Raw genomic sequence first — 72,089 nt, 5'->3', positions numbered from 1 at the left:
TAATCACTTTACGCTTACTTAGGACTCTTAAAAAACAATCCTGACATTTCTATTAACATCCTATCCCATTACATATTTTAAAAAGGGAGTCAAAATCATGTTTGCATGCGTCTGAGAGCATGGTGGAATTGTTCACACTTTTAATCGGCAGCTCTATGCATCAAGCAGATCACACACAAACTACCAAATAGAGATGACACGAAGCTGGAGATTAACACATAGGACAATTCTAAACACATTTAATGCCTCTTCTGCAGACAAGCCTCTTCAGAAAATCTTTATCTGCTACATGATGCATGAAAATATACTGTCTGCTTTAGAACTGTAAGCGACCCCTGACCTCCTTACCACAGATGCAGTGTGACCTTTCTAGCGCCATCAGTTTTCATTCTCCAACAGATTCCATGAATTTTTATTACAGGATTTTTTTCTTTTTTTTTTCTGAGTCAGCGCTGGGCTTTAAAACAAATTGCTTGACACTAGGAAGATGAAGTTGTTGAAGTAGTCTTAGATAAGTTCCACACTGCAAGTACTGCAAAGTAGCTTGGGGCCCTCATCCTACAGCTTCATACACGAGTAATCGGAAAGCCGAGTATTGGATAAATGCATCATTTTATGGAACATTGATTGTTCTATAAACCCGATAGAGTATTATGCGCTGTGATCAAACCTTTTAGACTGTGGAGAGCCCAGAAAACCCTGTATTCAGGGCGATAGTAAAAGTGCCGTTTGGCTGGTTTATGGATGTCATTATGGGGGAAAGTTCTCTCTTTGCTGGTTTATAGTAAATTTTTAAAGCTGGTGAATTACCGTTTTTCTGCAAAGATGTGTTTAAGAGGGTGGGCTGTAGAAGCCTGTGCCTGTCATTGTTTTATAGGGGAGGCAAAGCAAATAGAAATTAAAGAAACTCAGGTGATATAAAATCTATCCAGTAGTCTGATCAGAACTGGATTAATACTATTGCATCTCTCCCTCTGCATTAGATTACTGTTATTGTGGTGATGCTGATGAATCAGATTTACAGAGTAGCACTATATTTCTGTCAAAGTGTCATTCAGTTCTTAGTTACAGTATGTAAAATGTTGAAATGCTTACAGTATGTATGATTGCTTCTTAATGAGCAAGGTTTTTTTACACATAATCCCTCTTTATCTGGCAGAATGCATTTTTCTTAAATTGTCCCCTTTTTTAAGTTGCAAAAAAGAACACCCTTGTTGTCTTCAGCAGAGCAAACATGTTAAGAAGTTCATTAAAGCAAGCCAATTGATGATTTTGACAATGCATTTATGCTGCTAAGCATATAAATAGGAATTTATACAGTACGTTACCTTTTGGTTGCACTTTGTACAACATCAGCCTGTTGTATCCATTGTATGGGAGAGGTAAGTGGTGAACTTGATCATACAGAAGGTTTACACAACAGTACCAGGCCAGTACCATAACCTTTTCTGGACTTTTTAAACCAGTATTTTTAATGTCTGTGCAATACCCTTGATTTTAAGACCTGGGTGTGAGTAGGTCCCAGAGCATGTATTAATTTAGGTGGTATCCTCAGTTCTCAGCCAGTCAGTGAGACCCATTGACACTTTTGCTTTTTTGTGTAAACTTCATTCGGAGCCACACTCTAAGAGTTTGATGTGAAGAATCAGAACTTGAAAGTGTTATCAGATTTTTTTGCCATTTTTGGTGTCATTTACATCTTTCCGACACCTGTGAAACATTGGATCCGAAGGTATGCATTGCAGGCATCAATTAGCACTATCTGAGGTCTGTGACTTTTTTTAAATCCTCCCCCACTTCATTTGGAGTGCTGCTAAAGAAATAATTACTTTTTTGACAAAAATTGAAGTGTTAATTTACTATTATCTGTCATAATTTGTGCTATTCTTACTTTACCTTCATTCTCGTTTCCCAGTTTAATTGTGTTCCCTGTGTGCAATTATGTCTGTGTTCACTTTCACAGAAAATTCCCTATTGTTAGGAAAATTTATTGCAAAATCCTTTGGTCTCTTAAAGTTTTGCTGGTCTGTTGGTTCGGCTGGTCTGCCAATAAAATGTGTTTTACAAAGTAATAGTTCCTGTCTTTCAGAGAGGGTCGGTTCAGTGTGTTAGTTTATTGTACATTAAATCGAAATATAGGAATCCATCATGAAATCAGTTAATTAAAAAACTCACACACTACATCTGAGTAAATATTTTTGGCTGAAAAAGGCCCTAAGTCCAGTTTCTTTAGCTTTTAAGTTGTGTTAGAAAGTGAAAACGTTTGTTGTTGTTATTATACTGTTGTTCTTGTTTAAAACCTATGCAAAAATTATTTGTCACTCATTTTAAAAATGGAAAAAGAAGTTTCAATGAATCAAAAACTCTAACTGATGCACAAACGTCCAGGTACAAACTATCAGATATATAAAAGTAGATATGACACTTCAGTTACTGTATAGTATGACACTCTGAAAATAAAAACAAATTAAATTAGGCTTGTTCCATTTTTATTTACACACAGTAACCCATATTAGCAAAGTGAAAATAATATTCAAAAACATTCTGAAAATTAATTAATATTACAACAGTAAAATACCTTATTTGGATATATGAATTACCCCCTTACAATTGCATTTGTAAACTTGCTCAGGTATAACAAATCACCTTACAGATCACAAAACAAACTAACTGGCTCCCACCTGTGATCAATTGTGGTGATTTTGATTAGTTCAGAAAAGCAGCTGTTTCTAGAGGATTCCACTGTTTGGAAGTGCATTTCAAAGCAAACAATCCACTATGGGCGGAAAGTTGCTTTCCAAAGAACATCGAGATAAAGTTGTGGAAAGGCACAAGTAAGGAGATGGGTATAAAAAGATTTCAAACGCTTTAAGTATCCCATGGAGCACAGTCAAGACCATAATTAAGAATTGCCTAGATCAGACCGTCCCTCCGAGCTTGATGACCGAGCAAGAAGGAGGCTGGTCAGGTGAAAATGTACAACAAAAGGTGAACATTTTCAAAGGGGTGGTGACTTTCTATACTCACTGTATGTGTCAAAAATACCACAATTACTTTTTTTATTTGTTACATGCAGATTTTATGTTACTGTTGAATAACTGGGTGTTTTTAACAGTCATTAATCAAATCCTGTAAGAAATATGTCTTAGATGATTGGGATACTTTTAGAGATCTACACACTTTTAAATATATTATAGTGATTATAAATCTACACATGCCTATACAATAAAATGGCAAGTGGCATTTAAATCCGATAGGATTTATTGACACTGAATGTTGATGCAACAGGCAGTGGCTAGCCCCACCACTAATAGGGTTAAACATTTGAATATGTCAGTCAGTAGCAGCAGTCTCCCTGTGAATACGAGAAAAAAATATTTCTAGTAAATCACCAATTCACATTAGTTCTAATGACTCCTGAACTTCCACATATTTCAACATTAATTCATTAAGGCAGGAATGGAGGAATCATCAGTGGGTGAATCTCAACAGCCTGATTGAGGCCGTTACGTTTTATAGGAGCCATTTTTCAAAGCCCCTCTGACAGCACTTGAAGTTATTAAATTTCTGAATCAAAAAAGAAGGCAAGGAAGAACAGGACAGAAGGGGGGAAAGAAGCTGTTATCTGCAGTCCTGTTCTTGTGGCGTGTGACCGTGACGGTACCAGCCCGGGATTAGGTTAAGGTGCTCGTCCACTTCTCAATACCAGCACTATATATCAAGGCGGAGCACTCCACCAGCCTTAAAACTGGCTTAAGCTGCCTCTGGATTCCAGCCAGGTTAGGTGGCATAATGAGATTGCCTGGATATAACCATATCCCAGGGGACAACACTTCTCCCAGCACGGCACACTAACTTGGAACCCTATCCGAAAATACACGTGAGAAATACTGGAGATCAATGTAAATTCAAACTCTTTCTCTTTCATTATTCCCAAAGTGGAGGAAAAGCAGATGGGTAGCACTGCAGCCCACATCTGACAGCAAAGACTTGAGACAGAGGTTGGGCTGCAGGACAGAATTGCTCTCCATGCTTTTCTTTGGATTGGTCCTGTAGGTTTAGTTTTGACTGGTCAAGGCAAAATGGTCACAGTGCAAGTAAAATGTGACTGCTACTATAATATGTAGGTTTCTTTAGCAGTTTTGAGTGTTTATGATAATATACAGTAGACTAAACTCAAACATGCATACATGTACAATATATCATGTTAAAGGTTTATTATAGTATATAACAGTATGCATTAAAATATGTTACACAGAATGCATTAAAATATGTTACACAGTATCATCACCCTTCAATAATCGACTTCTTCTGTAGCACTCTTCCTCTGACTTCAGTCTTGACCTAATCTTGTCCATCTTTCTAATAAAAGATTCTTGATTTTGATGTCTTCCTGCAGAAACTTTTGTACTTGGTCTGCCATTGATATTTTAGACTGTTCCGTTTTTAGTAACACCCATACACTTGCTGTGTTCCCTATATATAATGTACAAAATATAATATATACTCATTTCCTGTTCATTTTTTCTTTTCTCTTTTAGGAATTGTTTCCAAGTCCTTTGAATGCCGTCTGAAAGGCCAGGGAGCTTCCTTTGTGGAGACAGACTCTGCGTTCACTGCGGGGGCCTCAGACGACTCTTCTCATGCGAAGGAGAGGGTGGTGAGAAGCTCCAGAAAGCCGCTGGCAGCCCAGGCTGAAGCTGTCCAGCAGGTCATCATCATCCAAGGTTTCCCAGAGGGCTATGGGGGGGAGTACGCCATCGATGCCTCCATGGAAGAATCTGCTGCAGCCACACTCCAGACCCTGGCCATGGGAGGACAGGTCACTGAGGTGGTCCACATCACAGAAGATGGCCAGGTCATTGCCACAAGCGGTAGCAGCGCTCATATGAGCAGCATGATTCCTGGGCAAATAGAGATACCAGAAGGAACAACCCAAGTGGTGGTGGTAGAGTCTCCAATGGAAGAGGCTTCCTGTGAGGAGCTGATGGCAGGACAGGAGGCAACAGTCCACACCACAGAGACCTCCTCTGCTCTAGATGCTTTGCTGTGTGCTGTCACGGAGCTGGGGACCGTGAAAGAGCAGCAACAGCAGCAGGGCCTGGCCAAGGCAGTAGAAGACGAATCTCATGGGGAGCCCTGCGAGAGCGAGATTGTAACTACTGAGATGTCCGAAGAGCCTTCCACAGAGGAGATGCAGGTTTTCCACGAGGTGCAGGAGGGAGCACAGCCCATGGAGGTCGTCACCCAGGTTGTGCAGTCGTCTTCAGTGCCCACTCCTCAGGGGTCATCATTTAAAGAGGTTGTGCAAGAGGTCCTGCAGTTTGCAGTGTGCGACATGGCTACTGCCGGCCAGCTGATGAAGGAGGGCTTGACGCAGGTCATCGTCAACAACGAGGGAGCTGTTCACATGGTGGCCAGGGAAGGATCTCAGATCATCATGCAAGAAGACGGTCATGTGATCAGCATGCCCAGTCAGCACATGGACCTAGTCAGCTCAGATGGAGAGATCTCCCAGATCATTGTCACAGAGGGCATAGCGCATGCAATGGTCCAGAACTCCAGCCAGAATTTTTCTGGAGAAAACACACATTACATTGTCACAGAATTAGATGATTCCACTCTGCAGGTGGAGGGGACAGTGTATTCCCAGGACACACCAGACAAAAGCCCTTCGCAATCAGCTGTGTACCATGGGGAAGAATGTGCCACGGTGGGCACTGAAGGGGTGGATGCCAATGTGGTGCCTTCTCCAATGGTGAGCGAGCAGCTGGCAGGAATGGTGGTATACTCAGACCACACCTCTCAAGAACAGGTCATTGAAGAGTGTGAGAATGCAGTGATGCAGGAGCAGTAGACATGTCTAGAGTCACAGTCAGTATGCAGATGGAGACTCCAGTCATGTTGTTAAGCTATGAGCTAGCATTTTTTTTCTTTTTGAAATGAAGTATCTTTTGGTACTGTGTTGGAAATACTCTTGATAATGTATATTCTTTTTTAAATCTGTGTGATCAATTCTCAGGATAATATCAATTTCTGTGGTTTAACTGAACTTTAAAAATCAGATTACACAGGGAAATACCTTTAGTTGTCAAAATAAAAACCAGACACTAAGGAATTAACCAAATATGATAGTGTACATGTCATAAAATGATGCCCAAATCAATCACATTCAGCACAACTTTGGCATTTTAAATTCTGTGCAGACACCAATAGATTGGTATTTTGATTCTTAACACAGAAAGTGGCAGGAAAATTTATTTTTAGCATATAATTTACTTGCAGTGCTCTGTAAAAGGGAAAGTATAATGGTATTCTTTGTTATTTTTTAATAGCAGCTGACACTATTTAGCTTGAACTCCATTCTTGCAAGCTGTTTTGTTTGTATTTCATGAAGAAGTCAGTAGAATATGTGCTTAGTTTATTAGTTTATACACAACAAAGAAATGATAAAAAAGAGTGCAGTGACTTCCAACCTGGATGAGATGAGATGTTGTAGTGTTACTTGCTGTTGAGAGGAGAAACATATCTGAAGGTGTAAAACTTTTTCATCAAACAAAATTAATAAAGAACTGGTGTTGCATAAATATGTGGTTTGGTTTGGTTTTTGTCAAAATGATAAAAATCGGTGTGTTAAAACTTTTGTGCTCTGTAAAACGGGCAATTTTTCAGTATAAGACCTGCATTCTTATTGTTTCTACAATCATTGGGTGTTTTATAGCTTCCACATTTCATTTAATTATTTAATTATCATTGATATGTACCCCTTACTGTAAAATTAATCTAAAATTTCATTTGGCACGTTTATCTGTGTACATGTATGTAAGGGACAACCCTTGTCAAATCTACTAAGACATTTCCATGATCTCTGCCATGAGTAATACAGAGGCAGGTACTGTAGGATTTAGTCAATTCTGCCTCTAACAGTTTAGAAGATATGGTCATTAAAGACTCAAGCACACACAATCGTTTACTTAATTCTACAGTCATTAACTGAAAGCAAATGCAATTGATCTCTTTTGCATTGAATACAAATCTATTCAAAAGCTGAGGCTTTTTGGCCATGTTCAAAGTTTTCCCAAAATGCACAATTCCTTTTTAAAGCCATGCTGACCAGTCACTGATAGGGAGTTTCAGGTTTCTTGAGAGCTGCCAGACACTTTTCCAGTTATTGACTCCATAGTAGTCAAGACTAACGCACGGCCTGGTTTTCTGTACAGGTAGTCCTAACCTCGTCGGAACCTAACCCTGTCGTAAGCTGATGTCGTGGTGAGTCGAAATTTGCGATCGCATGTATCGCGATACTACACGAACCATACGGATGTGTAAAGAATTAACATGCATAAATGTTACATTGTGTAATACGGATTTGTTATATTTTTTCACTAATTTTACTTTAGCCTGTATTGCTAGAAGGATTAAAGGCATACGCTTTTGGATCTGATCTTCCATCCAAGTCACTAATAGTTTCTCCATTTCATGAATAGGGCCTTGTCTTTTTTTCGTTATTATTGCAGCTTTCATAGGCGCTGATGCTTTCACTGCTTTACAAATTCTTTCCTTGTCCTTTCATATTGTGGATATTGTTCGAATGAGAAAGGCCAAAGTCTTGTGCGATTGTTGATACTAATTTTCCATTTTCATGCTGCACTATTATGTTCACTTTCATTTCTAAATCTATTGTCTTTCGCGTTAGTTTTTTTCCTATCGGCACCACCAGAACATTTTTTACTGGCTAGCCATTTACTTGCTTACCACCCAAATAATAACATGCAGCAGCACGGTGTCACGTAGGCTGATGTCATCAATGTTAGACGTTACAACCAAATGCCAGGACATGAAAATAATATGCAGTAATGAACAGTAATATAATTAAGGGGACGGCCGTCATTAGTGCAAGTGGTCATAAGTCACCTACGTTGTAAGTCGAGGACTATCTGTATAGACTTTTCACAGTGTGAGGACTGAATTCCTATTTGAGGACTATGCAATACCAATGAGAGAATGGACACAACTACAGCATATAGACTACAATAAGGCCAGGTTTTCCACTCGTGACTCCATATGACCTGGGGAGCACAGTAGATACACCACTAGGCTACAGTAAATATTGTGCCCTCGCCGCTCCACACCGCCGGTTCATCCCACAACACCTGGGCACGAACCCGGGTCTCCGCTGTAACGCAACAGGGAACCAGCCATATGAGCTAAAGGAGACCTCCCCCAGCCCAGGCAGCTGATTTCCCTGCTACTGTACATGTAGGGAGGGTGATGAAGTCACCTTGCCCAAACTAGCTCCGCTACAATATACAGCACTGTTTGAAATGGATCCACTGGCTTTAGTACTGGAACCAGTCTGCATTCCATATAAAGGCTTTGACTGCCTTTTTCAGTCATGTTATTCCCCTTTATACATGATGACTTACATGGGTTTTCTGTCAGGATGGTTGTATTTTAATACCTGACAAAAGAGCCTACTCATTAGAAATACAGTGCCTTCAGAAAATGGAATTTTTTCACATTTTGTTCCTGTTACACCCCCAAATTTTAACACATTGAAATAATATACAGTATGAAATAATTTCTCCCAATAACACAATAAATTCAACACATTTATGAATCACAGAATATTTTTGATTCAAGAACATTTGTTCCTTCAGAATGAAAGACTTACATGTCTCATTTAAAATAGTATTGACACTCCCCCCCCCCCCCCCCAAGTCAATACTTTGTACATAGTCCTTTAACTACAATAGCTTTGCACATTTAGATTGTAGACTTTTTGCCCATTCTTCAATGCAAATTTGCTCCAACTCTTACAAATAAGCTGGAGAGTGTCGATGGACAACAGTTTTCAGGTCATACCATAGATTTTCTGGGCCATTCCAGAATACTAACCTTCTTTTTTTCAAGCCATTCCTTGATAGTTTTTGCCATGTGCTTTGCGTCATTCTTGTGCTGGAAAATGAATCTTTGCCCTAAATGCAGATCTCTGGCTGACTGAAACAGGTTCTGCTTAAGGATTTGCCTGTATTTGGCTTCATCCATGTTGCCCTTGATAGCAACAAGCTTTCCAGTTACTCCTGCTGAAAAGCAAGCCTAGAGCACGATGCTGCCACCACCATGCTTGACGGTAGGGATGGGGTTAGCTGGGTGTTGGGCTGTATTTGGTTTGCACCAAACATAGCGCTTTGCTTTCAGGCCAAAGAGCTTAACTTTAATCTCATCAGACCACAAAAGTTTCTTCTAAAAGGTTTCAGGTTTTGTCACATGGCTTCTAGCAAACTCCTGGCGTGACTTAATGTTGGCCTTTCTCAGAAGTGGCTTCCTTCTAGCCACTCTCCCAAAGAGGCCGAATCTGTGAAGTGCTGAAGAGATTGTCGATGTCTGTACAGTTTCTCCCATTTCAGCCAAAGAGCTCTGCAACTCTGTCAGTGTTGTAGCTGGCCTCTTGGTCACTTCTCTGGCAATTGCCCATCTCGTCCGGTTGCTCAATTTGGTAGGATGGCCTGAGTTTTAATAATAATAATTGCTTACACTTATATAGCGCTTTTCTGGACACTCCACTCAAAGCGCTTTACAGGTAATGGGGACTCCCCTCCACCATCACCAATGTGCAGCATCCACCTGGATGATGCGACGGCAGCCATAGTGCACCAGAACGCTCACCGCACATCAGCTATCAGTGGGGAGGAGAGTAGAGTAATGTAGCCAATTCATAGAAGGGGATTATTAGGAGGCCATGATTGGTAAGGGCCAATGGGAAATTTGGCCAGGAGACTGGGGTTATACCCCTACTCTTTTCAAGAAACGCCCTGGGATTTTTAATGACCACAGAGAGTCAGGACCTCGGTTTTACGTCTCATCCGAAGGACGGCGCCTGTTTACAGTATAGTGTCCCCATCACTATACTGGGGCATTAGGACCCACATGAGCCGCAGGGTGAGCGCCCCCTGCTGGCCCCACTAACACCTCTTCCAGCAGCAACCTTAGTTTTTCACAGGAGGTCTCCCATCCAGGTACTGACCAGGCTCACACCTGCTTAGCTTCAGTGGGTTGCCAGTTGTGAGTCGCAGGGTGATATGGCTGCTGGCTTTTATTTATTTTAGTAGTGTCTGGGGTGTGCCATGTTTTTTCCATTTTGTTACAATCACTTCACAGTGCTCCTAGGAAGGTCAAAAGCTTTGCCAATCTTTTTATAACCTTCTCCTGCCTTTTTCCTCCTAACAACTTCATCTTGAAGTTCCACAGGCAGCTTCTTGGTCTTCATGACAGCAGGACTGATCTGATCTGCTGTTTTAGTTGTGAGGCCTCACAGACAGTGATATTTATTGTGCAATCAAGCAATTGAACACAGGTGGATTCGAAATGAACACAGGTGTACCTTGTTAACGTATTTAGTGTGATCTCACAAGATAATTGAATACCTCACCCAATTTATGTCGTTAAAACAAAGGGGGTGAATACTTACCAAGTAATTTTCAGATTTTAATTGTTAATATAATTCTGAAGACATCTAAATACTTTATTTCATTTTAACATTATAGTGATTTACTGTACTTCTACAGGAGTGGAAAAAATCCCATTTAAATATGCTTTAATTTGACTTTGCGACACAACAAAACGAGAAATAATCAATGGGGGTGAATACTTTCTGAAGACACTGTAGCTTGAACTTTTTATATAGAAACCTTACCACAAAATCTAATAAATGTTGCATCATGTCACTTGCTGAATTAAAGAAGATTTCTGTGTCCAGAGCAGTGCTAGAGGCATCAACACTGATGAAATACTGAAAAACATAAAATAGAAATTATATTTGAGAAGCCCAGAGTGTATCCGTACTGCGCAGTTTGGGTTGTGGATCAGGCAAGGCCTAATGTACAATTGCTAATAATGTTAATGTACAATTTTTATACAATAGAGGCATAGTTTTGGGAAACAGTATTACTCCCATTTAGGTAGTGCTCATTTTAATTTGACAGAATTATACTAATACAGTTTCCTAACTTGGATCAGCTTTAAAAAGGCTCAGTGACTACATTTGTACATGTTTCAGAAAGTGCTTGTTTTCCTGTCTTTCCTGGAGTTTATGGAGTAAAGAAACTAGATGCATCCCTTCGTTTAAAAAATAATTACAGGAATTTTTCGTTGCTTTTGCTTCTTTGGAACCTGTATGTTTGCAAAATGAAGCCAAATTATTTTTGTTACTAATACTAGTTAGGAAGCAATAGTAGAGGTATTAAGCTATAAAATGCTAAAACGTCTTACCAGTGGTGTCTGCAGTGACAGCTTGAAAAGCACTGCAGCGAAGACATTAAAAGGAACATCATCTCTGAATTTTGAAGCTAGTCTCAAATGCACCTTGTCGTATGTCTGGCTCTGAGAGGTCAGAACAGAGATACATCACCCATTTTTGTGTACATCCGAATACATGAGAGGGATGAGTGAATCAGATGCGAATGCTGGTATTTTTCTCCGTGAGCTTTGATATGAGAACTTTTTCCTGGTGTGAACAGAGAAAAAAAAAACACGGGAGATGGAGACTACTACAATGACCTTGGCCCCAGACCGAATAATCTACTTCATGTCTAATTTCAAAGAGGTTGCCTGGCTTCTCCTCTCTCAGTCCTCAACAGGACACTGAAAGCTTGAGAAAGAGTTTAATCATTAAAGGCCTGGTTTACAGAAATTGGCAGACTTAGTTGACCGTGTTCCGCCTGGTAACTAATTTTGACTCTGTATCCTTAATAATCCCCAGAGTCAGTCAGCTACAGATCTTCCAGCCCCAGTCTGTCTCTCCTTGCTGGCTAAGAGCATCACCAGACACAGTCTGGAGGGGTTAACCTTTCAGCTGCTTTATGCGGTGCTGACACAAACATGCTGCAGTTTACCATTAGTGATTTATGTAGGATAAATATGTCTCAGGTGGCATTTAATCCTTCATAAAACCAGTGTAGCTTGCAGTGTCAAACCAGAACATCTGATTGTACTCACATCGGGAATGGGAGGCGGCTGTATAAAGGTTACGTGCCGGGTGCTGGTTTGCCGGCAGAGGCTGTGAGTAAGAAAGACACTTGCCTCTTGCCAGCGGTGTGGCTGTTGGTGTTTTGTGGCAGATGAACTGACAGGACTTAGCAGGAAAGCACACAAACATACATGGCAGGCACTCAGCTTGTAAAAACTAAAAAGCGTCTCATTCTGTAGTTGCCAAAATACAATGTTCTGGTTGTAAAGTTGTTGTAAGGCCCTGCCATTCACAAGCATGACTGGACATACGCTGCCATCAAACAAAGACTGGGTTCATCTGAAAATTGGTGGCACCTTGAACTCTTGAGAAATTAACGCGCCATCTGTACAATTATGGATTCTGCAGGCTGCGCCTATTATACAATTCTGACAAGAAGGAGATTCCAGGGGAGAAATCTTTGAAATGTCATTTTCCTGCTGCCACTCTCAAGCACTGAGCTCTTACTACTGTATGTTGAAGAACAGGAAAGAAGTGAAAATGGGCTTCCCCGCCAGACACACATTACTAATCTGTATTATTCATTCATTCATTAAAATATTTATTTAAAACAATAGCAGGGGCAAATAATAATATAAATTACAGCCAACCTTACCCATGTATTGTTCAGTAAGTCTGACATCACAGAATAAGATGTTGTCATGGTAAGGAGTCATTAGATACTGTACTTCCTAAAGAGTATTTACTTATGAGCAATTTTATTTTGTCATTGTAGAAATAGTAGTAAAAGTAATAGTATTAAGATTATGGATTTGTCAGATGAATGTTCCATAGTTTAATTAATGAGTAATCCCATACATCCTATTAGTAGTAGTGTAATTACTAATACAACTTTTTATTAAAAGTGGTCTGTAGTGAGGCTGAAAGACTGTGCCAGTTGAAAGTGAAACAGATTATAGGTAGATTAGGCAGGACCACTGTGATTTTCTATTTAGTTAGGAGTATTATGGATTTGTCTGTGTTTTCATCTGGTGACATCAGTCAAGTTACTCAGATGTATATCTGCTGGTGAATGTGAAACATATCCTAGAGAGCGACAGTTACAGCCATTCTGCAGTTGTCCTGTTAATAATGACCTGCAATGCTGATATTTACAGAGAAGTTTGTCAGGATTTGAATAGCGCGTGAAGCATTTGTTTGTGCAAGTACCTCATAATAAACATAATATATATATTATACCGCAATACTCTTATTAAATAACACATTAATTTATATACCTCATAATGTCATTACTGAATATGGAAAAGGAGAATGGAGAGCATAAACAAACTGATTTTGGAATGTTCGCATCGTCCTTTTTTAATGCCGAATATAATCTCTGCATAGATGGGATTTAGGATAAGAGTGTGTCTTCTGGGAGACATTTAATTATCTCTCTGGTCTGTATTTCCAGTCCTTATTTTCCCAGTGGACAGACTGTGGGCAAACTGCCCACTCTCCAGCGCCTGAAGTAAACAGGAAATGTGCCCACAGTTTTGTCACAGGGGAAACTGCGTCCTGCACACTGTGAAAAAATCCTACTAATTCTGGAAGCTGGATCCCCCCCTTCAGAGGTTTCACCAGCTATATTTCTTTGGCTTTCGCACTCCCAAAAATGCAAAATCACAAGTCAATCAGCTTTGTGCATGTTCCTATTTATCAAAATGGTTTAAGACAAAATTCATTTAGGGATGGAGATAGGGCATGCCTTTAATATACTGTACTTATTGTCTAAACAACAAAAAGCTGTAAGTTTAGGGTAGCACTCTAACATTTGTTTGAAAACCAAAAGGCAAGAGGAAATCTGTAATCACACCACTGTGCGGTCTCATTTTTTAAGCTTCAGTTTAGATGTTAGAAATGTAGACAAATAGGTTACAGTTGAAAAATGTAAGTATCTGTGGTCAACAGAAGGACAACCATGCTCGGGGAAAAAAGGAAGGGCCTTCCCTTTCATTTGCTAGGTTCAATAACTATTTTCTAGTGTTATGTTTAACAGTTTGAGATTGTTTACTTATTAGGCAAGCAGTTAATACTAGGAGGTGTAAAACATCATTGGCAAGAATGTATGCTGTTCACTTAGCAAAATAACAGAAGAACTTGTACTAAAAAAGAGTAGAAAGAGGATTAATTTTATACTTTGTGATGTAATTGTTAAGTAACACAGTAGCCTATAGCATTTTGTTTTCATAGTGATTTTTCTTCTTTTATTAATGTTTTTAAAGGTACAGACTGAAAGACTAATAGATTGTGTGATTTACCCTGTCTGACTCTGACTGGACAGAACACTGGTGGTTTCAATCAATACTATGGCCTCTGGAAAGAACTTTAACATCTTAGGACAAGTTTAATGTGTCTGTATTGCACTCCGCAAAAGCTCTTGGGCCTTTTTAATCGAACTAGTGATCCGATGCTTATCATGCAGACATTAATATTTTTTTTCAAATTTTCAACCTAACCATTTGCACTGTTTCAAAAAAATGAGACATGCAAGAGCTCCCGAGCAAATTAGCAGTTAAAAAGCAATAGCAACACAACACATCGGGAAAGATTGTGCACTGACAATAGGACATGTGCTAGGCTTGCAATTTTTGCTTGAAATCATTTGCAAACATATACAGCATTCTAACAAAGCTAATGGATATACATTTGAATCCTATTTTTTCTCTACTACCTGTGCCTAGTATGAGCAACATAGTAACATGAACCAGCAATCCTAACAACTTTTTTATGGTCCTGTGGAATATTTAGGGAGCCTGATTTTGAGGAGAGAGAGGCTCATTCTAATGTTAATAGAGATGTGGACTGTATATTTTCCACAAGTGATTCTAGTACAGTCTTAGTTCAAACTAGCAGGTGCTTTGTTTAATAAAGCACTCCAGAGATCATTTGAAATGAAAATATCAACACATTGAAGCTCTCAAGACCATTCCTGATTTAATCGAATAACTTAACTTACTAAATTGATGAAAGCTGACGTGTTACAAGTAAAAAAATGCCACCAAAAAAGGCCACCCCTGCGACAGGCTGACAATGAGGCCTTGACTTTGCTTTATCTTTTCTTATATGTTAGTGTCAAATTATCAGAATCCAGACTTTGTTTCTGTACCTTGAGTACTTCTTTGTTCACTTGTTTGACAAATAATAACAATAAAAAAATTATCATTGTATTATGCACTATTTCCAGTGCTTTTGTTTTTTAATTGTTTTAAATTGAGCAATTATACCACAGATACTCCTGTGCCCACTCCATCGCACCTGCTTCTCATGTAATTATTTAATTGATAATTAGCAGGACCGATATAACAATTTAGGAGCTTATTTCATCAAAGTACCACAATGAGGTGGATGGGAAGGGCTGCAAAATGAGTAGCCAACTATAGATGCTCCTTGTTTTGGTAATGTTACAACTGTATAGGTACCTTCTGGCTTTTTGGCAATGCTCATCATTCCACCCACCAGTTCCACCAGTCCTATTTCCTGCGCTGGCAAAGCAGAGGAAGAGACAGCAGGTAGAGGCCAATGACAGTTTAGAGCTCTGGAGAAATGTGGAACCATTGTCATCTGATATTAAAGCGAAGATAATGGGCATATCATTGGAATATTTTCAGGAAACTGTCAGGATTCTGATAATAAGCAGCGTGAACACATTACTCCACACCTGGCTCAGCTACACCGATTCCAGTACCAGTGTTGAATTTTCCTAATCGGCCGACCCCAGATTCTCACCATTGTTATTATGATTTTATTTTGTAATTCACTTACTATAAATCTTAAAGTGCTTTACCACCTTAAAAGGGTAGACATATTCACACGACTAAAGAAACAATAAGCTCAAATAATCTCTCTGTAGAGGAAGGCAAATGAGTAAAGGACTTCTTATGTGTTCCTCAGGAAAGCAGTATTTTTTTGGGGGGGTTCTAATCAGAGACAGAGCCTCTTAGTCCTTCCTGAGAACACAACTTCTGTAATCTGGTAAATACTGAGTGCCTGAACATCTAGCCAGCAACTGTGCACTCAGTGATTGAAACACTAATCAGGCACAAGTCCCAGGACATGATGGAGAATGTGCAGAAGAAGATGACTTCACTAAGTGCTATTGCTATGAGCATATTTAGCTATAGGCAAAGTTTTGAAGTTGGCGCTAGTGATCACTGGCAACCAATGTGGTGTAGTGTGTACAGAGGTAACACAGTGCTGTGATCTGTCACGCTGCACGAGCTGACATTTTGCTGCAGCAGTCTGCAAGTACTCATCGTAAAAAGAGAGTGGCAGTCAAAGAAACAGAAGAACACATGAGAGGGTCTAGAGATTGATGATAGAAGTTTCCTCTTTAGTAACTAAAATTCAGGGTTTGTGGAGTTCACAGCCAAATCTGTGCAACACTCGGCAGAAGAGCACAGAAGTCACCGACAGCGGAGGGAGGGAATCTGGAACATTGGTGAAAGAATAGAAGCGCAGATAAAACATCTGAAGGCGAGGCTGTGAATAAAAGGATCTCGGCTTGGAAAAGGGAGTCGGCACTTTAAAGAAAATGCTAAAAAAAACCCAAATTATACAGATCAGGGTAAATACGGTAATGCATCGGCATCAAAAGATCAGCCTTGACACAAATGCCTCCATTAAAAGGGTAGCGACAGAATGCAGTAATATGATGTTGGCCCTGGTGAGTGGATTACAGTCATTCAATTGCAGGGAAGAAAAAGGGCTGCAAATTCCCCTTATTTTACCACGTAATGGTAGCCTGTAATTTAAGATGGCACACATATCTGTCAGACAGCCTATCCCTGTTTCATCTTGCTGAGGAATCCAATCCTTTTCTTTCAGCTTTGCACTAGAATGATATCATTTTATATTAAGAAAAAAGTTAGCTCAGATCACAGTTGTTTTTTTTTTCTGAAGCACCTTCTAATCAGGGATTGGTGATTCATTATTAGCTTCAGCAGGCAATCCGTCTGACATGTAAGGGGAAAAAATTAGCAGCTGTCACCGCGTGATGAGTTAATTTCCTGACAGGCCTGGCACTGAAAAGCCATTTGGAGACACGGAGATGGCTGATGAAAACCTGGTGCTGTTTTATAATTGGAGAGACGGAAAAGGGCACTGGGAACAGGAGGAGAAAGAGGGGGAGGGGAGTCCCACTCTGCACAAGTCTGGAGTTTTGTTTGGATATGAAAATGCTGCATTTACAGCAAACAAAAAAAAACTGCGACCCACGATTGCTTGCTTTTGATTTTCTTTTGTGCAAACTCTGAAAAATCATTTTGGTTAGTACACCTCAGAGCAGGACTCTGGCATTGTTCAAAAACCTTGGTGTAAAAAATCAATTAATTGTAAATGTACAATAAATGGCCTGTTGCCTGCCAAAGCACTTTAAAATATCCACAATTTGTAAATCTGGGTCATTCTTAGAGGACACCACACAACTAAAACCCCCTTTAGCTATTTCATTGTTGTTGTTCTTTAGACAGTTTTTAAAACCTACTAGCTGAAGATCACATGTAACTCACATGTTGTCTACAAACTCATTAAACTGTACTTTCTCTGTCTGAGTCCAAGCACATGAGAACTTCTGTACTGTGCTTCTACTTTGAAGAGATGGGAAGGCAGTTATTAGTTTCCTTTCAATCTATTTAGAGCTGATATAGCTTCACCAACTGTGTAAACCTGCTTTTGTAATATTCCAGATGTCTGATCCACTTAGGCGACCAATACAAATGGTATTTATGTTTCACAATGTCTGATGGACAATGCCAGGAAACAGCACAAAAAAAAAATGTTTCCCCTCCTTGTTGCAACATCCAACCCCCAGCCAGTACGAGTCACAACCAGGGCATGGGCTTTTTCACCAGTTCATTAAGAAACTGTTATTTTCTATTAGTCCTGCTGTGCAGAGGGCAAAAATTAACAAGGTTTTCACCTTCATTGAGAGCAACTGTGGGTAGTTTTCAATCAGACCTGTTGTATAGCAAAAGCCTAGTCTTCATATTATGGCTTACATAAAAAGAAACTTTCCACTCAATTGAGAGAGCATTTTGATATACATGGATGGCTGTACCTAGTGTGGAACTGTTAGCTTTATTGAGCTTCACAGGCTATGAAAGAACAGTGTCTTTTTTTAACACCTTTTAATGGCCTATGAGGCCATTGCCGTGAAAACAAGATATGGACAGAAATCAATCCCACCTGAACTTATTTTATACTGGCTATTTAAGACCTGCCTTTTGCAATATTATTGTGCTCAGTCTTAGCGTGTCATTACTTAGCCTCCTTGTTTTCCTTTTGTGCTGCTTGGTTTTTGAATTTTTGCTTGTACTTCACTCACTTTTTGGATTTTCCCTTTGACTTCTCACTTGAGTTTTTCTGGTCCAACTATTCCCCTTCTCCTTTCAGTGGTATCTCCCTCTCTGATTAGTGGTATCTCTCCCCCCAAAGGATGCAGTCCAGTCCAGTGGAGTCCAGTGTAACAAAGCCCTGTCAACATCAGCAGCAGTAATCCAAGTCTGAGCCTCTATCATCCCCTCCCCCTGCACCATGAGTCGCAGTGTTGGAAAGCTCCAGGTAAACAATGTTTACGAGGCCAAGGAATAGGCTACAAAGTCTCCCCTTGAGCAACCAACATCTTTAAAGCCATGGTGAGGTCACTTGAATAGATCCATGTATCCTGCTGTGAGAGACAATGATTGGAGACATAATTTAACAGGAACACCAGGTGAAAGCAAGGAATATTGTTAGAATAGAAGGAGAAACCTGTCTACCCCTCCAGCCAATTAGAAACCATGTGAAAGGGGGCTATTGCACCTTATGGTCATAGAGTACAACAAAGACTAGTGATAATTGTCATATGACACAATGACTTTGTGTACGAGAGGTCAGATGCATCTGTCCATCCATTTTCGAACTGCTTTATCCAGTACAGGGTCACGGCAATGCTGGAGTCGATCCCGCCAATACAAACTAGTGCTACAAACATTGACTTGCTCATTTTGTCAAACGTAAACCTTGCTTTCCCCACAACAGACTACTGCACAGACACCACGAAGTAACAGAGAGAGACTTTTTTGTAGTCATGTTTCTGTGTCATTGGCCTTTCATTCTGTACCTTCAGAGCATGAAGGCAGGACGCACATACTCAGTGTGCCTGCAACGTTGCCTGATCTATAGAAATAAATATGAAAAAGCAGGGAAATAATCTCACACTTCCTGTTTAATAAGGCAGTAATAGGATTATTCATGAATAACAAAGCGTTTCTCTGGCCCTTTGTAGATCAGTTCAGCTGTAATCATGTAAAGTTTGATATCCTATTCGAATGAAAGCCAACATTTCTTTAAGCAGAATATCTGAAGTTTTAGGGATAGTTATTTTACTTGCTTATTCAAAACAGGTTTGGGGGTTTACGGGGCAATGCTGGGAAAAGTGCCTTATGCATGGGTACTGCAGCAGTGTCTCACCTGAGACCCTCCAGCCAGGAGTTCAGTGTCCAAGCTGCCTCCCCACAGCAGCCGCTGCGACAGGCAAAGGAACAATGAGTAGAACGTTTGCATTGCCTCTCATCTGCAGTGATTTTTTTTTGTATTCAGCACTGAGCAGGCAGAAGGTGACTCTCACTCAGAGGTAAAAAAAGAATACATCTGTGTACATAATCCTTTCTTTTTGTTCCTGACCCTCTTCGTCTTCATCTATTCCCTCTTCTCTGTCACTGCTGCTGTTACAAATGTCGTTAAGAGCCTGAGCGCGAATCCACCAGTGAATAGAGACTGCATTAACTAGGCCATCACTGCATTTCCAGTTTTGAAAACAGTCTGTAATATCCAAATGAATGTGACGCATTTACATCTCCTTTCCACTTAGACAGAGAGAATAAAGATAAACGTCAGGCTCCTCGTGGCACTAATGCACTTAGGTGCACCTCTGAGGTTAAAAACTATGACACTATGTGAGCTGCAGAAGTGCCATTTAAAGGAAGGGAGAGGAGAGAACATTAGTCAATGTTAGAAACATATTTGATAGATCGAAACAAATAATTTGGAAAAGTAGGCAATATGCACATGGGTGGAAATAGAGGGGCCACACCAGATGGACACGAACAACTGGAAAAGTGAATTAATAACAAAACAAAGAATGAAAAAAAAACTAGATATACGTTTTTCCAGAAAGAAACACTTGTAAACTACAGGTTTTCGATTGCGGTAGGATTCCACATTGTCTACGTTTCAGAGGGGGGATGTCAGTTCTTGGGCTTAGTGCTCTGAACCCTGTTACATGAGGGGCAGAATGGCAGTTGAGTGTCACTCAGGTGGGGCTGCACTTCAGGGCTGGATGAAGTGGGTCTCCATTTGATTATAGGAAGTGCTTTGGGTTCCGCTGAGATACAAATTGCAGTTTAATGAAAGGAATTATTATTATTATTATTTTTGTTTTTTTCAAATTCACAATTTAAATTTCCTAAACAGGGTCAGGATAAGGCTTATTACCTGTTTGTGCTGTCTTTTCACATTGCACTCTGTACTTTTCACAATATGACAAACATTGTTGAAGGCAAAATGTCATTTAAAAGAAATTGTCCTTTTCAGAAAGAAAGAAGCATTCAGTTTAGTCAGTCAGAAACAAATGTAAGCAGTCTGTACTAAAGAAGTTAACATGAGAGGAAAAATAACAAAGTGGAGGACATTCAGCCTATCTAGAAGTAAGGTCTGTAATGACTAGGTTTTGTTTTCTCACTCATTTTGTGGATGCCTGCTGTATTAGCAATTTTCAAGTCAGTAGGTATTACCCCTGCTTGAGAGACTGCTGTGAGAGTTTTGTTAATGGACTGTGATTAACATCTCTTGTTTTCTTAAGTATAACTAGTAAAATGCCATTAGGCCCTGGAGTTTTGTGATCTTAAGTGCTTCTAGAACCTGTAACACTTCAATCTCAGCCATGTAAATAAATACTTTTTATTTCTCTATTGTGGTATTGTACAAATATGTTAGTATGTATTTAGCCTATGTATGTACAGTATATGTATGCCTTTTGTAATGCCTTTTTCTTTATCAGTTTTACAAAAATATTTTCTATAGACTTGCAGTTTTATTGTACTTCATTTCTTGAACTGAATCCTATTCTTTTTTCCCAATTTTTTGATGTTCTTTCTTTCTCCTTACATATTTTTGATTTATGAAACCAATTGGGACACTCACTCTTAACATGTGATTTACTTACTCAAGAGATGAATCAGTTCTGTGCTTCAAGCAGAATATCTTTAAAATGTATCCCCACATCTCACCTGCCCCATTCTCATATCCCATCCTCATTTCTCGTTTGCTTTCCTCAGATTGTAATACTTTGTTTCTGTGTAGTTTCAACATTATATTCTTTAAAACATTCCATATTATGTTCACTGTTCCTGAACAATTTAGTTACTTCCTCATTGATCTTGATGTTCAGATTGACAGGAAACATACTGTATTCCCTTTTCTGCAAAACTAAGAAAGCAGACATTACCCATTTCTGTAATGTCAATATCGATTGTTGAGTTCACTGACAATTCTTCACAATCTATGTGAGAAAAATTAAAATCTCTCATGATAACAACTTCACCCTTTACACATAAATGATTGTTTTCTCTGTATAAGACTGCATTGTGATGGATGTATGACTTTGTTGGTCTACACATATTCCTAGAGTGTGTTTTTATTAATCAGCTCCAAATAAATTCTGAGAATCTTAATTCATCTAGGTTAGGTTCCGGTGCCTGAATGCTCTTTTGATGTGTAATACTGCACCTCCATCTTTACCATCTTTCCTGTCTCTTTGGAGTGCTGTGTATCTACTAGTTTTGTGTTTGTCACCATAACTCTCTATTCATCAGGTTTCTGTGATTCCATTTGCATCATAATCACCTCCTAATGCAGTAGCTTCTTTTTCCTGCATTTTGCTCCTAACACTCCTGGCACTTAAGCATCAGCACTTCATTACTTTATCCTTCGTTTTTCATCTTAGACTCTCGTTTCAGCTACACTCCTCATGTATCTCCCATGCAGAATTTCTTTGGATTCTCCGCCCTTCCAAGTTGGATACCCCTAATTACTTCATAAAAGCTAATACTGTTTACTGATAGAGAGAAGGTGACACTTAATGTGCTGCCTCCATCCTGTGTTAACAAGGGTGCGCTCTGTTCGCTACCTGCACACAACATCACAAAGTAAGAACTGATATCAGGAACAACGGAAGTCAGAATTGTGCTGATGATTTTTCTGGCCAGGAGTTTTGCAACTTTCTCAGAATGCACGCTTCCTGGCAGCAATGGTGATGCCAAGCTCAGTTGTTGCTACACGGGTACTGTATTGTGGAGAATAGCAGGAATCCCATCTCTGGTATTGCCTGCAGCTGATTTGACAACTCATCAACTTTTAGGCATTGGTGTTGGGTTCCACTGCATATCGTAGGAAAGAGTATGCCGTGTTCAATGGATAATCCCAATATAACTGGATGATATAAAAAACATATTAATGGTTGTTATGATGTTTTAAGGTCTATGTATGTCTTTGCTAACAAACCAAAGCAAACAGATGATAGCTACTGAAAATAGAATTTATGGACAGAAAATTATTGTGTAAAAGGACAACAACAGACAGAAGGAGAAATGGTTTTTATCCCACTGTCTTTGAATCTCCCTGTAGGACTACACCCTTGTGTTGTATTGGGAATCTCTCAGTTTGTATCACACACACAAACATTTAATAATAATTAGTAACTAGATTATTCACCCTTTCAGCCCTATCAAATTGAAGTAGCCCAGGGTTAGTGTCACGTCAGGTCCTGCCACTGGCTCTCAAGGCAAGTCAGCCAGAGTCTGTGGCTACACTATGCTGAACGATGTTGTGACATATAGACACAGACCCTCTTGGCTCCAGTAATCTGATATTTCTACTATAGTGTATCATACAAATTCTAGATTAATCTTAGATACAGTATGTGCCTTTAAGCCCTTCAGTTCACTCTCCCAGTCAGCTCTAAGGTTTTTAAATTAACCTCACACATGATTTTCTCCAGTGCTTTATCTAAATAAATAAAACTCCTTTACTTTTTTGCTCTTTTTTCTTTCTTCGTCAGGAAAAAGCAGTTATTTTTTCAAGTACCAGTGTTGTCCTGTAACTACATGTAGATCAATGTCCAGGTGCAGTTGCAATGCAGTTATGTACTGCAATACTCATTATAAAGCAGGCATGATTTCTCACTAACAGATGCCTAGGTGTACAAGTATTTGGGTATTTGTGTCAATCCAGAAACTGCATCATCACAGCTTTCTGCACATATTTTTTGCAAAAGAATCAATTTATGTTAATTCCAAGGATTAATGTATTTTTATTTATACTTTGTGTTGCTTTTGCTGTTTGAGATTAATATTGCTGTGTAAATGTAAACCATCAGTGAAAATGCCTTTCACTGTAGTATATTAATATAAAGGTTCGTGCATTATTTTCTCTCCGGCAAAATAGATTGGAAATAAACCAGTATAGCTCTTTATGTTTCATAATCCATAAGAGAAAATGCAAGTTTGTATTTGTGGATAGTTCTGGTATTAATGTAATGTGTTTTGTATCTTTTCTGTTGAAAACTCCCTTCAAAAACTCATTTTTAGCACTATAACATACTGTAGCAAAACAAGAACTGAGCTGTGCATAAATGTGGTGTATAATGCACTTGTAATGGAAGCTGTGCTTTTTATTTTTTTTAATCTTATAGCAATAGACATCTTAAAGAGCAGAGTCATACAGTCATTGTATGTATTTCTTTAACAAGTGTATCAGGCTGGGCCTCGCAGTAAAAGTCCTTGTGGGACCAGTGCAAATCAGAGCTCCCAAGAGCCCAGTTAATTTCTGCTGGTAAGCGCTCCACACAATTCTCCTGTGACAGTGCTCCCTCTTTGCAGTGGATAACAAAATTTATCCCTCTGTTTATCTGACATGAATAGCTTGAACACCAAATCAGTACTCTTATTAAGGAATAGCTACCCACATGATAATACCTACAACTTCTAAGATATTTAACAGGCCCTCAGAGCCTGGAATACAATTCCACAGCCGAGAGGAGAGGACCACAAATTGCGCAGTAAAGCCAGGCAGGAGTGATAAGGGAGAATAAGCTGTCAGTGTGGGATTTGTTGGGCCTTATTGTTCATATTTAGATGGAAGAACAATGCGGTGGTGTCAGACTCCAGAGTTCATAATCTGCTGATACTGACCAAGTGTCAGTTTGATCCATGAGCTGAAGGTAGGATTGGCTGTGGCTTCTGAATCCTTAAGCAATCCCTGTAGGAATGTCAGGGGAAGTACAAATGGGACAGCATCTGCTGCACTGAAAAAAAAAAGCCAAAGAAAAAGAGAGCAAAAAAATAAATGCTCCTTTTTTTCAGAAGTACGCAAAATTGAAAACCCGAGAATGAAAAACTGCAGATAATTTAATTAATGCTGAAGATTATAACTTACTAAAAATAATGGTCTTTTTATTTTGCAGTGCTTGTAGCGCACTTAAAAAGAGACCACAATTGGAAGTCAGGCTTTTGTGGAGGCCTTAGTGATATACATCAGGGTTTGACTGTTCAGGCCTGCATTGGTGTGGTACAACAGGCCAGATTGACAAGTCAGAGCCTCTTGAAGGCCTTGGTGTTGCACCACAGGCCAAATTTCTCAGGACCAGCTTTTGAAAAGACCTTGGAAAGTGTACAAGAGGAACAGTTTGACATTTTATCCACTCATGCAGGCCTTCTTGGGGTACAGTGAGTTGATTTGACGGGATAATGAACTTGTTAACGTGTTCTTCTTGTGCTGGGTTAGAACACATGAAAAAACACATTTTATTTCTAGAATCTAGAACTAAAACAGAAAAAAAACAGTGAAAAGAGGTAGCCCTCTCCAACCAAAATGCTAACAAAATATAAAATAATATGGTAGACATTTTACTTTCATTTAGGCTTACACCATTCTATGGGGAAAAAAAATGATCACTTGAGGTAATGTACTGTATCAATAAAGACCTGTCCCCAAAGGTAATATACCTATAGGTATGAGGTTCTCATGCTATGCAAGCAGGAAGCAAACAATAAAATGATCCTATGTTCTGCAAAAACTACGTCATTTAGACTAAGTGAAATCTGTGGGCTGGGATCATCAGTTTTAAGATTATGTTCTTATGGAAAAGTGCCATATTATGACATTCTAATTATGCCAGTGGGCTTTTATTCTCTGGGCTTGTATTGTGCAGTACAACAACCATGTGTCTCCTTGCTCTGAGTTGTGCATTGCTCAACTGCCTCCTCAGCTGAAGACTTCTCTGAAAGGAAAACAGAGCAAGGGTTAAGAGACAAGGCCCCCGCTGCTTGGCACTTCGAAAACCTTTTTCCAGTTTACTAAAGCTGAATGCCAGTCATTCGTAAACAAGTTAGTGGGTACCAGATACATATGTCAAGGTTTTTGTCTTGTTTTTGTCTTGTGTTTTAATTAAATATGCACAGAAAACATGTTAGATTCAAATAATATTAACTATGTTAGGTTTCTACTTTGTAATTTGGCCAAGATGTAACTTGCTGCTGAGCAGAAGATATTTTGAATTGTTCTTTTCTGTATTCCTCAGAATTCTGTATTCCTCTATATTCTGTATGTTCTGTATTCTGTATGTTTAATCCTGATAGATCTGCATTTTTCAGTGCAAACAGCAGCCTTGTAGCATTATGGGTATGTAAAAAGGAACAAATGATGTTAATAGAGAGAAATATCTGACAATGTGTCAATAGATAAGATGGTAAATGTGTAGGATACCTGGCGTTGTTGTTCAGATCTATGGGAATTATAGACTAATAACTGACAAGCTTGGTTTCTTTCCACCCAAACTAAACTGGACTAATAACAGTCATAGTTGAAATATTTGTAGAAAACCTTAGTGGAGGCTTTTGGGTAAATTGTTGATGCCCATAAGCTAAATATACTGTGATGTTGTTTTAGATGTCTATGGCTTTTGATCAAATTCATTGGCAAAGGGAGCCAGTCTGTTTTTCTATAGCACTTACACAGTACATATAAACCAATTCTACTCTTTTGGTTTAGGCTGCCCATCAAGGAAAGGAATATGCTTGAATCTCTTTTTTTTCCTAGGACTTGCTAAGACTTAATTTGTTATTGACATTTTTTGTGGACACATTAGAGATCTTGATCTTCAGTTCCTGCCATTTCAGACCAGTGTGCTATGGCCCCACTATCGTCTCAATGGACTGCAATAACGAAAGACTAGTGATTTAATAGCACCATTGCTGGGTCAGTGCCTACAGGCATAATAGAGTCCTGTTGTACAACAGAGCATGAGTGCTGTGCTTTGCTTTTGTCACTTGCAGAACCACTACACATTTCATTTTGTCACTACATGCTCTATGTTATAAACTTGACTCTCCTCCTGTCTTCCACCCTCTTCAAATGATGCAAAGATTTTGGCTGTGGAGTTATAGCATGATTATGCATGGGCAGAGGAAGCCATAACATGCTTTGATTTAGGACAGACGTGGGAAATGCTGAGGCTTTATGATGGAGACCAGCAATTGTGCACAGGAAAAGATCCAGTAAGATGGAGCTCTGTCAATACAAATGCACAATTCCAGTTGGCTTTGTTAGGGATTTTTCATCTGTCTCTGACCCTGTATGATCAACTAAACTAACTATTCCAAATGCTGCTGTATTTGAGTCTGTTTTGTTCTGTGCTTTGTTTTATTCTATATGCACATTATTTTCACAGTTCTCTTGAACACAGTAGCATCCCTCCCTCTCCTCTCCATCTTCATCCGTTTCCTCCTGCTTTGTATGTGTACTTCTGATCACCTTGCCCTTGTGGCCAGGTAGTTGGTCCCTTTGCTAAGTGAAGTAAAGTCAGATCTTTTACTCAGTCATTTACCAACTGAACCCCTCAATAGTTTGAAGTTCTCTGAAACCCCTTGTTTCTCACAAGTGGACCTCTAAGGCCTCAGTCCAAGAGGTCTAACATGCCTTTTCCTTTCATCACCTGAGCAAAGGATTAAACAGGTCCAGTGAATAGAATAATTACCTCAGTAATTACATCACTACCCCGTTGTTTACTGGGTAAGGCTCCAGTTCCACCGCAACCCTGAATTTGAAGAAGCAGTTAGAAAATGGAAGGATGGATTACATCTTTAAGAGCTTGAATGAAATAAGCATTAAGCATCAGGCATCAAGCAAGGACTGGGGCTGAATAACATTGACTTAATTCTTGTTCTGAAATCTATGCCTCGATGCAGGAGAACGTTGGTAAAGTTATGGTTGGCCATCATGTCCCCTATTATGGCCTTGCAATCCTTATTGAAAATTAACCATGGCAAATTTATCATAGCTAGCCGCCTTTATTATGGCTTCAATGTGCTTTATTACTTTGGAGCATGGGAACACTTCAATATACTATAACAGATATGTAGGGGATATATCTCAGAGTATACCTTGCTCATGTTCCAGTGGAGAAAAGCACAGAATGCATTTCAAGCAGTAATAGGTGTTTACGGTCAGTTAGGAGGTTATAAGGATGATTGGGCAGGATAGCACTGCAATCTCAAAATATAATTATGAATATCGGATTAGCTTTCTGTGATTAATTGACTTTTGATTTTTATTAGATTTAAAATTTTGATATTGATTTTCTGAAGTTGATTGATAGTATCCTGTTAATGGAGTGCAAGAAGTGCCAAGCACTCTCCCTCTATTGAATGACAACAATGAGTCATTATTTAATTATGCTGTTCTTTACGAATACAGTAAAGCTGTGTGTTGTTAATCTCCCTCGGTTCAAATACCACAGGCCTAAATTTGAGGGGATAACAATGACAGGCAGACAGACAGACATGCCTGTAGGTGGATTGAGCGATATATATCTTCTTCAAAATCAGCAATGAACCATTACACAAGTGGAAGGAATATGGGGAAGAAGATTTAAAAAGGAATGCAAGCTGCAGTTTGTACACAAAGAGTTGTGGGTGTCTGGAACAAGATACCCAGCCTTGTTGTGAAAACCGACAACCTGGCTATCTTTTCAATATGGTTGAATCAGATCATTTTTGATCAAGCTAGATTGGCCAAATAGTGTTTACATTTGTAATCTTTTATTATGTTCCCAAATACGTCTTTCTCTTTATTGTGTTGGTTTTGTTAAAATATGATATGATCTGAGACACCTGTAAATGTGTGAGGCTTACCACCTCTCCAAAAGATGTAAATCTGTTTGATTTACTATTTTGCAATAAGTTGATCAGTCTGTTTTCTTGTGAAATATAACAATAAGTTTAATTCGGGATAGCCAATACCAATACAATCGCCAGTACTGTACTCAGCAGCTGTGCCGGCAGCTGTCTTTGACGTCTATATTGTGTGCCCAGATATTATTGCTAGCTCATCATCCTCCAGTCATCACCAAGACCAGTGCAACTGCCAAAAAAACGCTCACGTAATTGGGAAGGATCAGGTGATATCCGTCGGAGAGCTGCTGTCAGGACTTGATAAATACAACAATATGCACATCCCCCCCAGAAAGGAAACTGGTCATGTCAAAGAAGATGGAGGTGGAAGATTCAACAACAGCCCTGTCTTTTGCCATAAAAGGGAGAGACTACCTTATAAACAGCTTGGTCTGTTTTCACTGTTGTTACTTACAACATGTTTATAAAACCACACTTGTCTTTTAATCCATTGTAATTTACATGGGGACGGGTGCAAAGGGGATTGAGGTTTCGTAAGACAAGCCTGCTCTGTGGGAGTTCCTAATTTTGTGTGTAACGCCTTTGTAGTGAAGAGCTAATGTGTGCAAATGTGGTGGACTTGAGTTGAATGTGTTCTTCTATTGGTCAAAGTGCTGTGTTTGACTGTCATCTGTTTCACATCCATAGATTATCTTTCAAAATGTAATGATCTGCCTAAGATTAGCTAGAGCTCCATTCATTATTTAGCAAAAAGGTGCTTTTAATGAGGGTGTAGTTGTACACTTGCAATAGTGGTGTTTATGAAGAGTGTGACTAAAAAATAACTATGTGTTTTCATTTGTAATTAAAAGTCCTTATAGCATTGCCATTAGGCTGGAAAAGCAATATAGAAAAGTTTAATGCTCATTACCTTCAGTCTATGGGAGATTTATAAACCTATGCAGTCTCACAGTACCCTGGACCTGGGGCTTCAGGTGTCAACCTTCCAAAGGAAACATAAACAGACAATGATGAAGGCAATGTTGGCCAAAACATCAGAGCAATTTGCTTTTATGTAAGAATCAATAAAGCAGCGTCTTTCACGCTGTGAGTGCTGTGCATTGTTATCAGCTTCATGGCATGTGTTTCTGCTGCACCTCATACTGTAATGGTGAGCAGAGCGAAGCAGTAGTTGATTTCCAGTGAAGCAGGTGGCCCAGCTGTCATCTGACCTCATAATTCCAAAACAGCTCTGACAAGTGGTAGTTTTTTAAAACCTAATGTTACTAAATTGAAATAATTGTCTTGTTACTGAGTGTCTGCAGTCTAATAATTTATTGTAAAATAAAATTGTATTACAAAGATAATATACAAAACATCTACATCTTTATATTATTTATTTCATTATGTTTGCAGTTTCAATGACAGTAATGGTTCTAATTTTTCTGGGCTCTTGCCACTCGGATAGGGAAAGCTGTCTGGTTCACAGAAGTTTATTGATAAGGGTCATCAAAGAGTAAAACGAATCTAAAATGTTGAATCAGGTACTCTGAATAATCCTTTTGACTCTCATGGAATTTAATTAGTTGAATTGTCTGATGCCACTCTTTAAGTATAAAAGCACTGTCATTGTTGTTTTGTCAAAGACAGATTCAAAAGCATTCAAGAAAGAGTTTTGTAAACATGCAAATCTAAATGAAAAAGGAATGCCTTCACTACCAAGCTTTGCAAAGACCCCTTAACAGTTTTAAGCTTCTTTTCATTCAAATGTCAACGAATTATAAAGGTATCATAAAGTAGTGAAGTTAACTATAACTTCTCACTGTAACTTACTAAATAGATTAAACCTTACCTTGAAGTTCAAATGACAGTGGCACAAAATATAGAGTAAAATATAAGATGTATAGTTAAAAGCATAGAATTTAAATAAAGAGATGTTATGTCAACATTGTTTAATGACCCAGTAATACCTCACATAGAATATTGCGAACACTTTCGGTCACCACATTATAAAATATATAATCCTGCTCTGACATCAGTCCAGTGATGAGCAGTCAGATACAGTAAATTCCTGTGCTTAAAGAAATATACTACACTTTCAGCCTAAAAAAATGTTTTACCTTACCTTAAAAAGAGAAGACTATTAAGGACCTGGTTTTAGCATTTAAAGTCTTAAACATTAACTAAATCAACCTAGTGGATTTCTTAACACTCAGCTGTTAAGTGTGAACTAGAAAACACAAGTGGAAACCTAGGGGAAGTGCTTTAAAAATTGTAGATTTAATTTTTTTTTACAAATACTGTAGCATTGTGAGTATTGTGGGAGCCAGGAGCAAGCTACCAAATCATCCTGTTGAAGATGATACCCCATCTTCCATCAAGTCACTGGATAAGATCCTTGGAGCACATAACTACTAGCAGTGAAAAGAACTAGATGGGTCAACAGACCTCCTCCTACATCTGTAACTCTTTTTGTGTTCGAATCTGCCTTGTACATGTCTTATTCATGTAATCCGATTCCTTATTTAGGATAGCGTTTATAGAAATTCCTAATGACCACATTATTGTCAGAGATTAGAGGATGTGGTGTGCACTTTGTAGGCAATGACAGTCCCAAAGTTATCCCTTCACCAGCTTCAATGAAAACTGTAATGATAGATCTCAGTGACTCCTGTGAATGGGATCAATAGTCCTCGTGTAGAAAATACCAAGTTTTAAGTTAGTACATGGCAGATTCTCCAAACGTTTCCAGTTACAAAGTTGAATGTGTGAAATGAGATTACTTAATACACTTAAATTTGTAGTACAGCATGGTGTGAAATCTGTCACGGTAAAGAGTATTTTGTTAATTATTTTAGTGTTCGTTTGGAGCGCTCAATGTCTTGAGCTCCCACATGATAAATGGCGGCAATAAAATTAGAATTTATATTATATCCTCTCTCATTACGACAACAGAGCCTCAGAAACACTGGAGCCGTCAATTGAGCTTGAAATATATTACAATCTAATATTTTAAAAACAGAATAAGGCAGACGCTGGACAGTGCCAGGAAGAAGAAAAGAAAACACTCGACGGAGCCGCGATGGAAAACGAACATGAAAGATGTTCCACATTCCTCCAGCCAAAGGGAATCGGAGCTCGGGGATACTGGCGGGGAGTTTTCGCAAACCTAATTATTTCAGCCATAGATATCTGTTTGAAAGGCTCTCCCTTTTGTGTGTTTAGTGGCTAATCAAAACCAAGAGTCCCCTTCTATCCGCCTTTCCAGCGCAGACAGATTCGCTATGTTTTCCTGAAGCAGGCGAAGTAAAGAAATAACGAAAGGGATGTGTGCGCAGGAGGGCCTCTCTGTCAGGGCACCTTTGGGAGCTTGTTTAAGTGGCCTTAAGTAAGATAATAAGCATGGAGTGCTAAAAGAGAAGACTTTGTCTTCTCACATTAGCAGCGTCCTCCTTTGAGTGGCAATATCTGTGAAAATGCTGCTCAGCCTTTAATGAGACTGCATTGCCTCAGTGTATCAGTCTAATTAATCCCATATTTTCACAGCGTATAATTACGGAGCTGGGCTGTGTTATATGGCTATCGGAGGAGGAGCAGAGCCGACACGATCCTCTCTTCCTCTCTCTCCTCGCAATTTATTACACCGGGAACAAGACGCAGCTGAAACCTCCCAGTACAGACCTATCTGTCATCTCTACATTATCAGTAAAATAGACCGCCTTCCATATTGTGCTACAAGGGCTCCAGCAAATTGCTATTTTTATGGGACATGATAAAGGAAATGCTACCTTATGTTCAAATTTTTTACTGTCTGGTGCTGGGAAAAATGTAGCGCCCAGCCTGTTAGACCCTGTGCTGGTGTGCAGATGTGTGTGCCTGTGTGTGTGCACATATTCTGGTTCCCCATTTGCCCACCTGCCTCTCCCCGCTGTGTTTCTGTGTCCAGGTGGGAAAAAAAGCAGGTGGGAATGTGTGCAGGTTTGGAGAAGAGCTCTTCCATACCTTAAAAGAACCCGTCAAGTAAGTAGCTGTGTCACTGTCCATCTGACCAGTAGACAAAATGCGAAGACTTTAATCTGTGATACAAGATTTACTCACAAGACCTGCAGGAAACTTATAATACAATCGGTCAATGAATGACTGCAGAGATGCTTTTGTTTTTTGCGTATAGTGGCCTGGTGCTGCTCAGAAAGCTTGCACGTTTTTACGCGAGGCAAATAGTGCCTTTGACTATGTTTGTAACATTAAATCTTCAGCTGCCTCCATCAAAGGACAGTCAAGGATATCTCCTTCTTGTTTTTTTTTTCTTCCCGAGATTCAAAGGCTTTGAAGAATGAGTTTTTGAAACAAGCTCGCAACCCATTTAGATTTTGAAGTCTGACATTACAGCTTCTTACTACCGAGGGCTGAGAACTTGTCAGTTTCCCAGTTGGCGCAGAAAACCTGGTCTTGGTGTCCAGATAAAGTGCAGCAAAGACAAATGTAAGAATGTAAGATTTTACATTAGTTTTAATTTCCAATTTCAAAATATTAATACAGTGACTAGATAGAAAATTCTAAAACAAAAATCATAGTTAATTGGCTAGAGTTAACTTTGATGTTTGTACAGCATACTGTATGAAAGCAGAAAAAATGTGTATTCATTCACACTCCAGTTATGTACAATAGGTATATAATTATTATAACTGGCCCAATCATAAATTAAACCCTAAGATGTACATCTATCCATCCATTTTCTAACCATTTTATCCAATACAGAGTTGCAGGGAAGCTGACCCTATCCCAGCAAGGAACAGGCACAAGTCCCCAGGATGGGATGCCAGTCCATTACAGGGCACACACATGGATACACTCACATCAGGGCCAATTTTCCCAGAAGCCAATTAACCTACCAGTGTGTTTTGGACTGTGGGAGGAAACTGGAGCACCCAGAGGAAACACAGGTGAACACAGGAAGAACGTCAAGCAGACAGCAGCCTACAAATTTAACCCAAGGCCCCAGAGTTGCAAGGCAAAGATGTTAACCAATGTGCCACTATGAAGCCCCTAAGATGTACATTTTAAGTTTCATAACATACTGTATGATAATGTTTATTTGATTCTTAAAATATGGAGAGGGAAAGAAAGAAAAGGGGGATATTTGACAGAATGAGTGTGGGAGGTGTTCTGAGCTTCTTGTCTGTTTTTTCTTTACAGGGGGCCTCTGCTGTTCTCCTCCACTCCTCCCCTCCTTCAATCCATCTCTCCCAAGTCTTCTCTCTGTTTGACAGGTAGCGCGGACCCAAACTGACAGCTACTCAAATTCCACCGAAGAAACCAGGCATTAATTAAGTCATTGCTGGACTGTAATTTCCTTGAGAAGTAAAAAATTCTCACACAAGAAAAGGTTACAGAGACCTTTTCTGTGTCAAAATTACCATGCGTCATGAATATTAATGCTCTTAATGAAGACAACCTTTGCTTCATCAAGAAGCTTCCAGAGCAGGTGCCAAGCTGATAGACTCACTCTGTGGAGTTTTCAGCTGGTGAAAATAGACACAGTGCGATTTATCCATTAAAATCAACATCTCCCTTCGGATTCTAATGACTCTTGCTGTTTTCCCTTTTTTTCCTATAAAAAATATTCAGATAATAAAATTAAGCAAAAAGATGTCACAAAATTTCCCATAAAAATATTCCTTCTGGTTTATTTGTATTTGAGCAATCATCCAACAGTGACAGGAGAGCTGCACACACATGGAGAAAGCAACGATTCTGCTAAAGTTTTTCTCTTGATATCATAAAATTTCATTTTGCTTTTTAACAGACATTTTTCTGCATTGATTCATATTATTTTTGTTGTTGTTTCTGATTCTGTCAGAAGCACCATAGCTTCTTGGTTCTTTCCATAAACATTCATTTTCCTTTCATTGTGGCATTTCTTTGACAGACTGTACATATGCTTATAAACAACCTTAAACTCCACACCCAGGCAAGACCCCAGTTTTTCTGCCGAACACAATCATCTATTGCCGACAAAGCAGCACATCTGTGTTCAAACTCAGTAACTTAAACCTGCCATCTGCAGACAGCTAAGTAGTGGCTATCAGCTATCAGTGACGGGTAGAATCACAAATTTGAAAGAAGCTTTGCTTAGTTCACAAAAAATGTCACGTATACACGCTTTTGAAAGTAGATTAGGAGAAGAAAATATATTTTTAATGAAATGCAAATAGAAAAATAAGTACCCAGTGATTTTAGTGAAAATTACTCCCTATGATCGTTCAGAAAATAGATAAACAAATTCAGGAAAAAAACAAGAAGAGTTGTATTATCTCTCATCATCCAAAAGCTTTCTTAATCTCTTATTTTATGTATTCATACTGTGTATCCCCAAATATACATGAAGTGTTGTTTGGGTTTCAAAGACAAGTGTTCACAACTAGAGTGCAACACCTTCATCTCTTTTTTTTGTTGTTGCAATTTTAGGTAGTCCCACTGTAGCTCTGGGAATATCTTGATTCCTTAATACAAAACGTTTAAGACTACAGAATCTAATGCCAGACAAGAACACCAATATTGTCCAGCATCAGCCAGGTTTGGAGCACAAAAAAAACAATTTTGCAATTAGAACAGAAAAAGAATTAAGGATGTTCTGCTGGTGATCTTACTCACAGATTGGGCATCCAGTAGACTGTGTCGAGCAGAAATGTCATGCAGTGTTTGGAAACAGCACAAATGACGAAAAGCCCATAGAGATGTTCCTTCTCACTGTGCTCATCACTTAATTGAGATACGAAAACATAAAGAGCCTCTGATTTTCCAGCTTTGGAGATCTGCATTCCTCTCTTGCATTAGACAAATTGTTATATCAACAAAAAACAAGACATCACTTTTTTTTTCCCAGGCCTTTATGACTATTATAAATTGGTCTCATGTTTGAAGTACTGATTCAAATGCGGGGATTTCCAACTCATCCAATTTGCTGAGGATGATAATATGCTCTGTTCGGAAAGTGAGCCATTTGATTATTTTTAAAATATTATACTCAGAATATGCATTTATATGTATGCATAAGCACTTTCAAATACACTGGAAATTCAAAAATGGCTTTCCAACTACAAAACCAAAGAAACTGGACTTCAGTCTGAGAAAAACATTATTAAAAGACAGTATTTAACAAGACAAATAAAGGTGAGATTACCATTTTTCATTGTTCATCTTATTTCACTCAGTGTGTGTCCTTATTAACACAGAAGTACAATTGTATTGACATTTATCCATCTTCTACCTGCTTTATCTAATACAGAGTCAGGGGTGACCTACAACCTATCCCAGCAAAATAACGGGTGCAAAGCAGGATACAGCACACTCTGGTGAACGGCATGCCAGTCCACTGCAGGACACACAAACTCTCACCATGCCAATTTTCCCAGGAGCCAATGAACCTTCCAGTACGTCTTTGGACTGTGGAAGGAAAATGAAGAACCCAGAGCAAACCCACATTAACACATCGAGAACAAACAAACTCCATACAGATAGCACCTCAGGAACTGAACCCATGGCTACAGTCCTGCAATTCAGCAAGGATAACCACTGCACCACCATGCCACCCTAGTCTATCGACATTTCTCCCTTTTTTAAACAGTGATAGATGTTTTTCTAGTACCAAAAGTAGCCTTGTAGCTTTATGGATGTGAAAAGAGAATTGGGTGATATTAATGAGAAGAACAGAGTAAATTAGATAGTGTATAAGTGTGTTGTATTAGCTACCAGGATTTCATGCTGGCTGCTCATATGTAGTTTTTTCTTGAGTTCAGGTTTGAAGATTTTGAATTACAGACTACTAAATGATGTTTGGTTTCCTCTCATCCAAAGTCAGTCTTATTACTAAGATTTGAAGATGTTTTAATATTAGAGAACTCTAGCAGGGACTTTGAATAAATTGTTGATGACTCTTAAATTACATACTGTTTTTGGTTGTTAGTAGTTAATAGAACTGAGGATCTCATCCAGTTTTTTTTCTTGAAGGAAGCCAGCAGAGCTTTATATCTGAGTTGGTTGTTCCACACTCCCTCACCCCTTTGGAGAAAGATCTGCCTCCTTTTCTTGATTTTAAATGCATGCCCATGTAGTTTCTACTTGTGTTCTGTGGTTCATCTTTCAATGATTATTTTGAAGAAATCCACTGGGCTGACTTTCTCAGTGACTTTGAGGATTAATACTTGGTGAACTCATAGTCTTCTCTGTTCAAGACTAAAACAGTTCTATTCTTCCAGCTTGTCAGTGTAGGATATTGCTTTAAGCCTTGAAATGCATCTGGACTGATTCCAGAGCAGCAATAGCTTTTCTATATTCAATGTTATTTAGTCTATATGGTAACCAGAAGTGTAGCACAATATTCTAAACATGTCCTTAACACTACACTGTATAATTTTAATTTAACATCCCCTGATTTAAATGCTACACTTTACCTATACATCCTAACATTGTGTCATTTTTGCTTCCCTACATCGTCTAGAAGATGTAAATGACATGTCAACATAAACACCCGAGTTTGTTATCACAAGTTGACTCCTCTAGTTCAACACAAACATTTTTATGTTTATGTTTTTACTCCTGTATTTCTGCAGAGGCACAAAAGATGGGGATGTCTCTTCAATTGGGTGAGGATGAAGCACGAGTCTGCCTTCCCTTCCAAGCGTTGTCTCTCAGGCTAAACATTCTGGCCTTCATGATGCTGGTGGGACAGGATGGCCAGCAGAACTCAGAGAGGAGGCTCCCCAGCCACTGACCTCCAAGGGCTTGACAGACAGGAAAGTCATCCTTTCTGGTGTTACTTGGTTTTTGCATCTGAAAGAAAATGGGTGCATAGAAAAAAAAAACATTCACCGTACATGAGTGCTCTATTGTTCATCTTTAACAGCCAACCTGGAGTTTATTCCTCCATACGTCCGGTATCCTTCAATATCTTTCCCCCTGCATGCAGGCGCCTAGAGGGTCATCAATTGCATGAGCAGACCACTGGTAGTCCATGTACCCCGCTATGGTGACACGCTGTTCTTTTATCCCCATTTCAGGGTCTTTGTAGCTGACACTGCAGCAGGTATAGAGCCCTAGCCATGAAAGGATTTATCTGAAAGAGACAAAAGCAGCTTCTCCATTCCACCCTTTTTCTGTAGCTTTCACGCTGTCATATTCTTCTCATTAATTCTGACCTGTCACACAGTCCCCTGCAGTATCGCAGTGTAAGGTGACAGGTTTCCAATGAGTGACAAAGGCTCTTTAGGTGATACAGAAGATCTTTCACGGAGCGAGTTTTGTAAAGTGCCCCTCAAATGTCACTTTTTAACTCAATACTCTAAACACACAGTGAGACCTTTTTCTCAGTACTTACACTGCTTGTGCAGTAAACAGACGCTGAATGTGCTTCAGGTAAATGTCCCTGAATTCAAGTGAAGAAGCTAGAAGACTTTATAGCTGGCAATAAAAAAACACACTTTTTACAAGCAAACTTCAGCACATAAACAAAATTCAAAGTTTTAAGTAAAACCAAAAGCAGAACATTTGGTTTTGTGCTTGTGACTGCAGCATGCCGTCAACATTTTACTGATGGGTCAGGCATCTTAGTACTATTGGTACTAGGAAGGTAGAAATTCTACATTTGTGTAACGTTCAAATTTAAACAACTATAATAAAGTTCATTTATTACAGTGGGCTATAAGAACATTATCAATGTCATGGATGTCAATAGTACTTTCTGTTCAAAATTCTGTAACTAGCACATTCAAGAATATATGATTAATGAAGTGTCCTGTTTATTGTGTTAACAATATGATTTTTACAGCAACACTAAGTCTGAAGACCAGTACGTTGGTCCCAGGCATCTTATTTGTAAGACACCTATTGTCTTCAAAGTACGCCTTATTCAATCTGCAATTGTTGACTCTTATTGATGTGAAGGATACTTGGGATTAGGATTCCTACAGTATATCCCAGGAGATGAGTTTGTTTTTTAAGACTACGTTCAGCTAATTATGCTTCAAGGTTGTTTTATGAAAGTCTGACACAAGCTTCAATATTTTAAACTTAAATATGTACAGAATTTTGGAAGTGCTTGTTGGGTGTCCCAATACTCATCCTCTGGAAAAGAATAATTTCATTGAGGTCTTTGTCGTTGAATGAACATTTATTTCTACACTCACTGAACTGACTACCATATATCCGTGACAGACCACCACTGATTCCAAGTTCAGCGGTAAGAATTCTCAGTTGCTTCTCTGTACCCTCCAGACTCCTGAAGTCTTCATATCGGCCACATGGTGTTTCATGTTAAGAGTACTATTTATTTTCTTTAGCAAGATTATTAAACAAAAATGCTGACTTACAAAACGAGCCCATTCTCCTGCCTTAGTTCTTCTTTGCCCAGTGTCCCCCTGTGGAGCTCCTGATCCCTCAGAGTACCAGACTGGTAGGCTGCTGTGCTGGAGTTCTTGCTCTGGTAATGTAACAAAAAGAAGCTCTGGCCCTCATGGGGTTTTGGAAAGAAAGAGGATAATTTTCTTCAAAAAGTCCAACCTGGCACTTTCTGGTGAGGGGCTGGGAAGCTGAGCAGTGAAGAACATCCTTTCAACTTCAATTATGGGACAAGTTCTAAGAAAAGAATGAAATTACACTCAACCTGAGAAGCATCATTCAGATTTAAACAACTGGTAACACTGTAATCCTTTACTTTAATACTTTTCTCTACTATAAATCTTGAAATATTTTACATCGATATGGAGTGGACCACAGTGGGGATGCTAAGTAATTTTTGAAGTATACTAAAACAATACTTCTTGGAAAACTGTCAATTTATTATATTCCAAAATAATTTTTGTTTGAACTCAGCTGTACATTTATTTTAGATTTTGCAGTATTTTTGGTAGTGTGAATTGAAGTGAAACTGAACAGTACATACACTGTAAACTGAATTATAAATGTCACACAGTCAACATTTAAAGGAGTAAGGACACAGTAATCATGTAACTGGTATTTGATTAAATCTATAGCTGAAAGTACAGAACAATTTCTTTACTATTGCTTTATTTTTATTTACTACAGACTCTAGAAAGCCTTACAAATGGTCAAGTAGGGAACTGTGTCAGTTTAATTCCATGCTGAAAAATAGAAGATACACAACATTTCATCTGTGGAGCCTTCTTCAGGTGTGAAGGTTTACCTGAAAAAAGCTCAATAGCCAAAATGCTGTGTTTCCTCTTTCTGTTTTTCAGTGTGTAATTAATGTTTACTTGTTTCTTCTAAATGGTATGGCAATGAGCAAAAGACTAAATCCCTGCCTTTTCTCATTCCAATAACTGAGATGGAATCTTAACACTGTTAACTTTCAAATTTTGCCTTTCTTTGTCACAGGGTTTGCTAGATAAGAATCCATATTTTGCAGCCTTATGTGTAATTGTTTTTAATTAGCACCTGTGTATTGCTTACTACACTTTCACCCAGCCTTGTATTGTTTCAATTGCTTATGTGTGCCTTGTGGTGCAGAGAGCTACACTTATTCTGTTGTACTGAGTTCACAAATAGTAAAGTGAGAGTTATCAGGTGCAGTTAGCACCTTATTTACATATTTCAGTCCATTTTAGTTTGATTAGGTGCAACTTCCAATGGAATTTTTGAACCACAGAGTATATTCCTCTTTTATAAGACAGAGATTTTACTCAAATTTTGGAAGAGAAAGAAGACCTTTGCAAAAGTTTACAACTGGGATTATTTCCTTTACATTTTTTTCTAAGTGTAACTATATGTTGATTCTACAATGAAAATGTAGGCATACATCTCGATATTATGAACAACAGGCATACACATTGTATATTGACAGTGTGTTAACACACTGCATAAAGGTGGATAAAAACATATTCTCTTTTTGAATAAACACAAAAGCTTCCTGTAGCATTGTGGAATTTACTTTGATAAACAACTCAGTGTCCTGCAATCCATCCTGTTTCAAAGCAAGTCCAGACAGAGTCATGAGATATATGTTTGCAAGAGAGATTTGTGCCAAAGAACTGGAATATCCTTCCAGAGATGTATCTGACCAGAGAAGAGCACTTCTTTAAAGACAGAGAAACAACTTGAAAGACAACTTTTAAAAGGCTGAATTAAATGAAGTCATCTTAAAGTTTGGCACAACTAACTACTGCGTCCTACATTTAAAAAAATGTAAGATGACCTACTGTAGTGCTTGCTAGTTCTACCTTAATCTCATTTTCTTTTGGAAAAAACTTGAAAACAATAATGGTGTCATCTATGCTAGTAGTTCCCTATTCTGGTCCTGGCAGGCCACACACTTTTTCGGTTTTGTTCCTGCCAAGTTCCCAATCACAGCCATAATTGACTTAATAATAGGATTCATTTTAACTGTTTGATTGTTTTCAGATATTTGTAACAATTCAAATTCATAAGTAAAATAAAATACCAAACGTTTGAGTAGGAAACAAACTTGAAAATATTGTAACCAAGCAACATGTTAGTTTAATTGAGGCTTCTGTTAGGTAATTGAGTTCAGCTGGAACGTAAACTGGTTGTGGCCATCTTGGGCCAGGTTAGGAAACCCCTGATCTAAGCAACAATACCGTCCTGTGATGTAGGAAGAGGGGGATGTGTGAGGAAGCCACCATCTTGGCTCAAAACCTAGGCCCAATGGCATGGCCTTGAGCCCAGATTGGCAAGATCTTCAAAATGAGACACAGCTGTACCAATTGAGTCTAGAAAACTCAGGGGGAATGGAATTCTACAGGAGGGAAAGCCATTAGGATAGGCTTTCTGTGGCATTAGTTACCCCTCTGAGCAATCAGGAGGCTCATAAGACCAGATGGGAGGAAAGGAGATTCCCTGTGTTAGTAAGCTCTAGATAGGAAGGAAAGAGAGGGTTCCATAGTTGGGGATTCTTGTTACTAATGGATTGGGCTGGATAACAGGTCAGCAGAGATCTGCAAGTTGGGAAGCCTTTATAAAGATACAGAAAACGGTACTGCATGCCTCACAGGTCCTGGTAAGGCAGGCAAAGTGGTAACCTGTTTGCCAGACTCAATAGGGAAGTCGTGCGCTCATACAGTAGGAGATGGAGTTGAATTGTTGTAACGCGGCTGATAGGAGGTCTTAGCTGCTGGTGAAGTGGATCATTTTGACGAGATTGCAGCAGTTGTCTTTGGGTGTCTAGAGAGCACAGGAAGATAAACAAATACGCCCTGTGTCTAAGAACTGCAGATACACTGTTTCAGAGTGAATAAAGAAAGAAATTACAAAATGGTAACTAGTGTGTCTGGGATGTCATGGTTTGATAGAGAAGTGTCCCTGGTTAAACCATCTCAAACGGGAGAAGAGTAGTAAAGACGTGTCCTTTAGTGAAAAGGAACTGGGTGCTATAAAATAAAGTCTATCCCTGGTGATATGAGAGTTGGATGCCAAAATGCCATTTGACTTAAACTCTAAGCCTAATGAAGAGTTAGTGCAGTTAGATGGGGGATGTGGAGAGAATCAGAATGAATACTCAATTGCCCAGTGCACAGAAAGCGTGTCAGAAGAACAAAAGGTCAAGAGAGTGTACTGAGAGAGAAGGTGTGTGTATGTGTGTGAGAGGAGGCTGGTCAGTCTTCCCCTTGGAGGGGAACAATACATGAGACTGAGAATATTAGACGTCGAGTCTAATAATAAAGCAGGGAGGCCATTTAAAATGCCACATGAAGATGTGCTGATGGTGTGTAGTGTGGATAAAGAATCTCAATGAAAGCCCGGAGTCACAACTCTCCTGATACCAATGTCCAAAAATTGTGTTGCAGTTATAATTCCCCTTTTGTTTGTCTGTATTGTGCTGGCGTGAGTGGTAAAGCTGGCAGAATAATATTGAGGTAGGCCTCCAACAGAGGCAAATAAGATTGTATTAAGACCACTTTTAATAACAGCAGTGTTTCACAAGCAGGGACCTTCTTGGGTTGGTTTCTGACTTTGTGGACAACAGGAAGTGGCAGATGGGTTATTAATTCCAGAGTGGAGATTCCTTCAGGGATTCTGCCCACTGGCTCTCATCCCTGTCTGTGGCCGGAATCTCATGTTCAAATCACATAGCCTTCAAATGGTTTACATATGTCAAAAACTATGGCAACTTGTTCTCCACATAATTCACAGCAAAACCTTTCTGGCTTTGATCTAGAAACTGTGTGATGACTCTGTACCATCACACGATGACTAGGATGTTCTCATTTAGCAGTCCTTAAGAAAGAGATGATCTTTAATTCTGGCCTGATCTGTTTAATGTGATTAATCAGTTGGTGCATATCACTTGGACCATAAGGATTCCCATATACAGAATGCTTTACTATAATTATTAAGCACACCAAAAATACATTTTTGTTTTGGAGTAGGTTGTGTTAATTAGGGGATGGAGAGAGGGGGTGTACACATTAGGGTTGTCCACAAGCATTAAAATCATATTCAGCATTACAGTAAATGGTTTCACCACAGTACAGAGATGTACATTTACTTTGCAGGACACCTGTATTATAGCAAGGTTCTCTTTTCTGGCATTACAACAACTTTCTAGCAATATTCATTATTTTTATGCACTGACAAATTCAATACTTTCAATACATGTTACATCTTTTGTAGCTGCAGGGAGTCAAATGAAACTTCAAAGACCCTTTTCGGCGTTGTGCCCCATGATAAAGGTTTTTCTTTAATCATTGCCTTGTTCTCACTAGTTGCAACTTTGTTCTAGGAAGAACAGTATATAATTATGTCAGAACGCTACGTACGTGTTCATGTATCTAATTAATTAGTGACACATAGTGAGAGTCAAATGACAGACACCGTAGGTTGTCACTGTTTAAGACAAAGAACAAAGTCTTTTTTCCCAGAAGAGATCAGTTTCATCAAAATGCATTTCACAAAATCTACCCTTGCTTATAAGGAAATTGTGCTATTTAAAAAAAGAAGTGAACCACAGTGACATTCTGTCCCCTTTGCAGGTACCTCTCACCACATGTTGTCACCCGATTTGCTATTTTCATGAGCTGTAATATGAGTAAAAAATTACATGTATTTGAATGAAATATGGTACTTGATAATACTTGATATATCTAGCAAATTATCTAATATTAAACCTTGGCTAAATATCTGTGCACAGGAACAGCCTTTTCAATCTGAATAGATATTCTGTTTTCAGTAACTGATCTATATATACTGCCACACAAAGGTCTTAGTCATTTTGCATTTTTCTGCTCTTTTCACTCACACAGTTTTCTTCTTTATGCAGAAACAATTCTAAGAAACTGAAACTGTAGCCATTTCATTTTAACAAGTTTGAATCCTGACTGTTTATCAGGAGAAAAACCGCTTTATAAATCTGTAGAAAGGCATAAGTGATGTTAATAATGTGGAGCACCTAACAATGAGTAAATTAGACTTTTTTTGATAAATGTGAGGGATTTGCTGTAACAACCCTTCACGGGAGCTGCTCATGTGTAGTTTACCAGGAATTGTTGTGATCATGTTTGGAGATTCTGAATTATAGATTGCTAAAGGACAAGCCTGGTTTCCTCTTACCATTTATCACAGTCATTTGTTAGACGTAAACCAGCACATTTTCGCAATATGAAGAACTTCCAATTGAAAACAAAGTTGCAAGCAAACAAATTTTCTGTTTACAAACAGGCTTGCTTTCATTAAACTGAACAGAAAAGCCGCACAGACTCAACTTGAGCATTCTCATAGTCACCTGAAATTGCTCGTGCAGCTATGAAAAAGATCATTGCAAACAAATTCAAAATCTCTGAGCAGTTTACTACTGATGGACTGTTACTGGGGTTTGGGGAGTTCGATTTGACCGGAGTTGCCTCATGCAGCTGTGACCCTTTTGTCTTGCTGGGTGTTTGTGAGATTGCAGTGCTCATGCGATCCCTACCTTGGACACTGTGAAGATTGCAGTGTGAAAAATGGAGGATGGCACAACAATATATGCCTTGAAGCAGACATGGTGCTGTCTTCACAACATTACATTTCCAAAGTAAAAAAAAAAAGATGACATTAAAAGCCTAACATATAAATGAACAGGAACAAGTAATAGGTTTATTCCATGCTGAAAAGAGAAGAAAGAAAACACAAAGAGAAGTTTTCTTTCTTCTCTTTCCAGCATGGACTAAACCTATTACTTATTCCTTTGCAGCCTACGCATGCTGACGCAGCTACCCATCTGAACTATATAAATGAACAGTTCCATTACAGGTCAGTGCTAAGGATTCTGCCCTTCAACCTCCACCAATAAAATGGGATCTGTGCAAAAATACTACAGGTTTATTAGCAGGATTAACTGTGAAAGTGGCTTTTCTCTTTTGTTCCTCAATCATACTTAAACCAAAACAAGTTAAGTTAATCCTCCACTTGGAAACCCTCCTGGAAACACTCCTGGATGAACTAAGCACACTTTTAAAATGAGTATTTCCTCTTCACAACATGACCAGAAACACAAAGGACATGGACAATCACTTTGGGGGTCATTTAGTTATCTTCCTTTTTTCTTTTACTTACATATAAATTCAGCAGATTTTTTTTACAATGCATATGATCTTTAGTGACTTCAGCCAAAAAAAGCAGACAGTCTGTGGTGAGACAAAAATAGGATATTCCATAGAGGCTCCTCACAAAAATTAAAATCTAAAACAGCACGCATGTTTTCAAATATCACAGTGAATAAACAATCCTTTAACTATTGTATGTTTCACTGCAGTTGTGGCTTCACGTACTGTACCAGGAACCCAGGAAGGAAAAGAGAAGGTCACGGCATTGTAATGCTAAAACAGACCAGCTCTAAAAGTGAGAAGAAAATTAAGAATTAATTGAAGGTGGAAAATATTAAATGAAAATGTGCATTTCATCACTGGAGATACGTTTTCCGCACACCTCGTTAAAGGCTTTAATTAGAGGCATGGGAGATGCAAAGTAGTCAAATTAGAAGGGAAAGGGAGAAGGAAATGGCATAAGGTAAATGGGGCATCAGAACCCAATTATCACCTGAAACAAGGCATAGTGTCAAATGCAGTCATAGAAGCTAAGTGCTGCCATCGGTTTGGAAAGTCTTTGTATACTTAGTCTCCCACTCTGCTCTCCTTCAGTACTTGTAGGACATTTTTGGTGATGAGGCCCTCTGGTGCTTGAAAAACCCTGCAAACCTGTTTGGTTATGTGACCGGTTGTGTGGCCGAACTTGCTCAGCTGCTGTGTGTTGTGCAGACCTGGGGCTGTGCTGGGATGTGCTGGGGAGATTGTAGGTCGAATCCTAGATGGGGATGTACCAGACCTATGTGTGCTCTCCATGCTCTCAGAACAACAATCCTAAAATACTGTAATAATACATCCCGCTGGTATACACTGCAGGATGTACAGCTGTGACAGAGTGTAAGTGAACTTGAAGAGGAGTGTATTCTCTTCTTGTTTCCTAAACTTCTGATTGGCTATCCATCTTTATTGAAAACTAGACTGGTTTCACAGAAAATGCTCCTCACTCTGCATTAAAGTTGCAAATAATTATTCAATGATGAGAATATAACTGGTATTTCCAATGTAGTTATAAAAAAACAAATCAGTGTAATAATAACCTCCGGTACCACAACACATTTCAGTTTTTCACAGAATTGAAAGTAAACTAACCCAGCAGAAGATGCTGGAAACTTAAAGCAGGCTCCAAAAACACTTCACAATTTAGTTCCTACCCAAGACACACAACCACTGGCCCACTGATGAGAGGAAGTGGGGTAGGGGAAATACTATTCACTGACTGAAGACTCTGCTTCATCTATTGTGTAGTCAGATTTTACCCATGAACTTGATAAAGATCATTGCAGTTATAAAAGTAATTCTTCTTGCCCCATGATCCATTTCATTAAAAACACATCTTTTTCACAATAATGGCTCTGCTCAGGAGCACTATAAATGAGATTTTCTGTGCGCTGCCAACATTTTGGACGAACAGCAAGAGTGCAAGCTTTGGAGAGGGAGTAGCAGCTAGAGATACAGTAGGAACTGGTCTGGTGTTTAGCTCCTTTTAGACAAGCTCCTTATCCAAGTCACACCAAACCAGGGGAAGGAAATAGTATATTTCTTGAGGTTTTCATGCATATAGAGATGAAAGTAAGTACTCTGCCCTTGGCATACCTCCTCTTACTGACAGAAATCAGCAGTCTCTCAGTTCTGCATTGGACTGCCAGACCCACTGTGTGATAAAGATCCAAAGCACAACCTTTTTTCACATGGAGTGTAGTTTGATTAAAAAACAAAAAACAAACCACGTCCCTTTAAACAATCTCCTCTTCAATACAGATTTCATAAGTAAGTGTCAGACCTGTGCCTCTTTTTATATTTTCTTACATTTCGATTATGATTATTATTCACAAGGCCATACACCATAGAAAGAAATACAGAGGATGTAGCTGTAGGCCCCACAGCAGCCACAGGGGGCCTTCACTTTGATGGAGGCCTGCACCATCATTAAGCAGAGAGAAGCAGGTCAGAACAGTGACTCAAGTTCCCTTTAAAGCAATCACATTCCCAGCCTCTGATCGAACAGAGAGAAACAAACATCAACTGCGAATGACAGGACTCACCATTTGCGTTCCAAAACTGCACCAAAAAGGTAAAAAAAAGAGGCTGAAATATATGACTTTAGGTTCAGGGAAAGCAGAAATTAATTACATAACCTATTACAGGCTGCTTCTAAAGTTCACTGTTCATGAAAAAATTAATATGTCCTACCTCTTCCTTTATGGGACCATAAAAATTATACTGTTGTACTTAAATTTTTTAATAAAGTGACACAGAACATTTATTAAGACTGGCATATGTTAATAATATCATGATCAGCACGGTGTCTTCAAACTCAAAGAAGGCTGTTTCGGAGGCTTAGCCAGTGCTGCACCTCAAAGGTCAATAATATTTTTATAATACTTCTCTAATGGTCTTTCGCTTCCTCTGGGACTACCTTTAAATCCCGCTCAGAGGGAGGACAGAGAATAAAATGGAAAAAAAAAGATTCAGCCTAAGATACAACCTGAGTGTTTTCAGCTCTATTCAGCAGATCCAAGAGACCCTTGGTTACTGGATGAATTTCGTCCAGCCACCCAGAGGCACCAAGGCTGGGAGGGATAATTATGAAAATGAAGACATGAGAGGAAATACTCTTGTATACCCTTAAGATGTTAATAATGCATGTTTCAGTAAGGCTTCAATTCATACTGGGCTGTAATGAAGTGCTTGAAACCATTATGGCCTTCTGTAGTTTCAATTACAATAAAGCAAAGTAGTGCCTTAGCTTCAAAGGAACAATTTAAATCTTCAAAGAAGAATAAAGTCAGTTTTACGGAGGACAAAATTAGCAGCAAATAATTAAAACAATCTTTAAATTTAACAATTACATTATTTTTCCTGGGATGTAAGAATCGCACATTAAATTTCAACATTTGCCCTTTTGTAGCAGAAACATAACATGCTCTTTCTGAAAGGGATTAAGTAATGATCTTTGGTTTCAGAGAGTAGTGTTTTTTCAATAAATCTATTGGTGGATTTTTTCTACCAAAATATTTTTTATTTGCTAAAGAAATGTAGATTCTAGTGCACATTTCACATTAGTAAGCTTGCAAATTCATTTTTATGTAACCAATAAAGGGCTAACATCTTTGAATCATTTATGCTTTTTTTAAAATTGATGTAGGGAACACTATATATATATAAGGTATATTGCTGTACTGTTTCTTTAGCACCTCTAAAAATGTTTCCTGTTTTTAACAGTGATTCTATCAATGTCCTTGAAAGGTCACCTTGGGGTTCAAAGAGCTGATGTCATGGTTTATTCCTTTAGTCTTGTACATCAGGCGCCAGTTCATCGCTAAACACCAATTAACTACCCTCGTCGTGGAGCTCCCTCCTGGTAACTAGTCACTTATACTCAAAAGCTCCCTTCACCATATCAAATATAAAGACTTATATCTGCTACAGTCTGCTCACCTAGCAAATGTCAACCTGGACTATACTAAAACATGCCAACACCTAAAAATAAAAACACAAACTTAAATAATTCCCCTTGGGTCAACAGCAGCCTCAAAAAATCAGTACTAAGCATTTTTTTTCAGATCAACCTGAAAAGGATATTTTCAAGTACTCCAAACTCTTTGCTTCTTGGGGTGTGTGTGTGTGTGGGGGGGGGGGTGGACTTGATATCTTTTCAGCTGCTGGTGTTGAACTGTTGTTGAACTGATCTGGAAGCTCCTGGGCTTCGGCATGCTCGGCTGTTGTACTGTTTATGATAATCTTATTCTTTGTGTATTCAGCCACTGTAACGTGTTCTCCTTCTGTTTGCTGTAGAGTGTGCCGGTGTTAGGCGGTGACAGCTGCTGTCTCTTTCTGTTGTTTTGCCAGGACCTCTTTGTCAAGAAGGCCTCTCTCCCACTGGGCTTTCTCCTACTTCTATACTTTAAATACACACACAAACAACACATTAGTCAGGGGTAATGCTGCTTAGAGGACTTGCCTGAAGTTACACTCTTTGAATAAGGATGGCTATGATGCAATATTATTCCTGTGTGCACTTTCTCTCCAGTGGCTCAAAGCTTCATGGTTCAAGGCTCAAGTGTTTTGCCTGCATAGAAAAAGAATACACTTCAAATTTAAGCATGGTAACTGTAGACAAAGAAACTCTGATTCTTTTTTTGGTTTCTGGACTAAAAAATCTGGGTCCTTTAGATAAATTAGTTGATCAAACGGTGTTCAGACTCCTTCCTGATTCTACTTCAAGCCATGGAAGGAAAACCAGGAGTCTCAAACAGTACATTAAAAAATCATAGGTAATCATTTTGTAAAACAACTACTGTATCTATATCTACAGTAAGTAATTTGCAAGTTAACTTGTATATTGTTGGGTCTTTCTGGAACACCTGGCTCCAGTTTCTAGGGACAAATTACAAGGAGAGTGACTTCATGCAGAAGGTGAAGCTGCTTTAATGATGTAACTAAGGTACCTTGGCTTAGCTTTTGAAAGGAAAGAAACATCAGATCCAGAAGGCAGTGGATGCAGGAAGCACTTAGCATTGGTGGCAAAATAGTGGTGGATTAGTTAGCCAGACCTCAGGAAAACAAATCTGTACATCTGATTTTTTTACTAGCTATTTAACAGCCAACAAGAAAAATGAGGTCAGTAGAATCTGCTTTGCATGAACAATGACAAAAAAGTAATAAATCAGTAACTATAATGCTGAACAGCAACGCCAAATGTGAACAGAGAAGCCTGCGTTTTGAAACAAAAACCTTAGATGTCAGTACACCAAAACTTGTTGGCTTTAGAGGCATTTTTTTAATAAGCCTGACTAATCAGTTTTAGAATGCTCTGTTACTAAAGCACTCTTTATAGCTCAATTGGCAAAGCTTTGCTGACAAATTCAACCCAGTGAACTTCTTTAGAATTAACAGTGAAACATGCTACATAGTACACAAGTGGCAACAAGAGGAAGGAAATTTTAAACCCGAGAACTGAACGCACTTCTTTAACCAAAGGGTTAAGGGAGTCTGGAACAAGCCACTAAGCCATGTTGTTTAAGCCAATACCCTCCATTCAAGAAACAGCTGGATGAGTTCTGTGGATCAATTAGCTACTAGTAATCAGATCATCTAAATAGGCTGAACGGCCTCTTGTTTGCAAACTTTATGTTCTTACATCTCTCTCCTCTTTAAACAAGCTACATAAACATTTTGTATGGGGAGGAGTGAAACACATAGCACTGGTTGGAATCACAAGGGAATATGTGTTAATGATGTCATGGACTTTAGAGGGAGCAAAGACCTTCAAACTGAGACGATGCAAGCCAAGGGGGTACAAGTCTCTGGGAGTCTCGAGTGTCATATCAGTCAAAAACAACATATTCTACAAGACTCATGCAAAAAATCTGTGTGAATTTGGGGCTTAATTCTCTTGGGACTTGGCTTGCCAAAATCAATTTTTCCTGATAGTGGAGTACCCTGAAATGATCTCTATGGCATTCCTGCAGATTCTGTAAACTTGTTTAGGAAGGTGAAAAAAGAAGAGGTAGAACTGAGAGTCTTGTATTTGACTCCTAGCTGAAGGCTACCAATCAGCCTTAAGAGAAGAATTCCCTGATTTAAATTGGGGTTTTACCCACATGCCTTGATTTCTGTCACTTTTATGTTTAAGAGGAATTACCCAGAGGTTGCTTGCAAAAAAAATCAAATTTAATCAAGCTAACTTAATCCTGCTTTCCGAGAAACATGGTTAAATTCTGCTCTGTCCCAGAAGTCATCATACCTTTGATTGCTCTGGTATTTCTAAATGAGAGAAGCACAGAGAGATCTGTGAAATATATTGAGAACATGAATACAATAAGGGCTCGGTTTGTAGTGTAATATATGAACTTATTACCATGTACTGTATAAGTATCAGGAACACAGATTTTGAATTTCACATTACCTGTAGCCGTTGTGTACAATGAATATATGCTTATACAACATGGGATTTCTAACTTGGCTGTCTGAGAACCTCAGTGTAGTGGACTTTCTAGGTAACCTCTGATTATCTACAGTATATTTAAGCAGGCGATTGGTTAAATTCTGTAACTTTGGAACAGAAATCTGAATACTCTTCGGTCCTCAGGGATAAGAGTTTCTATAGCTGAACAAATTGATTGCTCAATTCACTAACAATGTGCAAGTGCTCCCAATCAGGAAGGGGTGATTTGGAAATGACCAATGGTCATTCAGGATCATGGTTGCAGAACCCTGAGATACATGTAGAAAGTAGATCATATTTGAGGCCACCTGACCTCTATTTGTATCAGTATTCCTATATTCATTTACCACTGCGGCATCACTAAAGGTTTTAACTGGCAGCAGCCTTTCCCTGTCGCTCTCTGCTTTTATCCTGTAATGATCAGGTTCCACTTCTGGGTCTCCCAAGATCTGGGTCTGTTAAGGTCAAGCCAAGCAGAATGTCAAAGATGATGCTCTGCACTTAGGTTTTTTTTTTAATCCCTTCCCCTTTCTTATTTTCCTCCCCTGTGTCAGTGTCAGCGCTCTCTGTCTTTGACAGCACATGCACACACACAGAAAAAAAATGGATGTAACCAGCGATAAGACTTGCTCTAGGATCACGCGTGACCGAACTCAAATTAGGCGAGGAAAAAGGTTCAGTCCACCCTAGGGTTTTAAAACCATTGATCAGAGCGACTTTTAATACATTTCCAGCTTCTATGATCCAAATAAAGATTTTGGGACCTTTCTGTGAAACATATCTTTAGCATGTACAGTATATTGAATACATCACTTATTTTCCAAGATGACAAGCTTCTAAGCAGGAAACATAAAATTAGTATCCTGTAAATTTACAACGGCATGCAAATAATTTAAATGTACCATCAATTATTTAAATTGTATTATTACCCAAATTGTGTTTCCTGTGAATTTAAATAATTGATACACAGCATGGGAATCTAAAATCCTCAGCTACAGTGTATCTTGCATTATGCACACAACAGGAATAGTCTTTTGTTTACAGACTTAATTTTTTTTGGCTGTCTACTGTAGGTTCTCATGTTGAACGTAAAGACACTTGTATATACAGTACCTATTTACCTAAGAGTGGAATATATAATGTACTGTATGTATCACCAACACACAAATAAAGCAAGATAAAATGGCAGAATTCCTGTATAATATTTAACTAAATATATATGAACATCCATCGATTTTCTGATTGCTTTCTCCAACACAGGGCCGCACGTACAGTTAAAGTGAACATTTCCCTTTAAAAATTTACTTTACTAGGAAAAAATGGTGAATATGTAAGAAAACGTGGTTTTGAAATACACCAAGATGCATTTTTTATATCCCACGCATTATTGATAAAGCCATGTTGCTTAGCTGACAGTGCTCATATTGCATTTCAACCTCGTAGCTACCATTGTAATTTTGTAGAAGACACTTTCTTCCCTGAAAGTCTGTTGTAATAGCGAAATACAGAGCACAGTGTACAAGCTACATGGGAGTGCAAAAGGGGAAAAACAGCATTATATAAACAGCTCTTACTCTTGACAATAACATCTTTGGATTACTGCCTTAGGGTTACAGAAGTCACTGTGATTATGATATAGTGCCCGGAGCTAAAAGCTGAGGGCATTGTTGCACAACTGAGGTGCCTACTGTTACCCACAGGCAACAGTTTTGCTGCAACATTAAAGAAATACAGTCAGATTTAGTTTTTTTACCTCTGTGATTTTTTTTCTCTTCCATTAGATTTAATGCCAGAGCTCCACAGAGGAGAAAACAAAAGAAACCGAGTGGCTGGATAAAAAGGAGTACTGCAGGTGAAATTTTATTTTCACATATATTTGAAACAGTATGTTGTGTTTCTCAGTTAACTCGGGGAACGTTCATTGCTTGCAAAAGAGTCTGGTTTTGGGATGTCTCTGTGCTGAGGTATGGAGGTTTTTATTTTGCGTTCACACAAAACAAAAGACCACATGAAGCAACGAGTGAGAGTTTCTCACCTTCTTGGGCTCATGGACAAGTATCTGTGAAAAGCCAGTCACGTACAAAACCTTGAAAATTCAGCTGTCCACCAGGAGCAATGTCTCCTACTTACAATTGTAAAATGTAAACATGTTAATATTTAACAGTAAGTTACATAACAAAATATAGATTTATCCAAAGAATGAAGGGAATGTGTTCAATTGACAAGCAGAATTTGATGGACCACCAATGTTTTGATGTGTAACATAGAGGGATAGAGACAACTCCTCTGAATGGAACAGACTTACAGCTGAAGAGCTGACAATATGTTGGTGAAGATCTTCTCACACTCCTTCGCCTGTCTCAAGAAGCACAGTTAATACTTTTGAAGGATTTTGCCTATAAGTGATTTAAACTCTAGCGTTGGAATATTAGCATTTTAAACTCCCATTTGAAAAAATAATAACAGCGGAGCAAACTTTTCTCCTGCTGCCAAGCTTGGTAAATCAGCCCCGCAGTCTTTCATAAAGACACTCCTGCCTGTTGAACAATCACCTAATTATACGCTCCCTTGAAAGCCTGAAAGATTCCAGACTGTTGTGCATTGTCTAGCAGGCTTGCAATGCATTGAAACGAAAACATCACTGCCTTTTTTAAAATGAACGTAAACACCCTCTTATCTTTATTGAAACAGAGCTTGCTATTGTTATTTCGAGTGTTTCTTGCTTTTATCTTTTATGGTTATTTTTGTTTCACATTTTTAATGATACATGACACTGTCTCTGCCAAACCACTTTCCAAGACAGTGCTCTTATTTGCCCAGACCTGTCCTGGTGTCTCTGTCATCTGTCTGGCCAGTTTGAAAAAAAATGACCTCAAGCCAAATTATGACTATCTAGTTTTTCCACAATCCTGTGGCGAAATCATTAGCCTTTCTGCTTAGGTTGGGCCCTGCAAGATGCAGATGCCTCTGACAAGGCTGCTCATTTTAATATGGAAGAACTGTATAGTATTAAGTACAGGTTGAAAAAATATTTAAGTCAATACAATATTGTTGTTATTAAATCTCTGTTCCTTTTGTCACACCCCACACTCTCCCTCGCAAACCACCTTGCATTCCCACTGTTTCACAATCTCATTCCTAATTTAACCCATCACATTCCCACATGCACCAGATTCCACAAATTCTCACTCCCAGACCAATTATCCAACCATGTCCCTTTCCCTTCAGTATTTAAAGTTCCCTCACACACCAACCCATCCTCCCTATTGAGAAGCCTCCAGTAGAATTCTCATGTGTGTTTCTAAGCCTTTTGAATGATCTCCTGGTATCAAATCTTTGCTCCTACCTTTTTGACCACACCTTTTGGATTTTGTCTTTGGATTCTTTTGGATTTCCCTGGTTACCTGACTCATTGCCTCCCTAATTGGCCAAGCCCCTGTATTTTGTCTTTTGGATTGTGCCTGTTCTTTTGTGCATTCTGCGGGATTCACGGTTCCGCATAAGGATCCTCCTATTCTACCAATTGGTTTCCTGAAACCTTTTTTTTATGAAAACTTATTGACATAATTACAAAACACATTTATTGAATGATGAATTTAGTCACATGTCTGTGCCCAGAGAATTAAGTTTGCTGTGCAACAGTTCAAATGGTTATCACCGCACTAGTACAATGCTTTTAATGTCTCTCTAGCTAAATTATTGTATTGGTTGTTATATTTTGCCTAAATATATAACTTTATTTTAATTTCCAGCAATGTGACCACTCCTTACCATTACAGAGCCTTTTCTTTAAGTGCTACATGGGTCTATTGTATGCTGCAATAAAGTAATACATTTTTTATTCAAGGTACATTTTGGATTAAGACATTTGCCAAATTAATATCAGTTGTGGGAGTCTAGAACAAGCTGCCCAGACACACTGTTGAAGCCTTGGCTTCTTTCAACAAACAGCTGGATGAAATCCTCAGATCAATTACAGTAGCTACTGACAACACAAATGAGCTAGAAGGGCTTCCTCTTGTTTGTAGCCTTTCTTATGTCCTCACTAATATACTTTTTCTTTTTAGTTTAAATCAGTGTAAGGGAGACGTTGCCATGCACACTGAGCCGCATTTCACTTACAGGAAGAGTGCTGTCCAGGCCTGTGTCTATATTGTCACCAGGAGATGGGGTCTGTCAGACGTTGTAACTGGGAATCCTTGGACGGTGATTCACAATTCGCACCACCCTGCCAGGGCTTGGGAATTAGCTGGCCAGCACTCTCTCGGCTCACTGAGAGCTGTAGCATTCCTCCTGTTCCACTGAGAGCGGCGGCGTCTCCTGTAAGGAGCTGTGGAGCTCGTCGTGAATCCAAAGTCGATTGCATCGGAGAATCTTGACCACCAGCCCCTGTTCTGCCCCTCCAGGAGCTGTTGCCAACAGGAAGGGTGGCTATGAAATGGAAAATGAAACATAAATTGTGCAGAAGAAAGTGGTTTGCACACTAGACGAGATGTCAATCTAGCACTAAGCACAAATTCTTACACGGTGTTATTAGTATATTCTGACACATTACAATTTAAGTCTGGCAGAGACTGTTCAAGACCTGCAGCGGTTAAATGTTTTCTTATTTATCACCTGTGGTACTACTGGGAAAACTAAGGCACATACTGTATAGGTAAGCTCAAAACAGAGGTCACTGAAGAGCAATAATACAAACTCAGGTGTGTTGACTGAATCCTGTCAGTCTGGGATCTTAATATGCCCCCTCTAGTGCACTCTTGTTTGACAAGTAGATCCAAACCTCTCTAATAAGTTTGTAGAGTTTGTCATCCGAGAGGAAATGAACTTCAGTAGGGGGTAACTGAAACCATTTTCACTTGTTTTATCGGTAAAGCACTTTGGAAAGCTTTTGGGATGAAAGAGTTATTTAAATAAAGGATTTCACTAGTATTGTTATTGATGGTAGTGTTTTTAGCATTATTGTTGGCAGTAGCACCAGCATTTCATAATTTCAGAATAAGGGGAAATCTACATAAACTAAAAAGCCTCTATCTTTAAAGCTAATAATCATTACTTAAAATGAATTGATCAGTCAGAGCCCATTTCTTTAAACCATTTGAGGCCCATACACAATGTCATATTAAACAAAACAAGCCACTTTTTCAGCAGGGCAGTGATTCTACAAACAGCGAAAATCCCCTTGTCCCATGCAGTATTTGAAGTAAGGAAAACAGAGCCTAGAGTTGAGAGCTGAAAAGCTGTTGAGAATGCAGACATTGCAGTCGTAGATGTACCGCAGTTGTGCCATTCATGTTGGCGTACCCCTGCTGGATTGTCTGCAAGCATGTCAATACGGAAACTATGTGGGAGGGATTTGACAACTGAAAACAGGAGCCTGTTCTTTACACAAAGGGTTGTGAGAGTATGGAACAAGTGCACCAGCCATGTGGATGACGTTTATACGTTGGCTGCTGTCAAGAAAAGCCTGAATGAGATCCCAGGATCAATGGACCAATAACAAACAAACTGGGTAGCTGAAACGAATGACCTCCTCTTGTTTGCCTATAATGTGGAAAGCAGATAGCTGTAGAGTTCTAATCCTCCATGTGCTTCCTTTCCATGTTCTCAGTGCTGTTGTCTGCTTCTGGTTCCTTCTTCAACCTGAAAGAATCCCTGCTGAACCCAGGTCAGGAGTATCAATGGCCCAAGAGAGACATTTTAATAAGCAACAACACTGCAACAAACAGAACAAAAACAGAAGCAAGTAATAATAATAGAAAATTAAATGTATATACTGTAAATATATATAGTTATGCTCATCATGAATATCTTGGATACTCTGGGCAAAGATACAGCAGATATTCTCCAAAACAGAATATACAGGAGGCTTGTGAACCTTTACTTGATTTCTTAAAAGTCCTCAAACTCAGCTCGCATGCATTAGCCCGTGGAGGCTGGAACTGTCTGGGATCCGTGTGCCTCCTGTTACACTGACATTTCCAGAGTAGGATCCAGGGAGATACTTATTTGCCCAGCTTGTTATCTACTGACTGAGCCAAGGCCTGTGATGAGCAACTAGGTAGCTTCTGAGACCTGAAGATTTCAAGCTACTTTGCTCACACATGAGTTACCCCAGCAGAGTGGACTGGGCCTTGGGAAGAAAATGCACAGCTGAACCTAGTAGCCAATCTTATATATTTTTAAAAAACCTACAAGTATACATATTTTGTAAGTCAGAGACGTTTATTCTCGACCTTCCTATGTCCCAGCCCTCTTTGAACTCCAACCGGGGGGAAGCAGTGTCCCTCAGATAGAAGCATTGCAGGCGAACTGCATCAGGGAAGAGTCATTTGAAATACATTTATTCAAAAACCTGCGTGCTCTACGCCTGTGTGATGGGAGGCCTCTGCTATTATTGCCAAAGAAGTGTCACAATGTCAATGACAACTTAAGTGACTACAGGGGGGATATCTGACCCTGGCCAGAGCAGGGCTGTAATATTTCCCCAACTCTGACAGATGTCATATAGCTCCCTCCATGAGCTCCGTATGGTTCACACTCTCACCTTTTTCCATCCTGCGCCGTGAAGCCCTCCAACGTCTTTCATCAACAGATTTAGGAATGAATTTAGTCAATTTATTCCTGGCTGGTGTGCCTTCACTCAAGCAGCAGCATTTGGACTCAGGTCTCGTAAGCCTTTTGCTCCTTAAAAACACAAAGATGGAAATTAATTCATTTCCACCACATGATTGGGGGGGGGGGGGGGGAACATTTCCCTGCATTTACATATTAAATTATTTGTGTGAGCAAAACTCTGTGGGTTTTTTTTTGCATTTACACAGTTAAGGACACCAATTTATAACTGATCTGCCAGTGTGGCATCAGTATAGTATTGATATGTTTTTATTGTTGTTGTTTGTTGCTGAAAACCTTGGATTTTACAAGACTTAATGGAATATAGCTAGAGACATAAATATCAGTCCCCTGAATCTGTAAAGACAAAATCTTAATTACCACTTGCTCCAAGGATGAATGACTGTTGTGGTAAAGTTGGAAGAGGCATCATTGACAGATAAGTAGAGCTTAACAAGCACTATCTCTCCCTCCATCAATCTTCAGTATCTGCTTTATCCTTTGAGGGTGGCGATGAGCTGGAGCCTAATCCAGTAGGCACAGGGTTCAAGGAGCCCTGGGTAGTACAAGCCACTCCATCACAGACAAATGTTATCTATTAAACATAACAAATCAGGGAATAACCGGGCTACAAATGCAGGGTCCTAACATGGTACTTGGGCCACTTGTTTGTGAGTGACATCTTTTAATTTTGACATAGAATAGAGCCTTTTTAAACATGGTTCAGTGCACAAAATCTAAAAACATTCCACACACCAGTGTTTAAAAATACCACATTTAAATAGGACCGCTTAGGTATTCTAGTGATATAAGATTTCCTGGTCCTAGTTAAAATATACAGTCTTATAGTGTGAATAATGATATACATAGATATAAGGTAACATTCACAAATTTTGCAGAATAATCAGATAAGAAATGGTTTTGTTTCGTCTTGCATAAAGATCACCACCCTGAGCAATGCTATTCTGTAGGCTGCATTTATTTTAAAAAGGGTGGAATCGACAGGCCTACAGGTATAGTCACAGGTTCAAGGTTTCAAGTCCCTGTTTCTTTCAAATCATCACACTGTTAAACAACCCTCTTGGCAATCCAAATGAAGGCACACATATTGTACTCATTCAGCACAAACAGAAAGACTACAAAAATGGGAAGGCCCCTTTAATACTGAAAACACAAACAAATCCAACCCATTAATTATAAAAAAAGTATTTAGTTGCCTGGTTACTAGATTTTAGATTGTCTGAGTAATTGTTTTGAGTGTTCATCTGGAATAAAATCACTGTTTAAATAATTTATTGCTGCAGAAAAAAAGTCTTTGAATGTTTCATACAAACCTAAAAGTACATAAAACACAAAAAGTAAGTCTTTCTTTTTAACCTTTCAGTTCAAAATGATCTAATAATGAAAATACGAGAGTACACCCACTGGCTTTGTCTTCATTGGGTACAGATGTATGCTCCATCTACTGTATATACTGTATATAGATACATGTATTCAGCTGTGACAAACGAGAACATAACTACTTATCGAGAGAAGACTTTGAAAATGTAAACTTTATGCATTTATTTTAGATTTGCATAATTTCACATGGGATACCTCTAGTTCCTGCTGGTCTATGTAGATTTACCCTTTTGCCACAGCCTTTCTTTTTAACAAAAGCTTGGGAGGGATAAGAGCAACCACAAAAAACAGATCAAGCTTTCTTCAACCAATTGATTTAGCTGGAAAAATGTTATGAATAAGAGTGGGGGGTCCAGTTAAAAGCACAATGGCACAGTAGTGTGTGTAAAAAGTCACTTCTGCAACAGTCCCCTGGGCCACTGCATATTAATTGAAAGCAAAATAAATATGTTTCATCATTGTGTACGAGCGATATTTTCACAACATGCCCGGCTGTTATTTCCAGTATCTGTAATCCCAGTGAAATAATACCAAGGACACGCTGCATAGCAACTGCCCCCGGAGGGAGTGAACTGGATTAAAACTCTAATAGTCCCGGTAAAAATGCTTGTGAATATTTAGCCTTTTCAAAAATGTATTTTTGGATTCTCTGCAGTGACGTTCTCATTACTTCTTTGTTGAGGAATGAGTGTATCATAACGGGGCCTTTAGAAAATAAATGTTGAGAATGGTACTTTACTGCAGATGAATTCTAAATGCTGTTATTTAGAAATTCATGTTTTACTTTAAGTTATATGTGACGTGCAGTAGAAAATGCACTGTCCTAAGTACACAGTACTGTAGGGCACACACGATAATGGATTTGGAAAAGTATGTGTGTGGAAAATGAAAATCAGCAGTTTGAAAGTCATGTATTTAACGTGATGAACATTTTGCAGAGCCCTTTCTTGATTAAAGGGGGATCACAAAATGGTTCTGGCTTTATCGGGTTTTATCTCATGTATATAAATATATAACCCATTCCACCTCAAGCAGATTTGTATTTCTCTTGTAATTTGATTAACAGACATTTGAAAGTGTTCATGTGAGAACTCAGGTGCTTTGAGCATGGTGCTGGCACTAACAGCGTTTGGGGTTCTACCCCAGCTTGGTCCCTAGCCCTCTACCTGTCCCTCAGCAGAGTGGTTCTAGTGCTTCTCTCTCCCCTGCGGCCTGGACCAGATGTGCGAGCTATTCGTTGGAGTTAATCGGCCCCTTATCGATCCCCTGGGTTTCTTCTGCAAGTTTTAAAAATTCTCAGCTTTTACAGTCTGCATGTGCAATAAGGAATCCAACACAGACAACATCCAGCCTTTCATCCCAGAAGATAAGATCACTTTATTGGCCATACAATACAATTTCCTGCATTAGGAATTTGTCTTTTTTCACATACCCCCAGCTTGCTCTCTATGAGACACACAGGCAGGGAGAGAGAAGCTTGGGGTCAGAGCGCAGGGTGAGCCACTTATATGGCACCCCTGGAGCAGTTGGGGTTAAGGGCCTTGCTCAAGGGCCCAAGGGAGTAGGATTCCTCTGCCAGCCATGGGATTTGAACCAGCAACCTTCCAGCCACAGGCACAGATCCTTAGCCACATTGCCATTGCTCTTGCCCCAGAATGCTACTGTACATAAGAAACCTTCATTTTCCACTTTAGAACGAGACCATTCTCACAGCTCTGGTGTCAGTCAGTGTCTGTATATCTTGCTTGACCCTGTACTTGGATGATGTACTGATTGTAAGGGTTCAGTTGGTGTGGTAGGAGAATCTGTAAGTGCCAACGATGGAATGAAATAGGGGCCTTGTTTTCAGAAGGCCCACATTTCATTCCACATTCCTGTTCTCATGTGACAGGCAACTCCTGACTAATTAAATTTTGATCTCTCTTAATTCGCTGAAAGATTTCAATAGCTGAGACAGATTTGTTTCCTCTGGTGCGTTTTCACCTGGTGGGAGCATGTGAAATCTCTGTGAAAGCTTATTGAGAGGGTTTCTATTTCTTACACATTGACTCTGGTGCTGTGAAGACGAGGGCAAAATGGTACACTAGCCCAAGTTTTCCCTCAGTGTCTTCCTACTGTTTTTTCCCTTTCTACTCTAACTACCTCAGAAACATGCCAGAAAAGTAACAATGCAAAAAAACCTAATGGGATTATTTTTTTTAAACTGTCACATTTTTTTTTTGTAAATGTGCCACAGGTCAGTAAGGAAACTATCACCAAAATATAAACAGTTACCACTGCAGGAACAATTCCTAGAAGTGTTGTGTCATTACACTGTCGAGAGATTAGTATTTTGCTACTGGCTAGGATAAAAACAAGAGAACTCTCATTAACCCCTTTAACACAATAGTCTTTCTCTTTCAGGCTTGGACATAGTATTATATATTACGGACACTTTATTTTATAGTACAGCTGTTGCAATTCATAAAGATTCAAACTTTTAATGAAGAATTTTGCTCCAATTTGGTTCTTTGTATAATTTGTATAAACAAATCAATAATAAGTTGACCTATTTTCCATGTTTTATCATCCCACTTCGTATTTTCAGAATATTGTGTTCTAGGGTGCAATCTGAATGATGTATAAATATGCTAATGCGTCTGTCTTGGGAACCAGAAAGCAACATCACTTCTCTTCATGTCACTTCTGCTGATGTGCTGTGGCCTGTACTGTCTGAGTGACTGACGCTAAGAGCGCTACTGGTGCCCCACAGCAATCACATGGATGCTCCCACTCTTTTACAGATGTAAGTTAACACAGTATGCAAATCTAGTCTAAAGACAGACACAAATGCACTGATTGGGTCCGGGAACACAATATCTTGCAAAAAAAAGACAAAAGAAATCAAGGGAGCAGAGTCACGAGTAATGATATATAATTATTTGAAGTGTGCGTGAATGGGATAATGCAAAAAAAAATACCAGCGAAAAGACTTTTATTCAGGTACAGTGTCATGCCCCTGCCACACCAGTCAAAGTTCTTAAAAAATGCAGTGCTCTGAAAACTTTGTCATGCCTTAACACATTCAATAAGGAGGGTTTGTTTCGGGCTGATACATCAGTGTTTCTTTTTCTAAGCATGTTGTGAAATGAATTGTTTTTTGCTAAAACCAGTGGTATAACCATTTACCCACCCATAGCTGGTGCTTAACAGGATGAAGAAAGAAAGGACAGCAGATTTTTCAGGGCATGAAGGTGTTTAACCCTGGGTAATGTCTGCAGCTCTGCCTTTCCTAACCCTAATCCTAACTGTGACCCTAACCCTAATCACCAGTTCCAACCCTAACCCTAACACCAAGCCAATCTCACTCAAAGAAGCATACAGCAACACGACGAGACCATAAAGAGACATTTCATTACACAAAGGTTTGTGGGAGAATGGAACAAGCTGCCTGGCCATGTTTTTTATAGCTAATACCCTGGATTCTTTCAAGAAAAGATGAAAATCTCTTCCACCTAATCTTGTCATTTTGCTTTTGATGCAATCAGAATGGGAATATACAACCTAATTTGGAATATTGAAACACTTCCTGTATTAAATTACATGTACCTTCTAGAATATAATGCACCATAACATTCCCAACACACTACAGAGTCTCGTTAGATACATTCATCTCTGTCTGCGCTTTTTCCACAGAAGAAAGTAACACATTGAAGTGGCAAGATGTGCTGCTAATTAAGGAGTCCAAGCATTTTTCTTCTAAAAAAAAACTATTCATTTTGGTCCTGAAACACAGGGAGTCTGTTTTTTATTTCATAAAAGAAAATTATATCAACTTAGTTTGGCAGAAAAGTATGTTATAACCCATAGTGTGAACAAGTGTTACCTACTGTAAGTGTTATTTTCTTAAAATCTAAAAGAGTATATAGTCCAAAAAAGAGCTATTTATTTGTATTTATTACACAGTCAACTTTAAAAATTCTACAATGACACATCTTTTAAATACTGTTTCTGTGTCAGATTTACTGACATTCATGTAGGAACAGGCAGAAAGTGGGTGCACTTGATCTTTTTGGGAAAAAAACTTTAAATTTCTACCTTAGTTGATTTCTGCAGATTCCTTCTTCATTCTTCATTTATGCAGGTTCTCAGGTTTTCTCTCTGTCTTCTGTGAGAGGGCATGTCTGTACATTCTCTGCTATCTAAAGCTGCCACACACACCTTAGGCTTGTGGTTTCCTCCTCTGTGTTTCACAGTGGACTGCTGAGCCCAGAGTCTCCTCTTCTCATCCTTCTGATGGTTTCCTCCACACCACTGTTCTCCTATCTTAACAGCCCCAAAAAATAAAAGAATGGACTTATGTCACCAAAGGAAATCACAAACATACAGCTGTGGATGGAACACAGTTAATCTTCTTGACGGATGTAGACAACCAAATTTCAGTCTCTTTCTACAACTGTATATGTGCCAAAATTTAACATTATATTCTTCAGTCAGCTCATGTACTGTACACATTAATGGTTAGAGCTTGTTTGGACTGAAATCAATGAATAAAATACTGTATGTGTAAAAAGTAAAGCTGTTGTCATACCACATCAAAACACATTATTTCACAATAAACTAAGTACGATACCTCTTTTATTTTACAGATTTGTTTCAGCAAAATTGTATTAGACTGAGGATATGAGCTCTGACCATTGCTGTGTCACAGAGCTTCAAGTACTGTACAAGCACAGTGTGCTTGAGCATGCAAGAGTGAGTCGAATCACTTATCTCCAGGAAGATGTATGGATACTTCAGAATCATATACTTCAAAAAACACAGTCATTCTGTGTAGAACCCATCAATCAAGCTAACAGGACTATTTCCAGTCACAGGCAGATAAATATTATAATTTTACCATTACAGCTGCTTTGAAGAAACTCAGAGGACTCCTTTCAAAGATTTTGGAATTTTAGATAAACTTTTATATTTTTGACAGAGAAAAAAAACACATTTATGTGTTTGTATACGTACACGTGTATTGTATTTGAATATATATATTATTCAGTTGCTTTTCAGAGAGAGCAGAAAAATTCTGAGGGGGAGTTCAGACACCTTCAAGAAAGAAATGAGTGATGTTTTGGTTGTAATTAAGAACTATGAATGTTTTCCAAACAGTTTGGAGGTTATTTTAGCCATTGGTGGCAAGCCTCCTGAGAGAAATTTGGTGAAACACTCACCCCTCCCTCCACAACCCTAACCCTTTTTTCTATGGCACACTTCTCACAGGCTGTAAGCAAACACCTCACTCCTCTCTGCACTGCACACCGTGGAGGTTAAACACTTTCACTCTACTAATTGGCCGATGTCAGCCCTGACGAGAAGGCAAACAAACGGAGCACAGAAAAGCTGAGACAAATGTAAGCTAATTAAACTGATGGGGGGGGGGGGGAAGTGACAAAAAAATACAAAAAACAGTCATGCCATGGTACATATACTTCATACTTTGAACGCTCTGCACTTTAATTATATAATCCACTGAGTGGAAAAAAAAATACACACAGCGAGGTTCTGATGCCTGAATCTTAAAACTCTTTGTTCTACCTGCAGTCTTAATAAAGAGGAATTCGATAATTGTTTAAGTGAAGGAAATGTTACAAGAGAAGAAAGGGGATCCTGAGTTTCTGCCATTTAAACTAGATGCAGACTTCTCAACAGACACACTTATATACAATATGGAAGCCATTTTGGCTCACACAGGTTGATTATTTTCAATGCGTAGCACTCAAAGACTGTAGCTATGTTGACTGGAGGACCCAGATACAATGTAACCAGGAAAGTATGCTACTAATTAGCGGACATAGAATGAAAATAGCTTTTTTTACTGAATTGCAGTCGACAGAAGATATTTGACAGCACGGAAGAAAGGAAAGCTGTACTAATTTCCACTTCCTTCCTTCTATACAGGAAAACTAACAGGCATAGTCAACGTACAGTATTGGAAACAGTGATACCGTATTATGAATTCACATGGGGATATTCTGACACACGCTGTGGTTTTTCCAGGGAATTGGATGTCATTAGTTTTGGTACTGACACAGAGTGAGCCAAGGGGAAGCTCAGTGAAGGATGGGAATGTACCAATTTGCACAGCGCACACATAACTACTCGGTCCTACTTTAAACAGTTCACAGTCTGCTTGCTGGTGTGGGTGGGTTTTAACTCGAAAGAGCTACATTGTCAATGCCAATCTACAGCACTACTAAAAGAAGCAAAAATCAATTTCCCACCAAACAGTGGTTAAATACGGTTTTGTAGATGCATCTCTCAAGCTGCCACAGAAGCCAACACCTGTTTAAAGAAATTTATGCAAGACTACCCATTTCAAGCCGATTCCGAGCTACTGCATAATGGACAGTTTAACTTGGAGAGCAGCACAGGTCAAATCCAATTTTTTTCTGCATTTTTATGAGTGTTGATAGAAAAAAAGCATGTTGAAGGAGTTGAGGAATGCCTTTGTTTTGTAACTGCTGTCTGGCCCCCTTTTTTAGGACTTACAGTTCCCATCCACTCTTTCCTTGTTGTGCATTGATATGCAGTCGTGTGTATTTCCCTATTCTCTGTCAGTTTTAGACTCTGCCTTGTTGACTGTCTTCACTCCTCAGAAATCCTTGTGAAGAAACTGGACCTTTTTGTGCGCACAGTTCTCTACACTATCAAGTCCTGTGCTCAAAGCACGGAGATTTGGTGAAACTGTGTGTAATGTCTGTGCGACATTTATTCTCAGAGGCAGGCTATATGCCTACAGTATATATTTCATCAGTACACCATTCTAGATTAGAACAAATGCTTCCACCCTTTGATTTAGAGAACTTTTGGTTTTCTGTGGATGGAATGATTCTCAGGAGTAACCAGTGGCAGAAATTTCTGATGCTCTGTAGCACTCAATAAGGGGAGTGCAGACAGCCTGAAGGAACTATATGGCTGTATATGAAATGATAGGACAGCTGCTTCCCTCAGAGTGTAGCTTTAATACCATAGATTGATTAAGTGCTCTGTGTGTCCAGTGTAATGTGGTTAAGTGTACTGTGTGTCCAATATAATTGGTGCGTGGCTCACAAATTGACAGTAAGGGTCCTCATGCTCATGTTCAGCAAATGGCGGTCAAAATGGAACTTGGGTGGGACAGATAAGGAACTCTAAATGAAACAAATGATGTGAATCCAGGCTTTGCAAGAGCCAAAAAAAAAAAGGAACTACTTTAATGATTTAACTGCTCTAGTAGGACTTAATTGAGAATATTGCCTACGATTTTGAGTCACCATGATATACATTATTGCTCTGGACTTAGTCCAGAGTAGATCTACCAGGTATAGTATGTTCCCAAACTCAAAGGAATATCCTATTGTGGTGGACCAAAAAATGAAATCTCTTTAGTCTTGCGCAGAGATGACACCTGATTCAAGTATTAAAAATCCTCAAAAGCACTGACAAAGTCAATCTAGTCTACTTCTTCCAAATCAACAGTGAAACATGAACCTGTTGACACAAGTGCAACTACAGGGAAGTGCATTTCAGGCCTCATGAGCAGAAAAAAATGTGTATGCAAGTGCAATTGAACTGTGGGTAAAGGTACAGCAATATATCAAAACGTTGTGTTTGCTGGGAACATTCTGTTTTCAAGATTGAAACTAAGAAGTGGAAACTTACAGGGATGAAGTCGTACAGCTGCTTAGGTGGTGTCATAGCAATAACCTGGACTTGAACGTAAAGAAAACGAAAGAGATAATAGTGGACTTTCGGAGACACAGGCCACACACACACAGCCCACTCAGTATTGATGATGGAAGTGGAAACAGTCACCAGCTTTAGGTTTTGGGGAATTCACATCTCTAAAGATCTAACCTGGACTGTGAACACTGACTCTATCATGAAGAAGGCTCAGCAGTGCCTTTATTTCTTGAGGTGCCTCAAGCAATGGGGGATGCCAATACATGTGTTGGTGAACTTCTACCGCTGCACCATCGAGAGCATCCTCACCAACGGGATCACCGTGTGGTATGGCAACACCTCTTCGCGAGAAAGAAAGGAGATTAAACAGCTCTATGAGGACCGCTGCCGTGGTAGAATTCTGGCCATCACAGAGGACAGTCACCACCCCGGGCATGAGCTCTTCACCCCACTGCCCTCAGGCAAGAGATATAAGAGCATACAGACACTTACCACTAGATTCTTCAATAGCTTCTATCCACAAGCAGTGAGATTGGCGAACACATTTAGCCATGCCCCTCGGACCACACCTACACCATCACCATCTACCTCATTATGATTTCTTATCCGTTGCACATCTCCAGTCATTGTTTACACGTCTGTATTGTTTACATTCAAACTGTCTACATGTTAACTTGTACATTGTCTACTGTTTGTTTGTATATTGTCTTGATGCACTGTTTGCACTTTGTTTTGTTTTTTACACTTGTTTTACAATCGAGAGACTTTCTGTAAGTAAGAATTCCATTGTACCAGTACCGGTTACATGTGGCAATAAAGTTCAAGTTCAAGTTCAAGTGGAGGCAGTCTTCTACACGGAGGGTTGTGGTAGTATAGAACAAGTTACCCTACAGTGTTATCAAAGTTATCACCTGGCTTCTTTCAAGAAACAGCTCAATGAGATCCCTGGATCAATTCTCTATTAACCAACAAATGAGCTAGATGGCCTGAATGATTCTGTGTTGAAACCTTTCTAATGTTGTCCATCGGGAATCCTTTAATGTGTCCAAGGATCTCCATTTATTCACATACACAGTTCAATGGGTACCCACAAAAACATAGGAAACTCTGTGAACAGGAATAGGGTTGTATAAAATCAGTTCTTTTGCAGTCAATTTTGCTTTCATTAGCTTTCAAGAGCTTACACGAAGCCTATTATGGATCTGTTGACTTGCAGGTTTGTATGAAATATTTTATAATTAATGAGTAGCATTGTTCAGAATCATTACGTTCTATTTGCATTGGGCTTCTCATTGGAAGCGATGCCTCAGAAGAGAGACTCTGAGGCAGCCTATGGGACACCAGAAAGACTGGCTGGAAAAACAAATGAACAAACACAAGGTCTGTTTTTTATTAGCAGTACAAATACTTCGGTTCAGTGGGCTGTTGGATGAAAACCTAGTGCTCGTTCATAACAAAAGAGTTTTAACAGAGGCTTTGAGGGAACACTAAACTAAATAACATGTCCAGACTTTGGCCTCCATATTTACTGCAGAACACACAACCCATAAACGGCTGATTACCAGTACTGGAGTAACTCTATATGGAAGTGACATTTAGAAAGAGAAAATGTAATCTGACTCTCTACTGTGTTGTTTGCACGCTTTTTAGATAATTTTATGAGTGAATAGTGTGGGAGGTAGAATCACAACAGGTGGCATGCAGTAAGAGTGAATTGCAAATAGCCAGTGATCAAGAACACATTCCTCTGTGGATTAACCCTTACTGTAAAGTTCATTTCCCATTAGCTCAGTTGGCACTTGTCAAATATTCATATAAACACTTCCATTACTATTGCACTGCCTCTACTTAGGATACAAAAATCCATCCACTTCCTGTCTCACATTTTTAAAGAATTGACATTATATCTGCCTTATGTGTCTGTAATTCTCAAGTAGTAAAAAAAAGCCTTAAAAAGTGTGCTTTACAGTTCAAAGTAATTTATATACAGTATATAAGAACCCATTTTGTAACGAAGAATGGAAGCTGTAGAATGAAGGTCATTAATTTTTCTTGCCACAAACTGCTGTGTTTAACATTGCTCACTGGGGAAAGCAGAAACACATTTTTTGAATCACTCCTGCTTGTTCTTCTCTTCCACTTGCACACCTGCACATAGTTCAGTGAATTTCCTGTAGCATCCCAATCAATTTATTTCCCTATTACCTCAGGTTGGCTTTTTTTTACAGTGAAGCCCAGGAGACTTCAAACTGCTGTCCTTACATTTGGAGTCTCTGGCAAAAACATGAGACATACTGTATTCGTACTGTACTCTTCCTTGTCCAAAGCCCCCTTTATTCACAACGGATGGATTTGGAGGATGTGCATTTCAATCTCATCAGTGGAAACCTACTGGACAAATGAGAGGGGATGGCTATTTCAAGACCTTGTGGAATTCATGCTGTGTTGTGTTCAAGCTGATTTAATGCACATTGATACCCAACAAACTAGTCAATGGGGTATCTGATATGTTGGCCAAAGAGATCATAATGCCCTGGCCAAATCCATCAGAAAAGCAAATAAAAAATCAATTTACCAGTATCTAAAATCATAATAGTAAAAGGTTTAATTTGATGTAAAAAGTGGTAAATTTAAACATGAGAAATAAGTACATTTGGTAACTAAGGAGTTATAACAAAGCAGGTGGCAAGTAAAGGATTTGTGCAGGGTAAAAATACTGAATCTTCCCCATTCTTCACTGCCTTACTTCATTGTCATCCCTCCAGCATGAAGCCATGTATAATAAAAGCATAATAACGTACATGAATCACAGGAACATCTTCTTTGTTCTGCTCAGTCATTCCTGCTTCTCTAGAATCTTTACAGTCTCACTGAAGATAATACTTCCTCCAGTTTGTACTTTACCATTGAAATTGGAATAAAAAGAATCAGTTATGCATCTCTGAATGCTGGGCCAAAAAGTCCTGGTCTCACCCACCCATATCCACACACACACTGTGAAGGGAAAGGTCCAGTTTTAAGGAGATACATTCCAGGAGGGAAAGAGTTAAAAAGATACCCATTTTTGTTATAGAGAACATTTTCTTGGCACAGTCCATTTGTTTATTTATTTTCGGTGCTTAATTGGCTCTCAGGTATTTTGCATGCATTCATAATTCAGTTATTTTCTGAAAAAAATATATTCAAAGGATTTGTGCTTACAAAATTATAATATAATGCTAACTGTAATCCAATGAGCTGGAGGCAAAGAAAATAATTTGCTTCAAATTACAGTTTTAAGGCTGGAGGAAAATGATGCCTTCTTATCAGTTAGCCTCTTTTGTATGTCCTGCTTTTTTTCTGGATTTCTTCAGAAGGCAGGGGCTGATGATGAATTCTTAAGCAGATCACACAGATAATTGTATTTCATAGCTGTCATCGCTGTGAAGATTGTCCAAGGAGGTGTCTGGGCTTACTTGAGCTATTTGTGACACTACATCTCCCACAGCTCAGCCCTCAATAAAACTCAAATCACTGGGGATATTGTTAAGACTTTGGCAAGGATTATTAAATTGGAAGAAAATTTATGGATGACACTTTATAACAATTAATCAGGAACCGTTGATTAATAAAGTTATTCCCCCATTCTTAGAAAACGAGTGGCAGTACAACTGTTCCACTTGTCACTAGACCTGGTTTGTCATTCTTTTTGATTAATGCACCATTCTCAACAGCCCCCCTTACACTACCTCTACCAGTTTCACCTCCATAAAGGAGAAAAAATAAAGTCGCTGGCAATAACAGTAAAAGAAATCATACATATTGAATAAGCTTGCAAGAACAGTTCTGTATGGTTAACCTTGACAATGTTGTGGATCGTACACAGGGAAAAAAATTTAGACATTCAGAAACTAAATTGCAGTGGGGATTAAAAAACAAATTGGAGATTTTGGGGAATGTCACCTCTTTCAACCTTGTCATTGTGATTGGGCTTCAGTGATTAATTAGTTTAGTAAGATTTGCAATTAGGTCAGGAGTAGGGAAAATGCACTGGAGGACTGAAGGCCGTGGTCCAGGCTGTGGCATTTCTCAGAGTGGATTTTAACAAGGGTTTCCACCAGCGTCTCACCTAGTCCCCAGCCCTGAAAAACAGCCAGTCTACTCTGCAACTAAAACTGAAACTGCAACTGTCCAAGACTTCACCAGTAGTTTCTGGATGTTTGTTCATTTATATCTGCTAAACCTGACTAGCAGGTAAGCAACTTCTCATGAATGTTGTCTTCAGGCTCTCAAAGACAAATGCTTGCCAAGGTCATTACTTCCTGTCCCAGCAGCACTCAGTTTCTGGATAGGGGAAACTGAGAACAATGGCCGAAGCTAGCAGACCCAGTGGAAAACCACTGGCAGAACAAGTGGGGCACAGTCACCTCCGGCACTGTGCAGTTTCTGGCAAACAGTCGTGCGAACTTCTGGAGTGTCACTGCACATGAATAGGTTCGTGTCCTTCAGTGTTATCTTGATGTTTGATGCACTGAACTTATGTCATTATTTCTTCATGAATGAAATCGACAACATCACCACCAAGCACTGCTCAGAGCTCCTCAGAGCCCTTCTACTCAAACCTAAATTCAAATGCAGCTGTTAATATCTTGCCATTTACACAAGTTAAGGTGTGCAGAGAATGTTAATTCTGAATTACTTAATTCATTCTTTCCTGGTGTCAAATGATAATTTGTTAAGGTATCTTTTGCTTCCCAGTGTTCTTTAGTATCTCTCCTTAGCAGCCTTCTGATAGCAGGTCCATTGAAAGTAACTCATGGCTTTGACATACTCCACTTCAGACCCTTTCCCAGCCAGCCCTCCTCCCCTACCACACTGAACATTGAAACCCAGTGGTCACCACTTCAAGCATGCAGCACCTCGGGGATATATTCCAAATAGATCTGCATGCACATGAAATTAAACTGTGTTAAGTGGGACAACATAATCTCAAAATACCAATATGTTTTGGTGACAGCATCTGTTTTTAACATTGAGAACTGAAGGCACTCTACACAAAGTGTTGTGGGGGTCTGGAACAAGCAACAAAGCCATATGCTGACTTCTTTCACGAAACAGTATAATATGATCAGTCCAAATAGTTACTAGCAGCCAAATTAGATAAATGGGATGAATGACCACCTCTCTTTCGTTGTGCACAATTTTTGTTTCAGCCTCTTCTCAGATACCACTTGTGAAGCAATCATCTGTGTGAAACCTTGGTGAGAGTTCCTCCAGTGAGAATAGAAACAAATAAAAAAATACCTGCAACATAGCGATTTTGAATCACTGACAACGACCCAACAGCTAATTTCAAGGTCTTTTGTTTGCTATTATCGTCTACAAAATTTTTTAAAGAATGTTCATTTTTTCTTGATGGAAAATCTAATTGAACTAATTGTCAATCCTTACAATTATCGAGCTATACAGGAGAAAAAAAAAACCCAACCATTATTTCTTTGAAACTCCTCACTTATCACAAGAATTTGATGTTGAATCCTAACTTGGCACTAGTGCTGGAAAGGGTTAAAAAACAACAGGTTGATATCCTGTGGCAAACACAACTGTAACAGACTTAAAAGTCAGAAACAGGAAGCCAAAAATACAGCTCC

At 39.0% G+C, this 72,089-nt stretch overlaps 1 protein-coding gene and 1 long non-coding RNA gene across 7 annotated transcripts in view; one reads left to right on the top strand and one right to left on the bottom strand.

The window, feature by feature from the left end:
• The window catches only part of LOC148651236 (zinc finger protein 407-like), a 226,718-nt gene extending 220,131 nt beyond the window's left edge, over window positions 1-6,587 (top strand). For both annotated transcript variants that reach the window (XM_088601298.1, XM_088601299.1), the window contains exon 9: window positions 4,542-6,587. In XM_088601298.1, the coding sequence (XP_088457424.1) occupies window positions 4,542-5,857 (1,316 nt within the window). In that variant the 3' untranslated portion in view covers window positions 5,858-6,587. The remainder of the gene's footprint in view (window positions 1-4,541) is intronic.
• A 27,288-nt stretch (window positions 6,588-33,875) lies between these two features.
• Window positions 33,876-63,073, bottom strand: LOC148651235 (uncharacterized). Of its 5 annotated transcripts, XR_015925700.1 has the most exons (7): window positions 62,845-63,067; window positions 57,748-57,961; window positions 57,299-57,438; window positions 54,874-55,182; window positions 38,773-38,847; window positions 38,583-38,692; window positions 33,876-37,047 (listed from the first exon to the last, which is right to left on the bottom strand). It is a non-coding gene; the product is annotated as an uncharacterized LOC148651235 (long non-coding RNA). The 5 variants fall into 5 exon arrangements; XR_015925699.1 differs by having other exon boundaries at window positions 38,583-38,847; window positions 62,968-63,073; XR_015925697.1 differs by having other exon boundaries at window positions 38,583-38,847.
• Between the last annotated feature and the right edge of the window lie 9,016 nt (window positions 63,074-72,089).

Source organism: Lepisosteus platostomus, chromosome 12 (genome assembly GCF_059453375.1).
Source record: "Lepisosteus platostomus isolate fLepPlt1 chromosome 12, fLepPlt1.hap1, whole genome shotgun sequence".
Lineage (NCBI taxonomy): Eukaryota > Metazoa > Chordata > Actinopteri > Semionotiformes > Lepisosteidae > Lepisosteus > Lepisosteus platostomus.
The sequence above is the reverse complement of the archived record's forward strand: the minus strand, read 5'-3'. Positions and strand labels throughout refer to the sequence as shown.